The sequence below is a fragment of the Arachis stenosperma genome, chromosome 5, assembly GCF_014773155.1.
Source record: "Arachis stenosperma cultivar V10309 chromosome 5, arast.V10309.gnm1.PFL2, whole genome shotgun sequence".
Lineage (NCBI taxonomy): Eukaryota > Viridiplantae > Streptophyta > Magnoliopsida > Fabales > Fabaceae > Arachis > Arachis stenosperma.
The window spans coordinates 78,827,515-78,899,603 of NC_080381.1; the positions used below are offsets into that span (position 1 = coordinate 78,827,515).

The window sequence follows — 72,089 nt, forward strand, 5'->3', positions numbered from 1 at the left end:
TATTATATATCGTTGGAAAGCTCTGAATGTCAGCTTTCTAAAGCAACTAGAATCACCTCAATTGGATCTCTATAACTAAAGTTATGCTCATTTGAAGTGGACATGGTCGCTGGCATAGTGGCTAGCGTTAATGGAAAACGTGAGTCCCGATAACGCTAGCGACCAAGGGCTTAATATTTCCAGGTTCTGAAGCTCAAAATCAATGTCCACCCGATACTATTATATATTTTTGGAAAGCTCTAGATGTCTAATTTTCAACCCCATTGGAAGCGCATCATTTGGAGATCTACAACTCGAGTTACACTTTTTGGAAGGTGAAGAGGTCAGTTGGCCTTACTACAGGTTGATACCATGTTCATCTTTGCACTTTTGGCGCAGGTTTTCTCCCTCAAATTTAGAGTCAATCATGTAGTACCATATATGCTTGGAAAGCTTTAGAAACCTACTTTTCAATGCCACTGGAATCACCTCATTTGGAGCTTTGTGGCTCATGTTATGCGTGTTTGAAGAAGGCATGGTCAGGCTGCCAGGTGGGACTTTTGCCTACCTTAACTTCCACGTTAACTTAACGTGGAAGTTAACGTGGGTCTTTTTTTGCCTCGCCAACGTTAGTGGCACTCACTTTTTCCACTAACGTTGGCATCTCCCTTTCCTTCCACTTTAACTACCACGTTAACTTAGTTAACGTGGCTGTTAACGTGGGTCTTTTTGCTTCGCCAACATTAGTGGCACTCACTTTTTCTTCCAACATTGGCATATACCCCTTTCCTTCCACGTTAACTTCCACGTTAATGTAGTTAACGTGGAAGCTAACGTAGGTCTTCATTGCTTCGCAAACGTTAGTGGCGTTCACCTTTTTCACTAACGTTCCATGCTCTCCTTCTTCAAAGTTAATGCCACTAACTTTTCTCACTAACGTTGGGGCTTTCCTTCCTTCCACGTTAGTGCCCACGTTAGTGTAACTAACGTAGCCACTAACGTGGCTCTTCTCTTCTTCTTTTGGCCTGAAATCAATCAAACAAAGTGCATCAAAGTCTTGCTCTTAATCATGGGATCATGCATCATCCAATTTATCATTCAATTTATGCATAATTCTCATGAAATCATTCAAAATTCACAATGTTTGCTTGAATCATGGTATGATTGCATTTTCAACCAAATACTTGCTTATTTCCTAAGAAAATGCATGAAACCAACCTAAAGCATACAAAAAATGGCTAGTAAAACTAGCCAAGATGCCCTGGCATCACAACACCAAACTTAAAGCTTGCTTGTCCCCAACCAAGAAAAGAACTATGCACAAAGAATTCTCTTTAATTGGAATGTATTGAAGAATTGCTTATGATGCCTTAGTGGGTGAAGTGACTAAGTGGCAGTGGAGTGAACTCTAATTTGTATGCTTATGCAAGGATTCCAGTGCTCATTAGTCCTTACATTTTGGAAGTCTTAGATCTTAGGACTTTCATTCAAATGATATTATGGAAATCTCTTTATAGATTGTCACCTTGAAGCAGCACTTATTTTCTAGCATTTTTCTTTCCTTGTGGAATTTGGCCTCGACTCTAGGTGTCATGTATCAAAGCGGCTTTTTAAGATAAGCTTTCAATCAATATTCCCAAACCAGTTGGTCTAAGATATTAGGTGTTGAAACACCCCTTAGGATTTACTTGCTCAAGCCTCTCTCTTTGATACAAATCCACCACAAGCATTTAACTAGGACAATAACTCTTTGAGTTCTTGTTTCTTTCTTTTTCTTCCTAGAAATTGATGCTCAGAGCCTTGGGCTTGTTCTTTGTTTTTCTTTTTCTTTTGTTTTCTTTTGTTACTGCTTCTTGGATCAATAGATGTTTGAGAAATTCCATAATACTTCTCTAAACTTCATTTCCTGTCTATGAGCTCCCATGCAAGTTTTCACAAACATGCAACCTCAATACACAATCATACAATCAGAACCTCCACTCCTCTTAATCTTTTGCTTGCCCCATGATTTATAAAATTCTTCAACATTTTCCTTTCAAAAGAATGATTTCTTTGTTGCATTCTTAAAGATATTGGGTACAAGTAAAACTCAAGATGATAATCATGATATCATAGCAACATGTCACAAATCAAATATCAAATTATGCTTATTCACAAGGAGTATCACACATGCATACAAAGAAAATAGAAGACAATCATGCAATTTAAAGTGTTCGAAATAAGTAAGAGGAGAAATAAACTTTACCACCTTGTAGTTTATCTTCATTGTTGTTGCCCTTTTCCTCCTATTCTTTTCCTTCCCCCACCAAACTTAGAATGCTTGCTTATACTCAAGCAACAATTAAAATAGTAGTGATGGAGTCTATGATGGATCATGAATGTCTTAGAAAGAAGTGTGAGTATGCATTTGTTTTAGCAAGCCAGATTAAGGATACAATAAAGGCACAAGAGATACAAACAAAGACATTTTGATTGCATTAATAAGTGGTGTGCTTGGTACCTTGCATGAAAAATAAGTGGCAACACCAAACTTAGTGTGACACTCTCAATTTAGAATGTTGCAAGTACCCAGTGAAGATTGAGAATGAAATTGTTGCATGGCAACACCAAACTTAGAATGCAATCATATGCCAAATTATTGAAAGTAAACTAAGCTAGGAAAGAAAATGTTACCTACGGTTGGGTTGCCTCCCAACAAGCGCTCTTTTAATGTCATTAGCTTGACATGTTGTTCACGACTTTCTTCCTCTTCTTCCAGTTTGTTAAGAGGAATGACCTCAAGATGAAAAAGGAGCCAGTTAATGCCCCTTGCTTCGAGTGCCTCTCCCCAGCAAGCTTTCTTTTGTTGTTAGCTTGAGGAAACTTGCTTGATGGGGTAGTGGTGGGATGGCTTTTGGTTGACCTTTTCTTCTTCATGGATATTGTCCTTCTTTTCTTGGTCACCATCCTCTTTTTGTTGCTTTTGTTGATTGCCTTCACCACCTTGATTTCAGGACTTGAGTGTTGTTTGATGGTTAGAGCATCCTCTTCATCAAAAGCTTCTTGACTTGGTGGTTCAATGAACTCACCCTTTATGCAACTCTCTGTTTCATTGGAGTGTGGGCTCCCTTGATTGACTTCATCCCTTGTTCTTGACCGTTGAATGCACTCCTCTATTTCTAGAGGGAGTGAAGTGGTCTCTCTTTGTGATTTCAGCTCTTCAATAAATTGTTCTTCAGAATAGAGTTCTGCATTCTGTCTCAATTTTTCTTCATGGTCCCTTTCTTCTATTTTCTCCTCTTCGATTGTCTTCATTATTTTTTCACGGCAGAGTTCTATCCTAGTGAGTATATCTTCTTCTCTACTTCTTTTGAGTTCTTCAAGGATGAGTTCCATCCTAGCAAGTCTATCTAAAGGAGGTTGGGTAGGTTGTAATGGTTGGTTGTTTTGTGGTTGTGTGTTCTGAAATTGGTATGAGTCTTATGGGTAGTGGATTGAGTTTTGTGGATGATGAAATGAATTGTATGGATTTTGGACAGACCTTTGTGCTGAGGCATACTCAAATGATGAAGAATTTAGGCGTGTAAAACTTGGAGGTGAGGTTGTATAATTGAGAGGTGATGGCTCTTAATGAATGGGGTATGAATGAGTGAAATCTCTTTGATTTTGATCTTCCCAGCCACAACTTGAGTAGTGATCAATTTCACCAAAATATGGACCATTTTGTGGCCCTGGGAAGCACCTCATTTCATGTTCTTGATATTCCCAACCACCATTATCATAATAACATGAATTATTTTGTGGTAGTGAGAAGTATCCCATGTAACTTGATTGACCAAAAGATGATCTATACTCCATTTTTCTTCAAAATACTCTGTACCAAACAACAATCACCAAGACAAAAGAGATTTGGATTTCCCTTTGTCACAGATGAGGAAATCCCCATTGAGGCAATATCACAAACAGTTAGTTAGCAAAAGAAAATAAAGAAACAAAAGAAAACAAAGACAAAAGAAAAGTGTCTAATCTAGTAAATCAATCAACCGGCAGTTTGTTAATCACAATTAATCCCCGGCAACGGCGCCATAAACTTGATGCGCGGAAAACATGTCTCTCAACAAATCTCCCTTCGGCAAGTATACCGAATTGTCGTCAAGTAATAACTCACAAAAGAGTGAGGTCGAATCCCACTGAGATTAACGGATTAAGCAATCAATGGTTAATTGATTATCCTAGTTAGACGAATCATATTGGAGTGATAAGCAACAAGAAAATGTAAATGGCATAAAAGTAAAGAAAGCAATAAAGTGCAGAGAAGTAAAATGGCAAGAAAAGTAAATGTAAGAACTAAAAATAAAATGAACATTGGGATCAAGAGATATTGCAATCCTCCAGATCAAGTTCATTCTCATCTTCTTCCTCAATCAATGCATTCATTGATCTCCTTGGCAATCTTAAGTGATTGGATCCCAATTCCTTGGAATTCAATCTCTCAAATCTTGATCAATAGCCAATTCCTTGGTCAATTGCTCATGAGAAGGGATGAAGTATGGTCACTGATTATTCCACATGCATTTCCAAATCAAGTGTTGGTAGGATTATAGTCACATATCCATCCAAACCCAATTTGGTCCAGCATGAGAAAGCATTTCTAGCATGATCTCTTCATTCCTCTTCCAAGGATCAGAAGAGATCCAAGTATGAATAGCTTCTTTCCAAGATAACTACCCAATTGGATGAAGATCGAAAGCTCTCTAGTAAAATCAAGAGAAAAGATAGAAGAAGAAGAATGAAAACTAATATTGATCCATTGTATCACAATAGAGCTCTCTAACCCAATGGAAAGAGTTAGTTGATCATTGCTCTACCAAAATAGAAAAGAAAGAAAGTACAGAAAAGTAAAGATGAAGATTAAAACTAAAATGACAACTTCAAAAATTCATAAATGAAAAGTACAAAGAAAAGAAAGAGAAGGAAAAGTGTGTGAGGGGAGGGAGTCCGAAGACCCCTCTTCAATCCCCCAATTCCAGAATCAGTCCCGTCCCCCCCTTTTCAAAGTAAAAACTAAGGCCTTTATATAGGCTCTCCTAAATTACAAAATGAAATTAAAAGCAAATTACAATTAAATGAAAATTCCTATTTTAGATGCTTCTTGTGGCCTTGATTGGTTGACACTTGTGGGCTTGCTTGGTTGACACTTGTGGGCTTGCTTCCTTGAGGTTGGGTGGTCCTTGAAAGAGAGGTGAATCAAGTTGAGGTCCAGGTGCTAAAGTTAGTGCTAAAGTTAGCCACACTAACGCTACAAGTGTGGCGTTAGTGCTAAAGTTATTGTGGCTAACGTTGCACTTGCTGCCCAGTTGGTGTTTTTGGGGCTTAAAAGATGCCTCTTGTTTGTGCTCCAATTTCATGCCCACTATATAGTATTATATATCGTTGGAAATCTCTAAATGTCAACTTTCTAACGCAACTAGAATCACTTCAATTGGATCTCTATAACTAAAGTTATGCTCATTTGAAGTGGACATGGTCGCTGGCATAGTCGCTAGCGTTAATGGAAAACGTGAGTCCCGATAACGCTAGCGACCAAGGGCTTAATATCCAGGTTCTGGAGCTCAAAATCAATGTCCACCCCATACTATTATATATTGTTGGAAAGCTCTAGATGTCTACTTTCCAACCCCATTGAAAGTGCATCATTTGGAGATCTACAACTCGAGTTACACGTTTTGGAAGGTGAAGAGGTCAGTTGGCCTTACTACAGGTTGATACCATGTTCATCTTTGCACTTTCGGCGCAGGTTTTCTCCCTCAAATTTAGTGTCAATCATGTAGTTCTATATATTCTTAGAAAGCTCAAGAATCCTACTTTCCAATGCCACTGGAATCACCTCATTTGGAGCTTTGTGGCTCAAGTTATGCATGTTTGAAGAAGGCATGGTCAGGCTGCCAGGTGAGACTTTTGCCTACGTTAACTTCCATGTTAACTTAGTTAATGTGGAAATTAACGTGGGTCTTTTTTTGCCTCACCAACGTTAGTAGCACTCACTTTTTCCACTAACTTTGGCATCTCCCTTTCCTTCCACATTAACTACCACGTTAACTTAGTTAACGTGGCTGTTAACGTGGGTCTTTTTGCTTCGCCAACGTTAGTGGCACTCACTTTTTCCACTAACGTTGGCATATACCCCTTTCCTTCCACGTTAACTTCCACGTTAATGTAGTTAACGTGGAAGCTAACGTAGGCCTTCTTTGCTTCGCAAACGTTAGTGGCATTCACCTTTTCCACTAACGTTCCATGCTCTCCTTCTTCAAAGTTAATGCCACTAACTTTTCTCAGTAACGTTGGGGCTTTCCTTCCTTCCACGTTAGTGCCCACATTAGTGTAACCAACGTAGCCACTAACGTGGCTCTTCTCTTCTTCTTTTGGCCTGAAATCAATCAAACAAAGTGCATCAAAGTCTTGCCCTTAATCATGGGATCATGCATCATCCAATTTATCATTCAATTTATGCATAATTCTCATGAAATCATTCAAAATTCACAATGTTTTCTTGAATCATGGTATGATTGCATTTTCAACCAAATACTTGCTTATTTCCTAAGAAAATGCATGAAACCAACCTAAAGCATACAAAAAATGGCTAGTAAAACTAGCCAAGATGCCCTGGCATCACCTCTTTTCATTAAAAATTCAAAAATAAAAAATATCTCTTTTCATGTATATAATACAGTGAAATGAAGATTCAGAACATACAATAGAGGAATCACAAAGAAAAAGCTGGGTGTTTAGAAAAATGCCAAGTAAGGAAGGAATTCTGGCGTTAAACGCTAGCCAGGGTATCTGGCTGGGCATTAAACACTCAAAGAGGTAGCATTCTGGGCGTCAAACGCCAGGATGACACAGGGGAGGTAATTTTGTTTCAAATTTAAATTTTTTTTGTCAAATTTTCAAGTTTTAAATCATAATTTTAAAATCTTATCTTTCCACATTTTCAAAAATCCTTGCTAACAATTAATGTTTTGATTTAAAAATTTCAAGTTTGTTACTTTCTTGTTAAGAAAGGTTCAATCTTTGAATTCTAGAATCATATCTTTTAATTTCTTGTTAGTCAATTCATCAATTTTTTAAAAAAAATCAAATCTTTTTCAATCATATATTTTCAATCATATCTTTTTAAAAGCAAATCTTTTTCAATCAAATCTTTTTCAACAATGCTAAAGATGCAAGGAAGATGCTTGGTGACTATACTGCACCCACTTCCAACCTCTATAGAAAAAGCATCTCAATTCCTACCATTGGAGCAAACAACTTTGAGCTTAAGCCTCAATTAATTTCTCTAATGCAGCAGAATTGCAAGTTTCATGGACTTCTATCGGAAGATCCTCATCAGTTCTTAGCTAAATTCTTGCAAATCTGTGATACTGTTAAGACCAATGGGGTTGATCTCGAGGTCTACAGACTTATGCTTTTTCCCTTTGCTGTGATAGACAGAGCTAGAACATGGTTAGACTCACAACCTAGAGAAAGCCTGAACTCATGGGACAAGCTGGTCAATGCTTTCATGACCAAGTTCTTTCCACCTCAAAAGATGAGCAAGCTTAGAGTGAAAGTCCAAACCTTCAAAAAGAAGGATGGTGAATCCCTCTATGAAGCTTGGGAAAGATAAAAGCAATTAACCAAAAGTTGTCCTTTTGACATGCTTCCAAAATGGAGCATCGTATGCATATTCTATGATGGTCTGTCTGAAGTGTCTGAAAATCCTGCAGAAGCCCAGGAACCCATTGAGATAGTTGCAAATAACCAGTTCATGTACACTTCTGAAAGAAATCCTGTGAATAATGGGATGACTCAGAAGAAAGGAGTTCTTGAGATTGATACTCTGAATGCCATATTGGCTCAGAACAAAATATTGACTCAGCAAGTCAATATGATTTCTCATAATCTGACTGGATTGCAATCTGCATCCGACAATGCTAAAGAAGCCCCCTCTGAAGGAGAAGCTTATGACCCTGAGAATCCTGCAATGGAAGAGGTGAATTACATGGTAGAATCCTATGGAAACACTTATAATCCTTCATGGAGAAATCATCCGAATTTCTCATGGAAGGATCAACAGAAGCCTCAACAAGGCTTCAACAACAATAATGGTGGGAGAAATAAGTTTGGCAATAGCAAACCTTTTCCATCATCTTATCAGCAACAGACAAAGATTTCTATGCAGAGCCTCTTTGGCTTAGAAAACATAGTCTCTGATCTATCTAAGACCACTCTCAGTTTCATAAATGAAACAAGGTCCTCCATCAGAAATTTGGAGGCACAAGTAGGTTAGCTGAGTAAAAGAGTTATTGAAACTCCTCCTAATACTCTTCCAAGCAATACAGAAGAGAATCCCAAAAGAGAGTGCAAGGCCATAACCATATCCAAAGTGGCCGATCCTAGAGAGAGTGAAAAAGCATAGATTTCCAATGAGGAAAACCATGCTGGACATCCACTGACCAATAAGGCGTTCCCTAATGAGGAACCAAAGGAATCTGAGGCTCATATAGAGACCATAGAGATTCCACTTAACTTAGTATTGCCATTCATGAGCTCTGCTGAGTATTCTTTCTCTGAAGAGGATGAAGATATTACTAAAGAGCAAATTGCTCAGTATCTAGGAGCAATCATGAAGCTGAATGCCAAGTTATTTGGTAATGAGACATGGGAGGATGAACTTCCATTGCTCATCAATGAACTGACTACCTGGATTCAGCAGACATTACCTCAGAAGAAACCGGATCCCGGAAAGTTCTTAATACCTTGCACCATAGGCACCATGACCTTTGAAAAGGCTCTGTGTGACCTGGGGTCAGGTATCAACCTCATGCCACTCTCTGTAATGGAGAAACTAGGGATTTTTGAGGTACAAGCTGCAAGAATCTCACTAGATAGGGCAGACAAATCAATAAAACATGCTTATGGACTTGTAGAGGATGTCTTAGTGAAGGTTGAAGGCCTTTGCGTCCCTGCTGACTTTATAACCCTTGACACTGGGAAGGATGAGGATGAATCCATCATCCTTGGAAGACCCTTCCTAGCCACAGCAAGTGCTGTGATTGATGTGGACAGAGGAGAGTTAGTCCTTCAATTGAATGAAGCCTACCTTGTGTACAAAACTCAAGGATCTTCTTCTGTAAACATGGAGAAGAAGCATGAAAAGCTTATCTCAATACAGAGTCAGACAGAGCCCCCACACTCAACTTTTAAGTTTGGTGTTGGAAGGCCATAACCATGCTCTGAGCACCTGTGAAGCTCTGTAAGAGCTTCCTGTCAAGCTATTGACATTAAAGAAGCGCTTATTGGGAGGCAACCCAATTTTATTTATCTATATTAATTACTCTTTTATTTTATTTTCCATTGTTATTATATGTCTTCTTTAGGTTGATGATCATGTGGAGTCACAAAAACAGCTGTAGAATTAAAGCACGAATCAAAAATAGCAAAAAAATAGCACACCCTGGAGGGCGAGCATACTGGCGTTTAAACGCCAGTTAAACGCCAGAAATGGCACACAGACTGGCGTTTAATGCCAGAAAAGGGTGTCCGATTCCTGGTGTCTGGCTGGCGTTAAAAGCTAGTAAGGGTAGCAGAATGGGCGTTTAACGCCTAGTCTGGCAGCATTCTGGGCGTTAAACGCCAGAACTAGCAGCCAGACTAGCGTTTAACGCCAGAGAGGGGCATCAGCCTGGCATTTAATGCTAGAAATGCCACACAGAGGGTGTTTAAATACCAGAAAGATGCAGGGATGAGAAATCCTTGACACCTCAGGATCTGTGGACCCTACAGGATCCTTACCTACCCCAACTCACTCTCACTTCTCTTCACACCTTTCCATAATCTATTCACCACTCACATCCATTCACTATTTCCCATTATACAACTCCTCTACCCCCACTGGTACACAAAATCATGATACACAACTTCGTCCAGCTGACCAGCAAGTGCACTGGGTCGTCCAAGTAATACCTTATGTGAGTAAGGGTCGATCCCACGGAGATTGTCGGCTTGAAGCAAGCTATGGAAACATTTTAAATCTCAATCAGGCGAATTCAAATGGTTATGGGGTTTTGATAATTAAAAGAATAAAATAGAACATAAAATATAATAGAAATACTTATGCAATTCATTGGTGGGAATTTCAGATAAGCGTATGAAGATGCTTTGTTCCCTCTGAGCCTCTTTGTTCCTATTGCCTTCATCCAATCATTCATACTCTTTTTCATGGCAAGCTGTATGTAGGTGGATCACCGTTGTCAATAGCTACCATCCATACTCTCAGTGAAAATGGTCCTCTACAGTTTCCCGCATGGCTAATCATCTGTCGGTTCTTGATCATGTCGGAATAAGATCCATTGATCCTTTTGCACACTGTCACTGTGCCCAGCACTCGCGAGTTTGAAACTCGTCATAGTCATCCCATCCCAGATCCTACTCGGAATACCACAAACAAGGTTTAGGCTTTCTGGACCTCAAGAATGCTGCCCATGTGATTCTAGCTTATACCACGAAGACTCTGATTGCATGGAATGGAAGTTCTATTGTCAGGAGAGCGTCGTGAACCAGGAGGCCAAGAGATACACACTCAAGCTCTCGCAGATAGAACGGAAGTGGTTGTCAGGAACGCGTTCATAAGGGAAGGATGATGATGACTGTCATGGATCATCACATCCACCCAGTTGAAGTACGAGTAAATATCTTAGAACAAGAATAAGCTTGAATTGAATAGAAAACAGTAGTAATTGCATTGATTCATGAGGAACAGCAGAGCTCCACACCTTAATCTATGATGTGTAGAAACTCCATCGTTAAAAATACATAAGAACAAGGTCTAGGCATGACCGAATGGCCAGCCTCCCAAAAGTGACCAAAAGATCAAAAGATGATCCAAAGATGAAAATACAATAGTAAAAGGTCCTATTTATACAGAACTAATAACCTAGGGTTTATAGAATTAAGTAAATGATGCAGAAATCCACTTCTGGGGCCCACTTGGTGTGTGCTTAGACTGAGCATTGAAGCTTTCACTTGCATAGGCTTCTCTTGGAGTTAAACGACAGCTTTGGTGCCAGTTTGGGCGTTTAACTGCAGCTTTTATGCCAGTTTGGGCGTTTTACGCCAGAATTTTTATGCTGACTTGGAACGGCAGTTTGAGCCATCAAATCCCGAGTAAAGTATTAACTATTATACATTCTTAGAAAGCCCAAGATGTCTAATTTCCAACACAATTCAGAGCGTGCCAATTGGGCTTTTGCAGCTCCAGAAAATCCATTTCGAGTGCAGGGAGGTCAGAATCCAACAACATCTGCAGTCCTTTTTCAGCCTCTGAATCATATTTTTGCTTAGGTCCCTCAATTTTAGCCAGAAAATACCTGAAATCATAGAAAAACACACAAACTCATAGTAAAGTCCAGAAATGTGAATTTTTCATAAAAACTAATAAAAATATACTAAAAACTAACTAAATCATACTAAAAACTACCTAAAAACAATGCCAAAAAGCGTATAAATTATCTGCTCATCACAACACCAAACTTAAATTGTTGCTTGTCCCCAAGCAACTGAAAATAAAATAAGATAAAAAGAAGATAATATACAATGAATCTCACAATATCATTGAAACTTAGTCCCAATTAGATGAGCGGGGCTAGTAGCTTTTTGCTTCTGAACATTTTTTGCATCTCACTTGATTCTTTGAAATTCAGAATGATTGGCATCTATTGGAACTCAGAATTTTGGATAGTGTTATTGATTCTCCTAGTTCAGTACGTTGATTCTTGAACACAGCTACTTTATGAGTCTTGGTCGTGACCCTAAGCACTTTGTTTTCCAATATTACCACCGGATACATAAATGCCACAGACACATAACTGGGTGAACCTTTTCAGATTGTGACTCAGCTTTGCTAAAGTCCCCAGTTAGAGGTGTCCAAATTTCTTAAGCACACTCTTTCTGCTTTGGATCGTGACTTTAACTACTCAATCTCAAGCTTTTCACTTGGACCTACATGCCACAAGCACATGGTTAAGGACAGCTTGATTTAGCCACTTAGGCCAAGATTTTATTCCTTTGGACCCTCTTATCCATTAATGCTCAAAGCCTTGGATCCTCTTTACCCTTGTCTTTTGTTTTAAAGGGCTATTGGCTTTTTCTGCTTGTTTTTCCTTTTTCTTTCTCTCACTTTCTTTTTCACTACTTTTTCTTGCTTCAAGAATCAATTTCATGATTTTTCAGATTATCAATAACATTTCTCAGCCAACAATTTTAACATTCATAAACTTCACTATCAAAAATATGCACTGTTAAACCATTCATTCAGAAAAACAAAAAGTATTGCCACCACATCAAAATAATTAAACTAACTTCAAGATAAAATTTGAAATTCAAGTACTTCTTGTTCTTTTGTAATTAGGCACATTTTTCATTTAAGAGAGGTGAAGGATTCATGGAATTATTCATAGCTTTAAGGCATAGACACTAGACACTAATGATCATGTAATGAAGACACAAACATAGATAGCATATAAAGCATAAAAATCGAAAAACAGAAAAATAAGAACAAGGAAATCAAAGAACGGGTCTGATGTGCGGAAAACGATCCGACACAAAACTCACCGGCAAGTGTACCGGGTCGCATCAAGTAATAATAACTCACATGAGTGAGGTCGATCCCACAGGGATTGAAGGATTGAGCAATTTTAGTTTAGTGGTTGATTTAGTCAAGCGAATTAAGTTTTGGTTGAGTGGTTTGTATTTAATAGAAGCTAAATTGCTTGGAATGTAAAGGGAGAGGGGAGAATTGCAGTAAATTAAAGAGCAGGAAAGTAAACTTGCTGAATCTTAAAGAACAAGAAAGTAAATGACTGAAACTTAAAGTGCAAGAAATGTAAATTGCAGTAACTTAAAACGCAAGTAATATAAATTGCTTGAATGTAAAAGGGATTTGAGGTCTGGGATTTCAGAATCTAAGCAAAGAGAAATCGAATTGCAACAATTAATAGAGCAGAAATTGAATTAGAAGCAATTAGAACTCAAACAGTAAGGAAATTAAGTGCAGCAAAGGTTCACAGAAGAACCAAAAGGAAATTGGGATCTCAGGACTCCAGAGACTAGGTAGCAAAGCCTAGATCTCAATTGCCTTCCCAGATCCAAGTTCTCAAAGCAATTGACAAGAAATTGAAGAAGAAGTAGTAAAGGGAATGTAAATGAATTCAATTATGCAGAAGAGAAATTAAAGAGCTCTTGAGTGGAGATTGAGACAGAATTTCCTCAATTCTTAACACCCAAGACTCAAACAAGAAAAGTAGAATTGCTCGAGCAAGAACGAGGGAGAAGAGAGATCAATTCCCCTCCCTAATTCTCTGAAATCTCGGTCAAGTCTCTCAAAGAAAAGTTGCAAAATTCAAAGCTCCAAAGAAAGTGCAAAATTCAAAAGTCAAGTCAAAAGTCCTAATTACATCAAACTAGCTCCTATTTATACACTTTCTATTCTTGGATCTTGGGATTTGGATGGGCTTTTGATTTGGTGAAGAAATGAATTAAATTGGATTTTTAATCCAATTTTTAGCCCAAGAACAATTGCTTCCAGGAGGCTGCCCTGCCCTTGTGGAGGGTAGGGCAAAAAATTGATGCGTGCGGCCTTGGTGCGAGCGTGGTGTGTGAGTTTGGTGCGCAGGATGCTGCCCTGCCCTCGCGGAGGGCAGGGCAGAAATTTCTGGTGCGCCAATTTGGTGCCTGTACGTGCTGCTGGTGCTGCCGAACCGTCCCTTGGTGTGCCAGTTTGGTGCGTCTGTGCGTGCCACAACAAAATGCTGCCCTGCCCTCGCGGAGGGCAGGGCAGTGTTTCCAAATTAAAGTCCCGTGTTCGAGACTTGGCCGATGCACACGCTACTATTTTTCCTTGGCTTTCTTGGCACCATAATGAGGCCTAGTTCCTTGCTTCCTCATTGTGCCGTGTTCGATTCTTGTGGCAAGCATTGGTAGGCTTTTTCCTTTGATTTATTTTCCATGAAGGCCCGATACTACCATTGTGGAGGGCAGGGCAAGGTTTTTCTCTTCTTTGATCCAAGGCACAATTTTGTGCTCTGCCCTTGTCATGGGCAGGGCAGAGCTGCCTCTTCAAGCCTTGTTTCCTTATGTTGCCCTCCTAGAGGGCAGTCTGCCCTTGTGAAGGGCAATGCTTGCTCCCTTCTTTATGCGCTACGCCTTTTTCTCCTTGGGCCACGCTTTCTCTTTTCTTCTTTTCTTCACCTACAATAAACCAAAACAACCACTCCAAGTATCACTAGATTCACAAGGCTTATAAATCAATTAAAAATCAATTAAATTTAGCTTAAACCACATAAGTTAACATTAATTTCATGGTGGTTGTTTGATTTAAAGAAGTTATGCATTTTCACTCCAAACCACTTACTTAGGATGCAAGAAAGTGCATAAAGACTAACAAAACAAGTGAAATTAGCTTGAAAAATGGGTATATGATGACCAATCATCGCAACACCAAACTTAAATCTTGCTTGTCCCCAAGCAAGCATCAAAACTAAGAGAAAATGAAATGAACAAGAAAAGAAACATATCCTTATTAAGCAAATAGTAGAACTTGATTTATGGAGTCTTTATGCAGACAATGATAACTCAAGTTATTGTTTGCTGTTACATAGTATACATTTTTCATCAAAGGCTTGCTAAACTTGCTGTTATAAGACTTACTTTTTAATTACTCCCTTGCTAACTTTTCTTTCTTATAATGCTTAACAAGCTTATTGATGAGCGGATAATTTATACGCTTTTTGGCATTGTTTTTAGTATGATTTTAGTATGATCTAGTTAGTTTTTAGTATATTTTTATTAGTTTTTAGTTAAAATTCACTTTTCTGGACTTTACTATGATTTTGTGTGTTTTTCTGTGATTTCAGGTATTTTCTGGCTGAAATTGAGGGTCCTGAGCAAAAATCTGATTCAGAGACTGAAAAGGACTGCAGATGCTGTTGGATTCTGACCTCCCTGCACTCGAAGTGGATTTTCTGGAGCTACAGAAGCCCAATTGGCGCGCTCTCAACGGCATTGGAAAGTGGACATCCTGGGCTTTCCAGCAATGTATAATAGTCCATACTTTGCCCGAGATTTGATGGCCCAAACCGGCGTGGCAAATCAGCCTCAGAATTTCCAGCGTTTAACGCTGGAACTGGCATAAAACTTGGAGTTAAACGCCCAAACTGGCATAAAAGCTGGCGTTTAACTCCAGAAAAGGTCTCTACACGAAAATGCTTCATTGCTCAGCCCAAGCACACACTAAGTGGACCCAGAAGTGGATTTTTTACGTCATTTACTCATTTCTGTACACCCTAGGTTACTAGTTTACTATTAATAGGATCTTTTGACATTGTATCTGTACCTCATGACACTTTACACGTTTCTTTGTGTACCTTCCACGGCATGAGTCTCTAAACCCCATGGTTGGGGGTGAGGAGCTCTGCTGTGTCTTGATGGATTAATGCAATTACTACTGTTTCTTATTCAATCATGCTTGCTTCCATTCTAAGATATCACTTGTTCTTAACCCGGATGAATGTGATGATCCGTGACACTCGTCATATTCTCAACTATGAACGTGTGCCTGACAACCACCTCCGTTCTACCTTAGATTGAGTAGATATCTCTTGGATTCCTTAACCAGAATCTTCGTGGTATAAGCTAGAACTGATGGCGGCATTCAAGAGAATCCGGAAGGTCTAAACCTTGTCTGTGGTATTCTGAGTAGGATTCAATGATTGAATGACTGTGACGAGCTTCAAACTCCTGAAGGCGGGGCGTTAGTGACAGACGCAAAAGAATCACTGGATTCTATTCCGGCCTGATTGAGAACCGACAGATGGATAGCCGTGCCGTGACAGGGTGCGTTGAACATTTCCACTGAGAGGATGGGAGGTAGCCACTGACAACGGTGAAACCCTACATACAGCTTGCCATGGAAGGAGCCTTGCGTGTTTGATGAAGAAGACAGTAGGAAAGCAGAGATTCAGAAGATGGAGCATCTCCAAAACCTCAACCTATTCTCCATTACTGCATAACAAGTACTTATTTCATGTTCTTTTGCTTTTCACAATCAACCCTGATAATTTCTGATATCCTGACTAAGATTTACAAGATAACCATAGCTTGCTTCAAGCCGACAATCTCCGTGGGATCGACCCTTACTCACGTAAGGTATTACTTGGACGACCCAGTGCACTTGCTGGTTAGTTGTGCGGGATTGCAAAAGTGTGATTGCAATTTCGTGCACCAAGTTTTTGGCGCCGTTGCCGGGGATTGTTCGAGTTTGGACAACTGACGGCTTATCTTGTTGCTTAGATTAGGACTGTTTATTTTTGTTGGTTTAGAGTCTTTTAGTTGAGTCTAGCTTCATATTTTAAGTTTGGTGTCAATTTCATGCTTTAGCTTTTCTTTTAATTTTCGATTTTGCATGTCCTTAGTCCCTTTTTGATTCATAAAAATTCTAAGTTTGGTGTCCTCTTTGTGTTTTTCCCTTAAAAACTTTCGAAAATTAGTGTTTGACTTTCTAAAAATTTTAAGTTTGGTGTCATTTTGTTGTTTTTCTCTTTCCTCTTTTCAAAAATCAAATCTTTTTCATAAAAACTTTTCAATCATATCTTTCTAATTGCTATTTTCAAAATCTTTTTAATCAACTAATTGATTCAGTTCTCAATTTGCTTTGATCTTATTTTCTTTTTGATTTTCGAATTTTTATTTTAATTTCCTTTTGTTTTTATTTTAATTTTCGATTAATTCAAAAAAAAAAAACAAAATTTATCTATTGGCAATCCATATCATTTCCCTTTATCCATTATGGACCTAAGTGGGATTGATCAGTCCAGAAGGACTCTGGGGTCATATGCTAACCCCATTACAGCTGCATATGGGAGTAGCATCTGTACACCTCCCATCAAAGCAAGCAGCTTTGAGCTAAACCCTCAACTCATTATCATAGTGCAGCAAAATTGCCAGTATTCCGGTCTTCCTCAGGAAGAGCCTACTGAGTTTCTGGCACAGTTCTTACAAATTGCTGACACAGTACATGATAAAGAGGTGGATCAGGATGTCTACAGACTATTACTGTTTCCATTTGCTGTAAAGGATCAAGCTAAAAGGTGGTTGAATAACCAACCCACAGCAAGCATAAAGACATGGAAACAGTTATCAGACAAATTCCTGAATCATTTTTACCCTCCAAAGAGGATGACACAGCTAAGGCTGGACATCCAAGGCTTTAAACAAGAGGATAATGAATCCCTTTATAATGCATGGGAGAGGTATAGAGGTATGCTAAAAAAATGCCCCTCTGAAATGTTTTCAGAGTGGGTACAGTTAGACATCTTCTACTATGGGCTTACAGAAAAAGCTCAGATGTCTTTAGACCACTCAGCTGGTGGATCTATACACATGAGGAAGACAATTGAAGAGGCTCAAGAGCTTATAGACACTATTGCTAGAAATCAATACTTATACTCTAGCAATGAGTTCTCTCCAAAAGAGGAAGTCATGGCAGTAGTCACTGATCATAATCCTCAAGAACAGATGATTGAGCTTAATCAACAATTGCTCCTGATGACAGAACAGTTAGCAGAATTTAAAGAAATGCTCCATGATACTAAAGTTGCTAACAAGAACATAGAACTGCAGTTGAATCAAGCAAAACAGCAAATATCTAAACAGATAACAGAAGAATGTCAAGCAGTTCAATTGAGGAGTGGGAAGACACTGAATAACACTGCTCAAAAGAGCAAAAAGCCAAACAAGGAACAATTGACAGAGGATAACCAAACCACTGTTCAAAATCCCTCTGAGGACAGTAAGAGCCCAGAGAGGAATGTTATTGGCGTTCAAACGCCAGAAAGGGAGGGAAAGCTGGCGTTAAACGCCCATTCCCTGCCCAGTTCTGGCGTTCAAACGCCAGAAAAGGGGGAAAAGTTGGCGTTAAACGCCCATTTTCCACCCAATCCTGGCGTTCAGACGCCAAGGGAAGATCAGACACCTGAGAGTGCTGACAGTAATCCCTCTAACAAGGCTTCTTCAACCACTTCTGTAAGGAATAAACCTGCAGCATCCAAGGTTGAAGACTATAAAGCCAAGATGCCTTATCCTCAGAAACTCCGCCAAGCGGAGCAGGATAAGCAATTTGCCCGCTTTGCAGACTATCTAAGGACTCTTGAAATAAAGATCCCGTTTGCAGAGGCACTTGAGCAAATACCTTCTTATGCTAAGTTCATGAAAGAAATCTTAAGTCATAAGAAGGATTGGAGAGAAACTGAAAAAGTGTTTCTCACTGAAGAATGCAGTGCAGTCATTCTGAAAAGCTTACCAGAAAAGCTTCAGGATCCAAGAAGCTTTATGATACCATGCACATTAGAAGGCGCTTGCACCAAGACAGCCCTATGTGATCTTGGAGCAAGCATCAATCTAATACCTGCATCCACTATCAGAAAGCTTGGGTTGACTGGAGAAGTCAAACCAACCCGGATATGCCTCCAACTTGCTGATGGCTCCAATTAACATCCATCAGGCATAATAGAGGATATGATTGTCAAGGTTGGGCCATTTGCCTTTCCAACTGACTTTGTAGTGCTGGAAATGGAGGAGCACAAGAGTGCAACTCTCATTCTAGGAAGACCTTTCCTAGCAACTGGACGAACTCTCATTGATGTACAAAAAGGGGAAATAACCCTGAGAGTCAATGAGGATGAGTTCAAGTTGAATGTTGTCAAAGCTATGCAGCATCCAGACACATCAAATGACTGCATGAGCACTGATATTATTGACTCTTTGGTGGAGGAGGTCAATATGACTGAAAGTCTTGAATCAGAGCTAGATGACATCTTTAAAGATGTTCAGCCTGATCTGGAGGAACTAAAGAAAATAAAAGAAATTCTGAAAATTCCTCAGGAAGAAGATAAGCCTCCTAAACCAGAGCTCAAGCCACTACCACCATCCCTGAAATATGCATTTCTGGGAGAAGGTGACACTTTTCCAGTGATCATAAGCTCTGCTTTAAATCCACAGGAAGAGGAAGCACTGATTCAAGTGCTAAGGACACACAAGACAGCTCTTGGGTGGTCCATAAGTGATCTTAAGGGCATTAGCCCAGCTAGATGCATGCACAAGATCTTATTGGAGGATAATGCCAAACCAGTGGTCCAACCACAAAGGAGGCTAAATCCAGCCATGAAGGAGGTAGTGCAAAAAGAGGTCACTAAATTACTAGAGGCTGGGATTATTTATCCTATTTCTGATAGCCCCTGGGTGAGCCCTGTCCAAGTTGTCCCCAAAAAAGGAGGCATGACAGTGGTTCATAATGAAAAAAATGAACTGGTTCCTACAAGAACAGTCACAGGGTGGCGTATGTGTATTGACTACAGAAGGCTCAATACAGCCACCAGAAAGGATCATTTTCCTTTACCATTCATAGACCAAATGCTAGAAAGACTAGCTGGTCATGATTATTACTGCTTTTTGGATGGCTATTCAGGTTACAACCAAATTGCAGTAGATCCTCAGGACCAAGAGAAAACAGCATTTACTTGCCCTTCTAGCGTGTTTGCCTACAGGAGGATGCCTTTTGGTCTATGCAATGCACCTGCAACCTTTCAAAGGTGCATGCTCTCTATCTTCTCAGATATGGTAGAGAAATTTCTGGAAGTCTTCATGGATGACTTTTCAGTATATGGAGACTCATTCAGCTCCTGTCTTAACCACCTATCACTTGTCCTGAAACGGTGCCAAGAGACTAACCTGGTTTTAAACTGGGAGAAATGTCACTTTATGGTGACTGAGGGAATTGTCCTTGGGCACAAAATTTCAAGCAGGGGAATAGAGGTGGATAAGGCAAAGGTAGAGGTAATTGAAAAATTACCACCACCTGCCAATGTTAAGGCAATCAGAAGCTTTCTGGGGCATGCAGGATTCTACAGAAGGTTTATAAAGGATTTTTCGAAAATTGCAAAACCTTTGAGTAACCTGCTAGCTGCTGACACACCATTTGTGTTTGACACACAGTGTCAGCAGGCGTTTGAGACCCTGAAAGCTAAGCTGGTCACAGCACCAGTCATCTCTGCACCAGATTGGACATTGTCATTTGAATTAATGTGTGATGCCAGTGACCATGCCATTGCTGCAGTGTTGGGACAGAGGCATAACAAGCTTCTGCATGTCATTTATTATGCCAGCCGTGTTCTAAATGACGCACAGAAAAATTACACAACCACAGAAAAAGAGTTACTTGCAGTGGTCTATGCCATTGACAAGTTTAGGTCCTACCTAGTGGGATCCAAAGTGATTGTGTACACTGACCATGCTGCTCTTAAATACTTACTCACAAAGCAGGATTCAAAACCTAGGCTAATAAGATGGGTGTTGCTTCTGCAAGAGTTTGATACAGAAATAAGAGACAGAAAAGAGACAGAGAACCAAGTAGCTGATCATCTGTCCCGAATAGAACCAGTAGCTGGGACGTCCCTCCCTTCTACTGAGATTTCTGAGACTTTTCCAGATGAGCAACTCTTTGCCATTCAGGAAGCTCCATGGTTTGCAGATATTGCAAACTACAAAGCTGTGAGGTTCATACCCCAGGAGTACAGCAGAGTGCAAAGAAAGAAATTAATTTCAGATGCCAAGTACTACCTATGGGATGAGCCATATCTCTTTAAGAGATGTGCAGACGGAATGATCCGCAGATCTGTACCTAGAGAAGAAGCACAAAGGATCCTATGGCATTGCCATGGATCACAGTATGGAGGACATTTTGGAAGTGAGCGAACAGCCACTAAAGTCCTCCAATGTGGCTTCTACTGGCCTACTCTCTATAAAGATTCCCGAGAGTTTGTGCGTAACTGTGACAGTTGCCAAAGAGCTGGTAACTTGCCTTACGGATATGCCATGCCTCAACAAGGGATATTAGAGATAGAATTGTTTGATGTATGGGGAATTGACTTCATGGGTCCATTCCCACCATCATACTCAAACACTTACATTCTGGTGGCAGTGGACTATGTATCTAAGTGGGTAGAAGCAATTGCTACACCCACTAATGATACCAAGACCGTGCTGAAATTCCTCCAGAAACACATCTTCAGCAGGTTTGGTGTTCCCAGAGTACTAATCAGTGACGGGGGCACTCATTTCTACAATAGACAGCTATACTCTGCTATGGTTAGATATGGAATTAGCCACAAAGTGGCAACTCCGTATCATCCACAGACAAATGGGCAAGCTGAAGTCTCCAACAGAGAGCTAAAAAGAATCCTAGAACGGACTGTGATAGCCCGAAGAAAGGATTGGGCAAAGAGCTTGGATGATGCTCTGTGGGCATACAGAACAGCATTCAAGACTCCTATAGGAACCTCTCCATACCAACTGGTGTATGGGAAGGCCTGTCATCTGCCCGTGGAACTGGAACATAAAGCCTACTGGGCAACAAGATTCCTAAACATGGATGCTCAGTTGGCTGGTGAAAAAAGATTACTCCAGCTAAATGAGCTAGAGGAGTTCAGACTCAATGCCTTTGAAAATGCAAAAATTTATAAGGAAAAGGCAAAGAAATGGCATGACAAGAAGTTGTCATCCAGAGTCTTTGAGCCAGGACAAAAAGTTCTGCTCTTCAACTCTAGGCTCAGATTGTTTCCAGGAAAACTTAAATCCCGGTGGAGGGGTCCGTATGTGATTACAGGAGTGTCACCATATGGATATGTTGAGCTTCAAGATATTGATTCTGACAAAAGGTTCATTGTTAATGGACAGAGAATCAAGCATTATCTTGAAAGCAATTTTGAGCAGGAATGCTCAAAACTGAGACTTGAGTGATTCTCAGTAAAGGTCCAGCTAAAGACAGTAAAGAAGCGCTTGCTGGGAGGTAACCCAGTCATTAGGAGGTTATATGATTTGTTTTTACAGAGGCAAGTATCAAAAATGAAGGAATTCACAGAGTTACAGAAGGATTCAGCTCAAAAAGCAGAGAAAAAGAGCTTACTGGCGAAAAAACGCCAGTAAGGGGCATTTTGGGTGTTAAACGCCAGAATGGGCACCATTCTGGGCGTTTAACGCCAGTAAAGGTGCCATTTTGGGTGTTAAACGCCAGAATAGGCACCATTCTGGGCGTTTAACGCCAGGTGTGCAGCATCCTGGGCGTTTAGAAAAACGCCCAGTGATAAAGGAATTCTGGCGTTTAACGCCAGCCAGGGCACCTGGCTGGGCGTTAAACGCCCAAAAGGGGCAACAAATGGGCGTTAAACGCCAGACTGGGTGCCATTCTGGGCGTTTAACGCCAGAAAGGTGGGGGGACCACAATTTTGTTTTCAAACCAAATTTTTTTTCAAACTTTCCTTTTCTTACCCATACTTTTCTACAAAATCATATCTCAACCCTTCATCATTCACTTTCAATTTCTCAAAAATCTAAAATCATTCTTCAAAATCAATCCCAAATCTTGTTCAAAAACTCACCCTTCTCTCAAATTCTTCCCATATCTTCTCAAATCTTCTTTCAAACTTTTCTTTTTTTTTCGAAATCTCTCCTCCCCACCTTATAAATACTCGTTTGGACCCCTAATTGCCCACACCATTCGAATTTGCTTCTCCTCTCTCTCTCTCTTCCTTCCTTTCTTTTGCTTGAGGACAAGCAAACCTCTAAGTTTGGTGTGCTTTTCCGTGATCACTAAGCCAAGATTCATCAAGATCATGGCTCCTAAGGGAAAACAAACCAATTTAAGAGGAAAGAAAGAGAATAATCCAAAGAATCTTTGGAATCAAGAGAAGTTCTTAACCAAAGAACATGAAGACCATTATCACAAGATAATGGGTCTGAGGTCAGTGATCCCGGAAGTTAAATTTGATCTGAAAGAAGATGAATATCTGGGGATCCAAGAGCAAATTCGAAACAGAGGATGGGAAGTTCTAACCAATCCTGAGATAAAGGTTGGAAGGAACATGGTTCAGAAATTCTACTCAAATCTGCGGTTAACAGATAAGCAGAGAATGACTGGAACTGCTTACCATACCTACAGAACCATGGTCAGAGGGAAAGTTATGTACTTCCATCTGGACAAAATAAGAGAAATCTTCAAACTGCCTCAACTGTAAGATGATCCTGAATCCTTTAATAGGAGGATGGTGAGATCAGATAAAGGGTTGGATCAAGTTCTAGAGGACATATGCCTCCCTGGAACTAAGTGGATAACCAATTCTAAGGGTGTCCCAAACCAACTTAAGAGGGGAGACCTCAAACCAATTACAAGAGGTTGGCTAGACTTTATTGGGCGTTCCATACTTCCCACTAGCAACCGTTCTGAGGTCACTATCAAGAAAGCAGTGATGATTCATTGCATTATGCTTGGAAAAGAAGTGGAGGTTCATCATGTGATTGCTTGTGAGATCTACACAATTGCAAATAAGAATTCCACTGAAGCCAAGCTGGCTTACCCAAGCTTGATCTCCTTGCTCTGTAAAGAGGCTGGGGTAAAGATGGGAGTAGATGAATTCATACCCATTGAACACCCAATCACCAAGAAGTCAATGGAAGGACAAATGCAAGACAACTCTATCAAAAGGAGGGCGCAGGAGTTCCTCCCTGAATTTCCTGAAATTGGCTACTGGGCCAGCCTAGAAGCATCTATCACCAAGTTGCAAGAGACTATGGAGCAACTGAAGGAAGAACAGCAGAATCAGAACTGCATGCTCTGCAAATTGCTGAAGGAACAAGAGAAGCGGGGGCGTGAACTCCAAGAGATGAAACGCCAAAAGCTCTCCTCTCAAGTTGAGGGAGCATCCACTTCTCAAAATCAAGGTTGTTGAGTCCTAACTCTGTGAAAACCTCTATCATTAGGAGCCTAGTTTAAATTTTTGTTTTCTAATTTTTTTTAGTCTCATCTTATATCTATTTTTGAGTCTTGTTCTTAATTCATAATTAATAAAATTTAGAATTCATGTCTTAAAGCTATGAATGTCCTATGAATCCATCACCTCTCTTAAATGAAAAATGCTTTAATCACAAAAGAACAAGAAGTACAGGATTTCGAAATTTATCCTTGAAACTAGTTGAATTAGTTTGATGTGGTAACAATACTTTTTATTTTCTGAATGAATGCTTGAACAGTGCATATGTCTTTTGAATTTTTTGTTTTGAGAATGTTAAAATTGTTGGCTCTTGAAAGAATGAGGGAAAAAGAGAACTGTTATTGAGGATCTGAAAAATCATCAATTTGATTCTTGAAGCAAGAAAAAGCAGTGAGTACAAAAAAAAAATCGAAAAAAAAAGAAAGAAAAAGAAAGACATAAAGTTGTGAACCAAGGCAAAAAGAGTGTGCTTAAGAACCCTGGACACCTCTAATTGGGGACTCTAGCAAAGCTGAGTCACAATCTGAAAAGGTTCACCCAATTATGTGTCTGTGGCATGTATGTATCCGGTGGTAATACTGGAAGACAGAGTGCTTTGGGCCACAGCCAAGACTCATACACTAGCTATGTTCAAGAATCATTATACTTAACTAGGAGAATCAATAACACTATCTGAGTTCTGAGTTCTTATAGATGCCAATCATTCTGAACTTCAAAGGATAGAGTGAGATGCCAAAACTGTTCGGAGGCAAAAAGCTACTAGTCCCGCTCATCTAATTGGAACTATGTTTCTTTGATGTTTTGGAGTCTATAGTATATTCTCTTCTTTTTATTCTATTTTGATTTTCAGTTGCTTGGGGACAAGCAACAATTTAAGTTTGGTGTTGTGATGAGCGGATAATTTATACGCTTTTTGGCATTATTTTTAGTATGATTTTAGTATGATCTAGTTAGTTTTTAGTATATTTTTATTAGTTTTTAGTTAAAATTCACTTTTCTGGACTTTACTATGAGTTTGTGTGTTTTTCTGTGATTTCAGGTATTTTCTGGCTGAAATTGAGGGTCCTGAGCAAAAATCTGATTCAGAGACTGAAAAGGACTGCAGATGCTGTTGGATTCTGACCTCTCTGCACTCGAAGTGGATTTTCTGGAGCTACAGAAGCCCAATTGGCGCGCTCTTAACGGAATTGGAAAGTAGACATCCTGGGCTTTCCAGCAATGTATAATAGTCCATACTTTGCCTGAGATTTGATGGCCCAAACCGGCGTGGCAAATAAGCCTCAGAATTTCCAGCGTTTAACGCTGGAACTGGCATAAAACTTGGAGTTAAACGCCCAAACTGGCATAAAAGCTGGCGTTTAACTCCAGAAAAGGTCTCTACACGAAAATGCTTCATTGTTCAGCCCAAGCACACACTAAGTGGACCCAGAAGTGGATTTTTTACGTCATTTACTCATTTCTGTACACCCTAGGTTACTAGTTTACTATTAATAGGATCTTTTGACATTGTATCTGTACCTCATGACACTTTACACGTTTCTTTGTGTACCTTCCACGGCATGAGTCTCTAAACCCCATGGTTGGGGGTGAGGAGCTCTGCTGTGTCTTGATGGATTAATGCAATTACTACTGTTTCTTATTCAATCATGCTTGCTTCCATTCTAAGATATCACTTGTTCTTAACCCGGATGAATGTGATGATCCGTGACACTCATCATATTCTCAACTATGAACGTGTGCCTGACAACCACCTCTGTTCTACCTTAGATTGAGTAGATATCTCTTGGATTCCTTAACCAGAATCTTCGTGGTATAAGCTAGAACTGATGGCGGCATTCAAGAGAATCCGGAAGGTCTAAACCTTGTCTGTGGTATTCTGAGTAGGATTCAATGATTGAATGAATGTGACGAGCTTCAAACTCCTGAAGGCGGGGTGTTAGTGACAGACGCAAAAGAATCACTGGATTCTATTCCGGCCTGATTGAGAACCGACAGATGGATAGCCGTGCCGTGACAGGGTGCGTTGAACATTTCCACTGAGAGGATGGGAGGTAGCCACTGACAACGGTGAAACCCTACATACAGCTTGCCATGGAAGGAGCCTTGCGTGTTTGATGAAGAAGACAGTAGGAAAGCAGAGATTCAGAAGATGGAGCATCTCCAAAACCTCAACCTATTCTCCATTACTGCATAACAAGTACTTATTTCATGTTCTTTTGCTTTTCACAATCAACCCTGATAATTTCTGATATCCTGACTAAGATTTACAAGATAACCATAGCTTGCTTCAAGCCGACAATCTCCGTGGGATCGACCCTTACTCACGTAAGGTATTACTTGGACGACCCAGTGCACTTGCTGGTTAGTTGTGCGGGATTGCAAAAGTGTGATTGCAATTTCGTGCACCACTTATTCTTTTGGAGGTTTGGTGTCTAATGTTGCAGTAGTAGCCTTTGGCTTTATTTTTTTTTCTTTTACTCAACATCTTTCCACCACAGACACATGGCTCACTATTTCTTCCTAGGATCATTGATGCCCAGCATCTCTTTGGATAACTAAATGTTCTGTATCTAAGTTGCTCTTTATTGTGGACTTTCAATTGGCCATCCCAAATCAGTTGATCTAAGTGACCGGGTTTTAAAATACCCCTTAAAATTTACTCATCCAAGCATATCTTAGTACAAGAACACCACAGGCATATGTCCTAGGGTCCAAGCTATTGTTGTCCAACCTTTATTCTTTGTTTTTCTTGCCACTTTGGCTTTTTCTTCTTCCTTTTCTTTCTGTTTTTGTTCCCAAGGGCTTTTTCCTTTATTGATAAGAATCTTTGTAACAGCAAGCTAACTCTCACTTAAATGAAATTGATATTATGCAACAATTATTTCATGAGTTATGCATTTAATCAAACATATATACCACCATTAACTTCCATTCCACTTATGCAACATTGGATTTTTACTTTTCAATTCAAACAAAATCTCTTTTACTCAAGCATATGGGAAACAAAACAAAATTCAGCTCGGTGATGGATGACAAGCAATATGAAGATTTAGCATACATAATCAAACAATTTCACTTGCAACTAAATAAACACTTTAGCATGATATATAATGGTTCCCATGTTCAAAATAATACACAGCAACAAGGATTAAGTTTAGATACAACCTTTGAAGTTGCAGCCCTTTGATTCTTCCTTCTGTTGTGTTTTCTTTGAGTTAGGATGCACAATATCTTCAATTGTTGACTTATGTCCTGTATATTTCTCAAAGTTGCTTGCTTCTCAAGCCCTTAAGTGTATGGTTAGTATGCATAAATTGAGTGTGGCTCTTGGATTTGTTTTGGTGTGTGAACACCAAACTTAATTGTTTGCCACTGTCTCAGATGCAACAAGTTAACCATATTTGAAACCCTGTGTCCTTGCTAAAGGTTATGGAATCAAAGCTAGAAAGCAGTTAAGTAGTTGAATAATTTGTTTGATTGCTTGGAGTTAGCATTATGCAAGAGGTGAGAATGTGTTTTTAAATGAAAAGTTTTTTTTTTGGTGGAACACCAAACTTAGAATCCTTCATTCTCCCTTAATTTGTTTTGGTGTGCAACACCAAACTTAGCTCCTTGCAGTGCATACCAATTATTCAACATCTTTATTGAAAAAGCTATGAAAAGAAAATTACCTCAGGTTGGGTTGCCTCCCAACAAGCGCTTCTTTATTGTCATTAGCTTGACATCTTCTGTTCTGCTGATCATGGAGGTTGAAAATCACAGTGCCTTAGCTTGTCTTTCTTCACTGTAAACTTCCTTCTGGTTTCCTCTTTGATGACCTCTATAAATTCTTGTGGAAGGATCTTAGTCACAATGTAGTGATCAGACAACTGTGGGGACACCTTCATGGTTTGAATATTGATCATCACTCTATCCCCTAGTGAAAATTTTCCAGTGGGGATTTTCTGCTTTTCTTTAGTTCTATCCTCTGTCTCTCCTTGAAAGAATTCCTTGTTGTGTTTTTCTTGGCTGGTACTTCCTTTGTCCAGTATTTTCTCATTGTCCTCTATGCTCCTTTTCCATCCTTCCTTCTTTGTAGCATCTTCGTTGTTGGTTGGTTTGTCTTCAATGGTTTTGAGGAAAGTATTTGGTTTGCCAGTTGAGCTATCTGCTCCTCAATTCCTCTGATTAACATCTCTTGGTTCCTTGTTGTTTCCTCTTGGTGTTTCATCATTCTCTCTATTAGGATCTCCAAGTCTGTGATTCTCTGAGAGTCTTGTGAGATTGGTTGGTTATGAGATGTTAAAGGTTGGAAGAATGGGTGTGATGGTGGCATGTAGTGGTTGTTATTGTTGTAATGGTGTTTTTGCTGGTTTGAGAAATTGGGGTTGTTGTAATTGAAGTTCCTTGGTTCGTGATTTTGGTTTTCAGTCCTTCTCCAGTTGGAGTGAGTCTGGCAGTGTGTGTTTTGTGAGTATTGGCTTTGATTGGCATTGGTGGATAAGTGATGTTGGTTGTTTGTGGTCATGGATTTGCCTTGGTTGAAACTTCTTTGTTCTTGATATCGGGCCTCCCCTATTCTTAGATAAGAATGAGGTCTCCATGGTGGAAATTTGGCATTCACTGCAGTGGACTGCAGGCCATCAACTTTTCCATCCCTCAGCCCCATGTGTTGCTGTGTTTGATGGTGCGTTTGATTGTTCAGGTTCATGGATGCCTTCATTCCTTCAAGTTTCATTACTTCTTTTTCAGAAATTGCATTCTGTGGTTTCTCGCATGAGTGTTGGTTGATGACTCCTTTGTCATTGAAATTTGCGATTCCTTGGGTAGTTATTGTTGCTTTGAGTAGGCCATCTGAGAAGTAATCCACTGCTTTTCTTGTTTCTGGGGTTAGTCCTTCATAAAAAGCTCAGAAGCCCACTTTATCAGTTGCTTTCTTGTATCTTTCCCAGGCTTTAAAAAGCGGTTCCTCCTCCCCTTGTGTGAATAGATGTTCCTCCTCTTTCAACTGGATGATCTGTCTGGATGAGGTGAATTTGGCCAGAAATTTGGTGACCAAATCATCCCAACTAGTGATACTTCCTTGGGGAAAAGTTTCAAACCATTGTGCAGCTTCACCCTTTAATGAGAAAGGGAATAACAGGATCTTATAAGTGTCATGATCTGGACCATCGGTTTTGACTGCATTACAAGTCTTCAGAAAAGTGGATATGTGCTGCTGAGGATCTTCCGATGGATTTCCATCATAAGAACAATTGTTCTTGATGAGTGTAATAAGTGGTGGCTTCATGTCATGATACCCTTTGTCTGTAGAAACTCGATTTCCTGTGGTACGCAAACAATCAGGATGACCAAACAACAGCACGCTTGAGAATTGAGTGCAGTTAATTGAGATAAATTGTTAGCGAGTTAATAGAGGCAATTTCTCAAACAGTTAGTATGTTAGAGAAACAGAAAAGCAAAAGTGCTTGATCTAGACCTCCACTTCACTTAATCATTGTCAATCTATTTCAATCCCCGGCAACGGCGCCAAAAACTTGATGTGCGGAAAACGATCCGACACAAAACTCACCGGCAAGTGTACCGGGTCGCATCAAGTAATAATAACTCACATGAGTGAGGTCGATCCCACAGAGATTGAAGGATTGAGCAATTTTAGTTTAGTGGTTGATTTAGTCAAGTGAATTAAGTTTTGGTTGAGTGGTTTGTATTTAATAGAAGCTAAATTGCTTGGAATGTAAAGGGAGAGGGGAGAATTGCAGTAAATTAAAGAGCAGGAAAGTAAACTTGCTGAATCTTAAAGAACAAGAAAGTAAATGACTGAAACTTAAAGTGCAAGAAATGTAAATTGCAGTAACTTAAAACGCAAGTAATATAAATTGCTTGAATGTAAAAGGGATTTGAGGTCTGGGATTTCAGAATCTAAGCAAAGAGAAATCGAATTGCAACAATTAATAGAGCAAAAATTGAATTAGAAGCAATTAGAACTCAAACAGTAAGGAAATTAAGTACAGCAAAGGTTCACAGAAGAACCAAAAGGAAATTGGGATCTCAGGACTCCAAAGACTAGGTAGCAAAGCCTAGATCTCAATTGCCTTCCCAGATCCAAGTTCTCAAAGCAATTGACAAGAAATTGAAGAAGAAGCAGTAAAGGGAATGTAAATGAATTCAATTATGCAGAAGAGAAATTAAAGAGCTCTTGAGTGGAGATTGAGACAGAATTTCCTCAATTCTTAACACCCAAGACTCAAACAAGAAAAGTAGAATTGCTCGAGCAAGAACGAGGGAGAAGAGAGATCAATTCCCCTACCTAATTCTCTGAAATCTCGGTCAAGTCTCTCAAAGAAAAGTTGCAAAATTCAAAGCTCCAAAGAAAGTGCAAAATTCAAAAGTCAAGTCAAAAGTCCTAATTACATCAAACTAGCTCCTATTTATACACTTTCTATTCTTGGATCTTGGGATTTGGATGGGCTTTTGATTTGGTGAAGAAATGAATTAAATTGGATTTTTAATCCAATTTTCAGCCCAAGAACAATTGCTTCCAGGAGGCTGCCCTGCCCTTGTGGAGGGCAGGGCAGAAAATTGATGCGTGCGGCCTTGGTGCGAGCGTGGTGTGCGAGTTTGGTGCGCAGGATGCTGCCCTGCCCTCGCGGAGGGCAGGGCAGAAATTTCTGGTGCGCCAATTTGGTGCCTGTGCGTGTTGCTGGTGCTGCCGAACCGTCCCTTGGTGCGCCAGTTTGGTGCGTTTGTGCGTGCCACAACAAAATGCTGCCCTGCCCTCGCGGAGGGTAGGGCAGTGTTTCCAAATTGAAGTCCCGTGTTCGAGACTTGGCCGATGCACACGCTACTATTTTTCCTTGGCTTTCTTGGCACCATAATGAGGCCTAGTTCCTTGCTTCCTCATTGTGCCGTGTTCGATTCTTGTGGCAAGCATTGGTAGGCTTTTTCCTTTGATTTATTTTCCATGAAGGCCCGATACTGCCCTTGTGGAGGGCAGGGCAAGGTTTTTCTCTTCTTTGATCCAAAGCACAATTTTGTGCTCTGCCGTTGTCGTGGGCAGGGCAGAGTTGCCTCTTCAAGCCTTGTTTCCTTATGTTGCCCTCCTAGAGGGCAGTCTGCCCTTGTGAAGGGCAATGCTTGCTCCCTTCTTTATGCGCCACGCCTTTTTCTCCTTGGGCCACGCTTTCTTAAGCCACGCTTTCTCTTTTCTTCTTTTCTTCACCTACAATAAACCAAAACAACCACTCCAAGTATCACTAGATTCACATGGCTTATAAATCAATTAAAAATCAATTAAATTTAGCTTAAACCTCATGAGTTAACATTAATTTCATGGTGGTTGTTTGATTTAAAGAAGTTATGCATTTTCACTCCAAACCACTTACTTAGGATGCAAGAAAGTGCATAAAGACTAACAAAACAAGTGAAATTAGCTTGAAAAATGGGTATATAATGACCAGTCATCAGGGTCCACCTTAGTGATGGCGATTAGTTCTTCCTCTCTATGTCTCTTCCTTGCCTTTGTTGCTCTTCCCTCATAGGTATTTGATCCTCTCTAATTTCATGGAGGATAATGGAGTGCTTTTGGTGCTCCATCCTTAGTGCTTTTGGTGCTTCTATCCTTAGTTGCTCCCAATAGTTGTGTGGAGGAAAATGTATCCCTTGAGGCATCTCAAGGATTTCTTGATGAGGGACTTTCTCATGCTCTTGTTGAGGTCCATGAGTGGGCTCTCTTATTTGCTCAATCCTCTTTTTAGTGATGGGCTTGTCCTCTTCAATGAGGATGTCTTCCTCTATGACAATTCCATCTAAATTGCATAGGTGACAGATGAGATGAGGGAAGGCTAACCTTGCTAAAGTGGAAGGTTTGTCAGCAACCTTGTATAGTTCTAGAGGTATAATCTCATGAACTTCCACTTCCTCTCCAATCATGATGCTATGGATCATGATAGCCCGATCTACAGTCACTTCAGATCGGTTGCTAGTAGGAATGATAGAGCGTTGGATGAACTCTAGCCATCCTCTAGCCACGGGCTTAAGGTCATGCCTTCTCAATTGAACCGGCTTGCCTTTGGAGTCTCTTTTCCACTGAGCTCCTTTTACACATATGTCCATGAGGACTTGGTCCAACCTTTGATCAAATTTGACCCTTCTAGTGTAGGGGCGTGCATCTCCTGGAACCATAGGCAAGTTGAATGCCAACCTTACATTTTTCGGACTGAAATCTAAGTATTTCCCCCGAACCATTGTGAGCCAATTCTTTGGGTTCGGGTTCACACTTTGATAATGGTTATTGGTGATCCATGCGTTAGAATAGAACTATTGAACCATTAAGATTCTGACTTGTTGAATGGGGTTGGTGAGAACTTCCCAACCTCTTCTTCGGATCTCATGTCGGATCTCTGGATACTCATTCTTGTTGAGCATAAAAGGAACCTCAGGGATCACTTTTTTCTTGGCCCCAACTTCATAGAAGTGGTCTTGATGGACCTTTGATATGAATCTCTCCATCTCCCACGACTTGGAGGTGGAACCTTTTGCCTTCCCTTTCCTCTTTCTAGAGGTTTCTCCGGCCTTGAGTGCCATAAATGGTTATGGAAAAACAAAAAGCAAACACTTTTTCCACACCAAACTTAAAATATTTGCTCGTCCTCGAAGAAAAGAAAAAAGAGGGGACGAAAAAGAAGAAGAAAATAGAGGAGATGGAGAGGGGTGAGTGGTTCGGCCAAGGGGAGAGAGAAGTGTTTATGATGTGTGAAAATGAAGGAGGGATGAGGGGTTTATATAGAGGTGGAGAGAGAGGTAGGGTTCGTGTATTAGTGTTGGGTTTGGGAGGGAAAGTTTTTGAATTTGAAAGGTGGGGTAGGTGGGGTTTTTGGGGAAGAGTAGATGGATGTGAGTGGTGAAAGGGTGATGAAAAAGAGAGATGGAGGTGATTGGTGAGGGGTATTTGGGGAAGGGTGGTATGGTGAGGTGTGAAGAAGAGAGAGAGTGACTTGAGGTAGGTGGAGATCCTGTGGGGTCCACAGATTCTGAGGTGTCAAGGATTTCTCATCCCTGCACCATTTTGGCATGTAAACGCCCTCCTAGTGCCAATCCTGGTGTTAAACGCCAGGTTGCTGCCCATTTCTGGCATTTAACGCCAGCTTTTCTCCCATTTCTGGCATTTAACGCCAACTTGGTGCCCTTTTCTGGCATTAAGCGCCAATCTGGTGCCCTTTTCTAGTGTTAAACGCCCAGAATGGTGCCAGACTGGGCGTTTAACGCCCATTCTACTACCCTTACTGGTGTTTAAATGCCAGTAAGCTCCTTCTCCAGGGTGTGCTATTTTTAATGCTGTTTTTGAGTTTGCTTTGATTTTTGTAGTTGTTCTTGTGACTCCACATGATCATCAACCTAAAGAAAACATAAAATAACAATGGAAAATAGAAACCTATCATAAAAATTGGATTGCCTCTCAATAAGCGCTTCTTTAATGTCAATAGCTTGACAGTGAACTCTCAAGGAGCTTCACAGATATTCAGAGCATGGTTGGGGCCTCCCAACACTAAACATAGAGTTTGAATGTGGGGGCTTTGTTTGACTCTGTATTGAGAGAAGCTTTTCATGCTTCTTTTCCATGTGTACAGAAAGAGATCCTTGAGCCATAAACACAAGGTAGTCCTCATTCACTTGAAGGACCAATTCTCCTCTCTCAACATCAATCACAGCTTTTGCTGTGGCTAGGAAGGGTCTGTCAAGGATGATGGATTCGTCCTTATTCTACCCAGTGTCCAGGATTATGAAGTCAGCAGGGATGTAAAGGCCTTCAACCTTCACTAAGACATCCTCTACAAGTCCCTAAGCCTGTTTCCTTGAATCGTCTGCCATCTCTAGTGAGATTCTTGCAGCTTGTACCTCAAAAATCCCTAGTTTCTCCATTACAGAGAGTGGCATGAGGTTTATGCCCGACCCCAGGTCACACAGAGCCTTTTCAAAGGTCATGGTACCTATGGTGCAAGGTATTAAGAACCTTCCGGGATCTGGTTTCTTTTGAGGTATCTTCACCTGAGCCAAGGTGTTTAGTTCATTAATGAGCAATGGAGGTTCATCCTCCCAAGTCTCATTACCAAATAACTTGGTATTCAGATTCATGGTTGCTCCAAGGTACTTATCAACTTGCTCTTCAGTAGTAACTTCATCCTCTTCAGAGGAAGAGTACTCATCAGAGCTCATGAATGGCAGAAGTAGGTTCAATGGAATCTCTATGTTCTCTGTATGAGCCTCAGATTCCATTGGTTCCTCAGGTGGGAACTCCCTAGTGGTCAGTGGACGTCCCATGAGGTCTTCCTCACTAGGAATCACTGCCTTTCCCTCCTCTACATGTTCGGCCATGTTGGTCATGGTTATGGCCTTGCACTCTCTTTTTGGATTCTATTCTGTATTGCTTGGGAGAATGCTAGGAAGAGTTTCAGTAACTCTTTTACTCAGCTAACCCACTTGTGCCTCCAAATTTCTAATGGAGGATCTTGTTTCATTCATGAAACTCAGTATGGTTTTAGATAGATCAGAGACTATGGTTGCTAAGACAGAGCGATTCTGCTCAGAGTTCTCTGTCTGTTGCTGAGAAGATGATGGGAAAGGTTTGCTATTACCAAACCTATTTCTCCCATGATAAACCCTGTTTTTAGGGTTTATCTTGTGTTGAATTTAGAGTATTTTGATAACCTTTTCTCACATTTAGCCACTAAATTAGTGTGGTTTTGTTATCTCTCCCGTATTTGTGCTTGAATGTAAAAACATGCTTTTTAAGCCTTTACTTTGGTAATTTTAATTCATCCTTGATTCCATAAGATGCTTTGATGTGTTTGCTAGTAATCTCAGGTTAAAATAGGCTAGGCATGGATCAAAGGAACAAGGAAGGAAGCATGCAAGTAGAGAGAAGCACAAAAAGCCAAAGAACTGATCTCGTCCAAGGACGCGCACGCGCACAAGGCGCTCGTGCGCACATTGTGATATCGACCATGGACGCGTACGTGTACCGTGCGCATCCGTGCTGAAGGCCGCACGTGATTTTTAAATGAAACTCGTGCCCAGCGATTTCTGGAAAGTTGTGGGGCCCAGTTACAACCAATTTTGGTGCCCAAGTGCTTTAAAGGACCAAGGATTGAAGGGGAAGGCATCATCATTCTATCATTCAATCTTTCAGACTTAGTTTCATTCATACACATTAGGATTAGTTTTAGAAGTAGTTTCTAGAGAGAGAAGCTCTCACTTCTCTTTAGAATTAGGATTAGGTTTAGGTTAATCTCTCCTCTTAGATCTAGGATTAATTCATGCTTTAATTCATTTTTCCTTTATCAATTCTTACTATTCTCTTCTTCCTCTCTCTAGTTATGTACTTTAATTCTTGCAATTCTTCATTTTGTTGTGGATCTAATGTTGTTAATTCTTTGCATTCAATGGTAGTTAGAATTCATTCCTGTTGTGATTTACTATACTCTTCTTTTGCACCTTCCAAGTGTTTGATGAAATGCTTGGGAGGATGTTAGAATAGAATTTTATGTTCTTGGCTTGAGAAGGTAATTTAGGATTTCTTGGGTTACTAGTGTTCAATTGATTGATAGTTGATAGCCATTGACTCTAGCCTTCATTAATCCAATTAGTGAAAAAGCTAGGATTTATGGACTTGGATTGGTATAACTCACTTGACTTTCCTTTGCTATTAGTTAGAGGATGACTTAGTGAGATTAATCCTTGCAACTACCATACTTGTGGCTAGTGATGATGATGAAGACCCTTGACAGCCAAACCTTGCCAAGACCATTTTGTTAATAAAATTTCCTTACCTTTTACTATTCATATTTCTCGTCTAAAACCCCAAAATAAACAAGTCCATAACCGATAACAAGAACAGTACCCTGCAAGTCCTTTGAGATACGACCCGAGGTTTAAATACTTCGGTTTTTAGATTTTAGGGGTTTGTACTTGTGACAAACAAATTTTTGTATGAAAGGATTATTGTTGGTTTAGAGACTATACTTTACAACGATATTTCATTAGTGAAATTCTAAACCGTCAAAAATCTAATCATCAAAATGGCGCCGTTGCCGGGGATTTGCAATGGTGTTATGTTATTGGTTATTGTACATATGTGAATATTGTAAATAGCTTGTCTTTTGCTTGTTTACCAGGTCTTGTTAGTTTTACTTTGTTTTTTTATAATGGATTCTCACTTTGGCTATGAGTTTGGCCCTAATTGTGTTGTAGGAAATGTGCACTTCAATGATAACATGTATCAAGGATGGAACACTCCAAGATGGGAAGAACCTCAAGGAATTGATCACTCCTATTGGCAACAACCTCCGGAGACTTATAGGTATAACTCACATCCTAATGCATGTCAATTCAACGGCTATAGTGACTCCTTTTGCGACAATCAATTACCACCACCATATGCCTATGAACCTTATCCTCAATATGATGCTCAACCATACTCACAAGCCTTTCCATACCAAGCACCTTCCTATGATCCATATCCACCATATGACCAACCACCCATATCACAGTCTTATGACCATCATGAGCAAGAACCTTTAGAACCACCACAACCCTATCAAGATTGCTACCAAGAACCACCTAAATGCACACCGTCTCCACAATTTTACCAAGAGAAACCACCTTCTTACCATGAACCCTCTCTCCAAAATGATGAATGATGAGCGGATAATTTATACGCTTTTTGGCATTATTTTTAGGTAGTTTTTAGTAGGATCTAGCTACTTTTAGGGATGTTTTCATTAGTTTTTATGCTAAATTCACATTGCTGGACTTTACTATGAGTTTGTGTATTTTTCTGTGATTTCAGATAATTTCTGACTGAAATTGAGGGACCTGAGCAAAACTCTGATAGAAGACTGATAAAGGACTACTAATGCTGTTGGATTCTGACCTCCCTGCACTCGAAATGGATTTTCTGGAGCTACAGAACTCCGAATGACGCTCTCTCAACAGCGTTGGAAAGTATACATTCAGAGCCTTCCAGCAATATATAATAGTTCATACTTTATTCGTGATTAGACAACGTAAACTGGCGCTCAACGCCAGTTCCATGTTGCATTCTGGAGTCAAACGCCAGAAACACGTCACGAACCAGAGTTGAACGCCAAAAACACGTTACAACTTGGCGTTCAACTCCAAGAGAAGCCTCTGCACGTGTAAAGTTCAAGCTCAGCCCAAGCACACACCAAATGGGCCCCGGAAGTGGATTTCTGCATCAATTACTTACTTCTGTAGACCCTAGTAGCTAGTTTAGTATAAATAGAACTTTTTACTAGTGTATTAGTCGTCTTTTGACCACGTTACATCTTTGGTCTCAGTTTTATTCCATTATTCATCTTAGGAGAGTATTGATCACGTTTTGGGGGCTGGCCATTCGGCCATGCCTGGACCTTCATCACTTATGTATTTTCAACGGTGGAGTTTCTACATACCATCGATTAAGGGTGTGGAGCTATGCTGTACCTCAAATTTTAATGCAATTACTACTATTTTCTATTCAATTCAGTTTATTCCTGTTCTAAGATATTCATTGCACTTAACCATGACGAATGTGATGATCCGTGACACTCATCATCATTCTCACCTATGAACGCGTGACTGACAACAACTTCCGTTCTACCTCAGACCGAACGCATATCTCTTAGATTCCTTAATCAGAATCTTCGGGGTATAAGCTAGAATTGATGGCGGCATTCATGAGAATCCGGAAAGTCTAAACTTTGTCTGTGGTATTCCGAGTAGGATTCAGGGATTGAATGACTGTGACGAGCTTCAAATTCGCGATTGTTGGGTGTGATGACAAACGCAAAAGAATCCAGAGATTTGATGCTACGATTTTAGGAAATTGCACGATCGGCAAAAATTCCTTCCGGCAAGTGCACCGGTTATCGTCAAGTAAAAACTCACAATAGAGTGAGGTCGAATCCCACAAGGATTGGTTGAGTGAGCAATTCGGATTAGAAGTGTGTTCTAGTTGAGCGGAATCAAGATTTAGATGAGAATTGCAGAATGTAAAATTGGCGGGAAACGTAAATGGCAAGAAATTGAAATTGCGGAATCTTAAATTGCATGAATTAAAGAGCGAGAAGCTAAATTGCTGAAATTAAAAAGGGATCGGGGTGATTGCATGAATTTAATTGCAGAATGTAAAGAGAAAGTGGTAGATCAAAAATGGGGAATTCATTGGGTTTCAGGAGATATTGAGATCTCCGAATCAAAACATTTTTATCCCTTCCTCAACCAATGCGTTCATTGAATTTTGCTTGGCAATCTTATATGATTGGATCCCAATCCCTTGGCTCACCAATTCTCTCTAAAAACAAACAAATTCCCAATCCCTTGGTTTAAATGTTTATAAGAAGAGATGACGCTCGATCACTGATTATACCACACAGTTTCATGAACCACAATTTGGTAGGATTACATGTCACAATATCCATCCAAACCCCAATCCAATTCACTGTGAGAAAGCTTCTCTAGCATGAATCCTCCATTCCTTTCCCAAGGTTCCGAAGGATTCCAATTATGGATAGTTTCTTTCCCAAGACAACTAACCAATGGAATTAGATCGAGAAGCTTTCTAACAAAAATTCAAGAGAAAAGATTGAAGAAGAAGATAAAAACTATTATTGATTCATTGAATTACAATAGAGCTCCCTAACCCAATGAAAGGGGGTCTAGTGAGTCATAGCTCTGAATTCAATTACAAAAAGTATGAAAACTAGAAAAATGATCCCTCCCCTTTTTTTAACTAACTTAAATTCTATCCTATTTATACACTTTCTAAATTGAGCTTCTGTTGTGTTTCTTGGGCTTTGAGGCCTTTCCCTGATTTCCTTTTGCTTTGGGTTTATGATCCATAATCCTGATGAGGCTGCTGATCCAATTCCTGGAGGAGAATTTTGGTCGAATACGTTTAAGCTCCAGTTTAAGCTTAAACTGGAGCTTAAACGCCACTGATAGTTCCCAGCATTATATGGCTTGGCAGTTTAAGTTCCAGTTTAAGCTTAAACTGGAACTTAAACTCCACATGTGATATTTAAGCTTCCTTTATTGATTTTGTTGCTTCCTTGCCTAGCCTCTTCTTCCCTGAAGTCATCCAAACAACTGCATCAAAGTCTTGCAAAATTTCATGAGAAATCTTCCATTCATAGCATTCAAGTAATATAACTAAAAACTCATGGAATTTGCATCAAAATCATACTGTTTGGATGGTTCATTGCTTTGTTATTCATTTAACCATTCTTGGTTACTTTAAGCTCAAGAAAATGCATAAAACAACTAAAACTAACAGAAAAATGCTAGTGAAACTAGCCTAAGATGCCTTGGCATCACACAACACCAAACTTAATACTTGCTTGTCCCTAAGCAAGTTCTGAGTTATTTGAGAAGAAAGTATGAAACAGAAAGCAATTACATTGGCTATATTAGCAAGCATTTGAAGTTCATCAGAAGGGTTTTATGCAGAAAGTTGCAGCATCACTTTTCATTCTTATCAGGTAAGATTATCACTTTTTCATTGCATCCATCAAACACTGCTATGGCCTCTTGTTATTCTTATGTCCTTGGCACTTTTCCCTTCTTTGTTTTTCTTTTTCTTAGAGCTCCTTTGCTCCTTGTTTGCTCAGTGTCATGTGTTGCACAAGCCTTTGGCATTTTCTTTTTCTTATCAGTGCACTACACATATCCACTACAGGCATTTTAGTTCACATTTCTTCTTGAGACATTGGTGCCCAGCACCTCTTTGTGTGACTAAATGTTTTGTATTTAGGTTGCTCTTGATAATGGACTTTTGGTTGATAATCCCGGGTTAGTTAACCCAAGTTACCAAGTGTTGAAACACTCCTCAGAACCTATTCATCCAAGCATATCCTTAATACATAAACACCACAGGAATTTGTCTCAGAAGTTCAAACCATTGGTGCCTAGCTTATTTTCTCAATTTTTTTTGCTTTTTGGTTGCCCTTTTTCAGTGGCTTTTTCTTCTTCTTTTTCTTTCTTTTTCATGGCCAAAGACATTTATTCATCAAGATCCATAGACAGTATTCAAACTTATACACAAAAATGATAATTCTACACTCAATTTTCAGTGATCTGACTAAACAATCAAGCATGCATACCACCACTTAATTCTACTTGATTTGTCACTAATTGAGCCAAGTTACTTTTGTTCAAACTTTTCTTTTATTTTTGGAAACAGAACAAGCATGGCAAGCATTTGTTTAAGAAGGTGAAGTTATATCCAAACATCTAGGCATTCACTTTATTCAAAGCAGTAAACCAACACTCATACTAAAAACTTCACATTCCAGAAAGATTCAACAATTACAGTTTAAACCAGAACAAGCATGCTTTTGTTTGCCTTTTAAAGAATGGTCAAGGAACAACACCACCTTGTGAAATTTCTTGTTTTCTCTTTGTTGCCAGGAAACAATTTGATTTCTCCTTCTTCTCCTAGTTGTTGCTTCATGTTCTTTCTAAGATCCTTGTTTCCTTTCCTGCAAAGAGTGATGAAGTTGCTTGCTTCTCAAGCACTTGAGTGGTTAGCTCAACTATGTATGGGCAAGTGTCTGAGTCTTAAGTTGGTGTGTGAACACCAAACTTAGTCTCCTACTTACTCCTCTGCTCTTTGAATCCTTGAATTCTCCTTGGAATGAAGTTACTGCTAAGGATTTTAAGCATTTCTGTGATTGCTTAGAATGGTTGTTTCTTTCATATAATTCAAAGGTTGTTGTGTTCAGTTGATCTGTATGGTGGAACACCAAACTTAGAGTCACACATTCCCCTTTGAATTATTGATCCACGAATTCATTGTTTGGTGTGAAACACCAAACTTAATTCTTTGCAATGCACAGAAACTACTTCACCTTTTTATTGAAACAAATAAAAGAAACAGCAAAGGAGTATTACCTCAGGTTGGGTTGCCTCCCAACAAGCGCTTCTTTAACGTCACTAGCTTGACGGTTGTCCCTTGTTTGGGTGGATTGTAGTGCTTGATGTCCTCTCCTCTCACTATGAAAACGTCCCCATTTGATTCCTTCATGATTTCCAAATGTTCCATAGAAAGAACTTTCCTGATTGTGAACACTTGAGGGAGCTGGGAAGGAATGGTTTTGAGGCCAGGTGGGATTGGCAGATAATGACTTGATATCACTTTATCTCCCGGAGAGAAACCTTCAGTGGGAATTTTCTTGTTTCTCCACCCTCTTGGCAATTTCTTTACAATTCTTCCCTCTCTCTTGAGGATTTCTTCATTGACCCTTATGCCAGGAGGATCCTTCTGAGCTGTTTCTATTGATTCTTGTGGCTTTAACTCTTGCAATTCTTGTTTGCCTTCCAAGGACTGTTTCAGAGTTTCAGCTGCTGGGTTGCTTTCCTCCAAACACAGATGGCTACTATCATCCTTAGGCTTTTCAGGTTCTGGTTCAGGCTCAGATGCAGGTTTGAAAACATGGAAAATGAGCTGTTCATCATGTATTCTCAAAATTAGCTCTCCTTGTTCTACATCTATGAGCGCTCTAGCAGTGGCTAGAAATGGCCTTCCCAGAATGATAGGGTGTAGGTAGCTTTCCTCCATGTCCAAAATGACAAAGTCTGTGGGGAAGAAATAATTTCCCACTTTCACCAGCACATTCTCAACTACCCCTTCAGCTTGCTTCTGAGTTTTGTCAGCCAGTTGTATGATTACATCAGTGGATCTCACCTCATTCAGTTGTAGCCTCTTCATAAGAGTCAGAGGCATCACATTTATGCTAGTTCCTAGATCACAGAATCCTCTGTCAATTTTTGTTTCCCCTATGATGCAGGGGATATGAAAACTTCCTGGGTCTGTTTTCTTAGAGACTATGTCCTTCTTAATGAGGGCACTGCATTCTTTGTTCATTATTACAGTTTGTCCTCCCTTCAAAACTCTTTTCTTGCTCAGCAATTCCTTCAAATACTTGATATGTGTAGGCATCTGCTGGAGAATCTCAAGAAAGGGAATATTGATATGGAGAGACTTAAATGTCTCTAAAAACCTTGAATATGTTTTCCCTTTTTCACCTCCTCCTAACCTCTGAGGAAATGGTGCTTTTGGTTGGTATGTTTCCAGCATGCCTTTATTTTGCAGTTCCTTGGCTTGCTCAGTTTCACTTTCCTGCTTAGCTTCTTCCACACCTTCCTTCAAGATTTCTGGCTCCTGTTCTGAGGGTCTGATTCCTTCTTTTTCTGAGACTTCCTTCAATATGGTGATGGCCTTGCATTCTTCCCATCTCACTCCCTTTTGTTCCCCTTTAGGATTCTTTTCTGTGTTACTAGGGAACACTGCAGTTGAGTTGGGGGCCTGTTGAGATAGCTCTCCTACTCGAGACTCCATCCTCTTGAGTTTTTCACCATGGTTCCTTAAGGTAGATCTCACATCATCCCTAAAGCTTTTCAACTCACTTATGTCCTGACCCATGTTTGCAAGCATTCCTTCTATCCTGTTTAATTGATCTTGAAATTGTTGGTTCGGATTAGGTTGGGCAGGTTGATTATTTTGGCCATGATATGGTGGTTGGGAGTAAGTGTTTTGTGTGGCTTGGTATGATCTTTGGTTGGAGTTTTGGGTATGTGGAATTGTTATGTTGGTTAGGGTTGTAAGGTTTGTGGTTTTGTGGTTGGGTTTGCTGGTTTCCCCACCCAAAGTTTGGGTGGTTTTTCCAGCCTGGGTTGTAAGTGTTGGAATGTGGATCATATGGTTGCCTTTGTTGATTTCCCACATAGTTGGCCTCTTCCCAATCACCTCCTTCAGTGCTTACCTCCTCTTGATCTTGTGTGTGTATTGCAGCCACTTGATTTGTTTCTAATTTCCTGGTGAGCTCTGCTAGTTGCTTGGCAAACACCTTGTTTTGGGCTAGAATTGTATCAACATGGTTCAGCTCCATGACTCCCTTAGTGTTGTGTCTCTCTGAAGCATAGTAGTACTCATTCTCAGCCACTGTCTCAATCACTTCAATGGCTTCTTCCACAGTCTTTTTCCTGTTCAATGAACCTCCTGATGAATGGTCTACAGCCTTCCTTGATTCATAAGAAAGTCCATCATAGAAAATATGCAATTGCACCCAGTCATGGAACATGTCTGGTGGGCATTTCCTTGTCAAATCCTTGAACCTCTCCCATGCCTCGTAGAGAGTTTCACCATCTTGTTGTCTAAAAGTCTGAACCTCAGATCGAAGCCTATTGACCTTTTATGGGGGGTAGAAACGTGCCAGAAACTTGCTTTCCACCTCATCCCAGGTTGTTAGGCTCCCCCTTGGGAATGATTCCAGCCACTTAGCTGGCTTGTCCCTAAGTGAAAATGGGAACAAGAGCAGTTTATAAGCATCTTCCTGGACTCCATTGGACTTCACAGTGTCGCAAATTCTCAGGAATTTTGTGAGATGTTGGTTTGGATCTTCATTAGCACTCCCACCAAATGAACAATGATTCTCCACCAGTGATATTAGCTATGGTTTGAGTTCAAAATTGTTGGCCTGAATGGGTGGTTTCTGAATGCTGCTACCACAATTCCCAGAGGTTGGGTTTATGTATGAACCAAGAACCCTCCTCTCGGGAATGGCATTGTTTCCATCAGCTCTCTCATGGTTGTGAACTTCTCTATCCATGTTGAGATCTAGAGCTTTCTCAAAATTGTCCTCAGATTCTCCTTCAGATTCTTCTTCTCCCAGTACTCTCTTCCCTCTTGCTTCCCTTCTAAGTTTATGAAAGGTCCTCTCTGGTTCGGTATATGGAGGAGTTGATGTCTCTTCTCTCCTACCTGTCATACAAGAACACAGCACAGGCAACAAACAAGTGAAATACTCTTGGTTAATGGAAGAGTATGGTTAGAGCAGTTGAGGAATTAATTCAAATAGTTAGTGAGTCAGTGAGTTAGTTGCTTGAATTTAAAGGCATAAAGAAAGAAAGCAAGTAACAGAGTGCAGAAATTAAAATTCAACAAGTAACTTGAACTGAATTAACAAAACAAGAAAAATGCTCAATCTAGTTAACTTCCAATTTGAGAATTGTCAATCGAAAACCAATCCCCGGCAACGGCGCCATAAACTTGATGCTACGATTTTAGGAAATTGCACGATCGGCAAAAATTCCTTCCGGCAAGTGCACCGGTTATCGTCAAGTAAAAACTCACAATAGAGTGAGGTCGAATCCCACAAGGATTGGTTGAGTGAGCAATTCGGATTAGAAGTGTGTTCTAGTTGAGCGGAATCAAGATTTAGATGAGAATTGCGGAATGTAAAATTGGCAGGAAACGTAAATGGCAAGAAATTGAAATTGCAGAATCTTAAATTGCATGAATTAAAGAGCGAGAAGCTAAATTGCTGAAATTAAAAAGGGATCGGGGTGATTGCATGAATTTAATTGCAGAATGTAAAGAGAAAGTGGTAGATCAGAAATGGGGAATTCATTGGGTTTCAGGAGATATTGAGATCTCCGAATCAAAACATTTTTATCCCTTCCTCAACCAATGCGTTCATTGAATTTTGCTTGGCAATCTTATATGATTGGATCCCAATCCCTTGGCTCACCAATTCTCTCTAAAAACAAACAAATTCCCAATCCCTTGGATTAAATGTTCATAAGAAGAGATGACGCTCGATCACTAATTATACCACACAGTTTCATGAACCACAAATTGGTAGGATTACATGTCACAATATCCATCCAAACCCCAATCCAATTCACTGTGAGAAAGCTTCTCTAGCATGAATCCTCCATTCCTTTCCCAAGGTTCCGAAGGATTCCAATTATGGATAGTTTCTTTCCCAAGACAACTAACCAATGGAATTAGATCGAGAAGCTTTCTAACAAAAATTCAAGAGAAAATATTGAAGAAGAAGATAAAAACTATTATTGATTCATTGAATTACAATAGAGCTCCCTAACCCAATGAAAGGGGGTTTAGTGAGTCATAGCTCTGAATTCAATTACAAAAAGTATGAAAACTAGAAAAATGATCCCTCCCCTTTTTTTAACTAATTTAAATTCTATCCTATTTATACACTTTCTAAATTGAGCTTCTGTTGTGTTTCTTGGGCTTTGAGGCCTTTCCCTGATTTCCTTTTGCTTTGGGTTTATGATCCATAATCCTGATGAGGCTGCTGATCCAATTCCTGGAGGAGAATTTTGGTCGAATACGTTTAAGCTCCAGTTTAAGCTTAAACTGGAGCTTAAACGCCACTGATAGTTCCCAGCATTATATGGCTTGGCAGTTTAAGTTCCAGTTTAAGCTTAAACTGGAACTTAAACTCCACATGTGATATTTAAGCTTCCTTTATTGATTTTGTTGCTTCCTTGCCTAGCCTCTTCTTCCCTGAAGTCATCCAAACAACTGCATCAAAGTCTTGCAAAATTTCATGAGAAATCTTCCATTCATAGCATTCAAGTAATATAACTAAAAACTCATGGAATTTGCATCAAAATCATACTGTTTGGATGGTTCATTGCTTTGTTATTCATTTAACCATTCTTGGTTACTTTAAGCTCAAGAAAATGCATAAAACAACTAAAACTAACAGAAAAATGCTAGTGAAACTAGCCTAAGATGCCTTGGCATCAAGATTCTATTCCGGCATGATCGAGAACCGACATATGATTAGTCGTGCTGTGACAGAGCATTTGGACCATTTTCACTGAGAGAATGGGATGTAGCCATTGACAACTGTGATGCCCTACATACAGCTTGATCCAAAAATTTTCATGTTTTGGATCATTTTTATGTTTTTCCCTCTCATCATTCAAAATTCAAAAAAAAAATTAATATCTTTTCCTTTTTCTTCTCTCAAAATTTCATAAATTTGAGTTGACTTAGTCAAAAATTTTTAAAATTAGTTATTTCTTGTAAGTCAAGTCAAATTTTCAATTTTTAAAAAACCTTATCTTTTCAAAACTTTTTCAAAAAATCAAATCTTTTTCATTTTTCTTACTATTTTTCGAAAATTTTAATTTAATTTTTCAAAATCTTTTTCTTATTTTATTTCAAATTTTCGAAACTTAACTAACAAGTAATGTGATTGATTCAAAACTTTGAAGTTTGTTACTTTATTGTTAAGAAAGGTTTAATCTTTAAATTCTAGAATTATATCTTTTAGTTTCTTGTTAGTCAAGTAAGTAATTTTAATTTTATAAATTAAATATTTTCCAACCATATCTTTTTAATCATATTTCTTTATCATATCTTTTTAAATTTTATCTTTTTCAAAAATTTGATTTCAAAATATCTTTTTATCTTCTTATCTTTTCAAAATTAATTTTCAACTTTTTTTTTCAACTAACTAATTGACTTTTTATTTGTTTCTTATCTTTTTCAAAACCACCTAACTAATTTTCCCTATCAATTTTTCGAAAATATCTCATCCTTTTCCAAAATTCTTTTTAATTAACTAATTGTTTTAAATTTTAATTTTAATTTTAATTCTTCTTTAATTTTCGAAAATCATTAACTCCTTTTCAAAAATTATTTTTGAAAACTTCTCTCTCTCATCTTAGTCTATTTATTTATTCATTTACTAACACTTCTCTTCATCTCATATCTCTGCTCCTATCCTCACCTTTGTGTTTGAATTATTAATTCTTCTTCACTCTTATTCCCTTTCTTCTTCTACTAACATAAAGGAATCTCTATACTATGACATAGAGGATTCCTCTTCTTTTTCTGTTCTCTTCTCTCTCATACGAGCAGGAACAAGGAAAAAGGCATTCTTGTTGAAGCTGATCCTGAACCTGAAAGGACTCTGAAGAGGAAACTAAGAGAAGCTAAATTACAACAATCCAGAGACAACCTTACTAAAATTTTCGAACAAGCAAAAGGATACGGCAGCCGAACCCAATAACAATAATGCAAGGAGGATGCTTGGTAATTATACTACACCTACTTCCAAGTTTGATGGAAGAAGCATCTCAATTCCTGCCATTAGAGCAAACAATTTTGAGCTGAAACCTCAACTAGTTGCTCTAATGCAACAAAACTGCAAGTTTTATGGACTTCCATCAGAAGATCCCTACCAGTTTTTAACTGAGTTCTTGCAGATATGTGAGACTGTTAAGACTAATGGAGTAGATCTTGAAGTATACAGGCTCATGCTTTTCCCTTTTGCTGTAAGAGACAGAGCTAGAACATGGTTGGACTCACAAACTAAGGATAGCCTGGACTCTTGGGATAAGCTAGTCACGGCCTTCTTGGTTAAATTCTTTCCTCCTCAAAAGCTGAGCAAGCTTAGAGTGGACGTTCAAACCTTCAAGCAAAAAGATGGTGAGTCCCTCTATGAAGCTTGGGAAAGATACAAGCAGATGACCAAAAAGTGTCCTTCTGACATGTTTTCAGAATGGACCATGATAGATATATTCAATTATGGTCTGTCTGAGTTCTCTAAGATATCATTGGACCATTCTGCAGGTGGATCCATTCATCTAAAGAAAACACCTGCAGAAGCTCAGGAACTTATTGAAATAGTTGCAAATAACCAATTCATGTACACTTCTGAGAGGAATTCCGTGAATAATGGGACGCCTCAGAGGAAGGGAGTTCTTGAAATTGATGCTCTGAATGCCATATTGGCTCAGAACAAAATGTTGACTCAACAAGTCAACATGATTTCTCAAAGTCTGAATGGATGGCAAAATGCATCCAACAGCACTAAAGAGGCATCTTTTGAAGAAGAAGCTTATGATCCTGAAAACCCTGTAATGGCAGAGGTAAATTAAATGGGGGAAGCCTTTGGCAACACCTATAACCCCTCATTGAGAAATCATCCAAATTTCTCATGGAAGGATCAACAAAAGCCTCAACAAGGCTTTAATAATGGTGGAAGAAACAGTTTTAGCAATAGCAAGCCTTTTCCATCATCTTCTCAGCAACAAACAGATAATTCTGAGCAGAGCACCTCTAACTTAGCAAATATAGTCTCTGATCTGTCTAGGGCCACTTTAAGCTTCATGAGTGAAACAAGGTCCTCTATTAGAAATTTGGAGGCACAAGTGGGCTAGCTGAGTATGAAAGTCACTGAAACTCCTCCTAGTACTCTCCCAAGCAATACAGAAGAGAATCCAAAGAGAGAGTGCAAGGCCATTGATATAGTCAATATGGCCGAATGTAAGGAGGAAGGGGAGGACGTGAATCCCAATGAGGAAGACCTTATGGGACGTCTCCCAACCAAGAAGGAGTTCCATATTGAGGATCCAAAGGAATCTGAGGCTCATATAGAGACCATAGAGATTCTATTAAACCTCCTTCTGCCATTCATGAGTTCTGAAGACTATTCTTCCTCTGCAAAGGATGAAGATGTAACTGGAGAGCAAGTTGCTCAATATCTAGGAGCTATCATGAAGCTGAATGCCAAGTTGTTTGGTAATGAGACATGGGAAGGTAAATCTCCTTTGCTCATTGGAAAACTAGATACATGGGTTCAGCAAACTTTACCTCAAAAGAAACAAGATTCTGGTAAATTCTTAATACCCTGTACCATAGGCACCATGACCTTTGAAAAGGCTCTGTGTGACCTAGGGTCAGGCATAAATCTTATGTCACTCTCTGTAATGGAGAAGCTTGGGATCATTGAGGTACAACCTGCCATATTTTCATTGCAAATGGAAGACAAGTCAGTAAGACAAGCTTATGGATTGGTAGAGGACGTGTTGGTAAAGGTTGAAGGCCTTTACATCCCTGCTGATTTCATAATCTTAGACACTAGGAAGGAGGAGGATGAATGCATCATCCTTGGAAGACCCTTCCTAGCCACAGCAGGAGATGTGATAGATGTTAACAGAGGAGAATTAGTCCTTCAATTGAATGGGGACTACCTTGTGTTTAAGACCCAAGGGTGTTCTTCTGTAAACATGGAGAGGAAGCATGAAAAGCTTGTCTCAGTACAGAGTCAAACAAAGCCCCCACCATCAAACTCTAAGTTTGGTGATGGGAGGCCATAGCAAACACTAAGTTTGGTGTTGAATCCCCACATCTAAACACTAAGTTTGGTGTTGGGAGTCTACAACATTGACCTGATCACCTGTGTGGCTCCATGAGAGCCCATTGACAAGCTATTGACATTAAAGAAGCGCTTATTGGGAGGTAACCCAATTTTTATTTATCTAATTTATTTTTCTTTTTATCGTTCTTTTATGTTTTATTAGGTTCATGATCATGTAGAGTCACGAAAAAAATACTAAAATTAAAAACAGAATAAAAAAAATAGCATAAGAAAAATCACACCGTGGAGGAAGGACTTACTGGCGTTCAAACGCCAGTAAGAAGCATCTGGCTGGCGTTCAACGCCAGAACAGAGCATGGATCTGGCGTTGAACGCCAAAAACAAGCAACATCCTGGCGTTCAAACGCCAGGAATATACCCTGAGGAAAGCTGGCGTTGAATGCCAGAAACAAGCATGAAACTGGCGTTCAACGCCAGAAACATGCTACAGATGGGCGCTGAACGCCCAAAAGAAGCATGAAACTGGCATTCAACACCAGAAACATGCTACAGATGGGCGCTGAACGCCCAAAACAAGCATTAATCCGGCATTCAAACGCCAGAATAGCATGCAAGGCATTTCGCATGCCTAATTAGTGCAGGGTTATTAAATCCTTGACACCACAGGATTTGTGGACACCACAGGATCTGTGGACACCACAGGATCATCTCAGGATCTATGGACCCCACAGGATCCCCACCTACCTCAACTCACCTTCTCTCCTCTTCACACAATCCCATAAACACTCTTCCCCATAAACCCCACCTACCTTCAAAATTCAAAATCACTTTCCCACCCAACCCATCCAATATGGCCGAACCTTAACACTTCTCCCTCCACTATATAAACCCTTCCATTATTCTTCATTTTCACACAACACAACCCTCTCTTCTCCCCCTTGGCTAAAACACAACCCTCTCTCGCTCTCCTCCATATTTTCTTCTTCTTCATCTACTCTTTCTTATCTTGGTCGAGGGCGAGCAATATTCTAAGTTTGGTGTGGTAAAAGCATAAGCTTTTTTGTTTTTCCATAACCACCTATGGCACCTAAGGCTGGAGAAACCTCTAGAAAATGGAAAGGGAAGACAAAAGCTTCCACCTCCGAGTCATGGAAGATGGAGAGATTCATCTCCAAAGCCCATCAAGACCACTATTATGAAGTTGTGGCCAAGAAAAAGGTGATCCCCGAGGTCCCTTTCAAGCTCAAGAAAAATGAGTCTCCGGAGATCCGACATGAGATCCAAAGAAGAGGTTGGGAAGTTCTGACCAACCTCATTCAACAAGTCGGAATCTTAATGGTTCAAGAGTTCTATGCCAATGCATGGATCACTAGGAACCATGATCAAAGTGTGGACCCGAATCCAAAAAATTATCTTACAATGGTTCGGGGGAAATACTTAGATTTTAGTCCAGAAAATGTGAGGTTGGCATTCAATTTGCCCATGATACAAGGAGATGCACGCCCCTACACTAGAAGGGTCAACTTTGATCAAAGGTTGGACCAAGTCCTTATGGACATATGTGTGGAAGGAGCTCAATGGAAAAGAGACTCCAAAGGCAAGCCGGTTCAATTAAGAAGACTGAACCTCAAGCCTGTAGCTAGAGGATGGTTGGAGTTCATCCAACGCTCCATCATCCCCACTAGCAACCGATCCGAAGTTACTGTAGATCGGGCCATCATGATTCATAGCATCATGAATGGAGAGGAAGTAGAAATTTATGAAGTCATCTCCCTTGAATTCTACAAAATAGCTGAAAAGCCCTTGATAAACCACTATTTTATGGTTTATCTTGTGCTTAATTGAATGGATTTTATCAATCTTTCATACATTTATTCATATGATTTGCATGTTTTATAATTCCTTCCCAGAATTTGTTCTATGATTGAAAACATGCTTCTTTGGATTTTATTTTATTTTATTTAATCTTCTCTTATTACCATTAGATGCCTTGATATGTGTGTTAAGTGATTTCAGGGATTACAGGGCAGAAATGGCTTAGAAGATGGAAAGGAAGCATGCAAAAGTGGAAGGAATACAAGAAGTTGAAGGAACTGCAAAGCTGTCAGGCTGACCTCTTTGCACTCAAATGGACATAACTTGAGCTACAGAGGTCCAAATGATGCGGTTCTAGTTGCGTTGGAAAGCTAACGTCTGGGGCTTCGATTTGATATATAATTTGCCATAGTGGCCATACCGCTAGGCGACCCGAACGCGTGATCCATGCGGACGCATCGCAGTGACGAAAAACCAACGTAGCTAAATTCGTAAACAGCGATTTCTGGGCTGTTTCTGACCCAGTTTTCGGCCCAGAAAACACAGATTAGAGGCTATAAAGTGGGGAGGTTCTCTCCTCTCTCTTAGGTATTAGGATTAGGAATTTTTGAAATTAGGAATATTTTTGTCTTCTTCAATTACAGGTTCAATGTTTCTTTTATTTGTTTTCTCAATTTAGTTTATGGATTTCTATGTTCAACTCAACTTCTTTATTTGGCTATAACTGCCCATGTTACATTTGATATCTTTATCAGTTCATGATTTTGAGGTATTTCAGTTTATTATTAGTCTGTTTTATTTATGTTACTGTTGCTGCTAATTCGAAGACAATTTTATTCCAGTAGATTTACTTTTCCCCTTTTGGTCTTGGTTAAGAAATCAGTAACTCAGGATTTATTAGACTCAACATGATCGATAATCACTATCTTTGTTAATTAGCTTGAACTTCTATAATTCCAATCTTTTTCTAGGAATTAACTAGGATTTGAAGATCAAACTAATTTGTCACTTGACCTTCCCTTGCACTAGCAAAGGTTAACTAAGTGGAATTAAGATTCAATTTTTGTCATCATTGATAAGGATAACTAGGATAGGACTTCCAATTTCTTATACCTTGCCAAAAGATTATTTTACAGTTATTTATTTATTTTACCTGCCATTTAAATTACTTGTTCCTCATCTTTAAAAACCCCAATTTACAATCTTTATAACCAATAATAAGAACATACCTCCCTGCAATTCCTTGAGAAGACAACTCGATGTTTAAATACTTCGGTTATCAATTTATTTAAGGGTTTGTTACTTGTGACAACCAAAACGTTTGTACGAAGTGATTTTCTGTTGGTTTAGAATCTATACTCACAACGCGACTATATTTTTATAAAATTCTTTACTAGCAAAAATCCTAACGTCAAAATGGTGCCATTGCCAGGGAATTGCAAACGTGTGCCGTATTATTGGTTATTGTAAATATTTTTCAAAAATAAAAAATAAATAAATAAATAAATAAATAAATAATTTTTTTCTTTTACTTGTTTATTTGTTTTCTCTCATCCCTCTTATTTCTGATAGCTATTATGAATTCTCACCCCTCTCACTTTGAGTTTGGTTCTAATTTTGTTTCAAGGAATGGAAGCTATAACAGGACTATGCATCACGGTCTAAGCAATCAAAGATGGATGGAGCCAAGAGGATCTGATCACCCCTTTAGGCAACAACATCCTCCTAGATATCATGGACAAAGACCATTTTACAATGCATGCCCAACTGATAGATTTGGTGGACCGCCTTGTAACTACCAACATGCCCCACCCCGTGCTCAGAGACTATCCTCTCGACATAACTTCGAACCACCACACTCACAAGCTTCTTTTCACCATTCACTACCACATGATCCTTATCCACCCCAACGCCAATCTAATTACTCCCAAGAACCACCACTCCCCTATACACCATGTTCACATTCATCGAGCCAAGAATCACAGGTTTGCTTCGAAGAATCAGTAAACCAATTTAATGCAACCCTTTTATTAACTGGAGCAAGCAATAAATCAATTATCTTCCAGACGTTCAGACACTCAACATACTTCCATGGCTTCATGTGGAGAATCTAATGAAGAACGCAACACAAAGAAGACACTAGAAACTCCAGTGGACAGCATAGAGCATAACTTCATAATAGAACAAGTAGAGGACGCTGTCATTGTAGAAGAAGAAGAGTTGGTTGAAGATTTAAGAGATGCCGAACCGCCACTTGAATCTAAAGTTGTGGAGAATTCCGTCAAAAACGTTACAATTGATGCTAAGGAGGATAATGCACAACCCCTAAAGCAGGTATCTTATGGGGAACTAGACGGAATTACCCAAGACACATGTTTCCTTGATGATGATGATCACAAGTCAAGTCCTCTTAGTAATGAACTTGCATCCGCAAGTGAATTCTTTGAGACAGAAGAATCTTCCCCAAGTGAATATGAAGATGATGCTGAGGTCGACTTCTCTCAACCTCCTATTTATGACTCAAGTGATGAGGAATATATCAATGACTTTGATCAAGACATGGTTGAAGTTGAAGAAATTTGCAAAGAAGTAGAGGAATTCACAGAAGACCACAAGGGAGTAGAGCTTGCAGAGCCACTAGAAACACCTATCCGAAGGCCATTACCACCCAACACAGACTTCAAGTGGATAAAATCCTTAGCTTTTATCTTTACTTTTCCACTTGAATATGGTTTACTTGAAACAAATGGCCAGCTTAGAGCTCTTTGCGGCTTTAAGAGCAAAAGGAAAATGACTCGCACTCAGAGCTGGTATGCAAGATTCAATGAGGCTTCGCACTTCAATTTGAGGTGCAAGTATTAGTGTCAAGCTCAATTGAAAGGATCTCGGAAGCTGTTTGGTCACTGCAGTGAGAATTTAAACTACTCACCACCCGGCTGGAAAGATGTAGATCAAGACAAAGACGGGTTTAGAAGAAAAGTTTGGGATCCTGGAGTCTGTTCTGACATTCAACACCCCGGGAGCCTTGAAGCCTGTTTGAACTCACTTAAGGTTTTACATGCTTCGTTTGGGACCCCGGAGGCTGTTGGAATTCCAAACATTGGTGGAGATTTCTGGACGAATTTAAGCACAAGCCACCATAGCAGGAAGCTCATCAAATGTCCAACTTAAGGACATTAACTAAATTTGCTGGGTGGGAGACAACCCACCATGGTATGATCGTTCATTTCTCAGTTTTAATTCTAGTTTGTTTTGTCTGTTTTTGAATTTTTATTGAACCTGGAATCATGCATAGCATTCATATTGCATTCTGCATACTGTATTATAAAAAAAATAAAAAATAAAATATATATATATATATATATATATATATATATATATATTTCGCACACAACGCGACAATGTCGCCGATGCGTCCGCATCATAGGTGCGTTAGGAAGAAAATAAATTGAATAGAGAGTCACGCGAAAGCGTGGCTGGAGGCGTACCTTTGGCACAAATGGATCCACGCGACCGCGTCGCTGACGCGTCCGCGTCATGTGGGAAAAATGCCGCCCACGCGTCCGCGTCACCCACGCGAACGCGTGCCTCAAAATCGACGTAAAAAGGGTGTATGGCCGAAAGTTAGGCTGGAATGGGGCTGGAGTCGTGCTAGACGCACAAGCCCTACCACACGTACGCATGTCCCACGCGTCTGCGCCGTTTTCATAATTTAGCCATCCACGCGATCGCATCAACCACGCGACCGTGTCACCCTCAAAAGTGGCAATATGATTTTCGAACAAAGAGTTGTGCGAGCGCGAGGCTCCCCTCGCGCTACTAGCACAAACCATGTCACGTGTCCGCATGACCGACGCTCTCGCGTCACCTCACTTACGTGCTACCCGCGCGAACGCGTGCCCCACGCATCCGCGTCACATGCGTCGCACCACTTTCCAGATCAGCCAAATATCTTATCTTTTCTTCCCCATATCTAAATCTTTTCTTTCCCTTCTTTTTCTTCTTCTTTCTTTTTCTTTTAGTGTTGGAAATTTTTTTGGGTCATTATTTTGCTTGTGGATTGTTAAGAAATTAATTAACAATTATATATTATTTTCTTTTATAGGGTTGCTTGCATGTTCAATTTAATACTTTCCATACGTTATTTACCATGCATGTTATGTGGTTGTGAAAAAGCCCGTATGGTATTATGCACTATTTTTAGATTTCTTTTATTCTACTACTCTAAATGCTTGCTTTTCACAAAACCCTTTTTATATTTTATGAATTAAATATAATTGTTATTATAAGCATATTGTTAGTTTGGAAGACTTGGTAATCTAACTTGGACATTGAATGCTTGATCTATGCTACTCATGCCTTCGCTAGCATGCTGATAAACATCTTGCATTTAACTGTCATCACATGCACTTGCTATATTTCCACTGATGACTTTTCACATGTAGTCATGACCATGTGTTAACGTCATTCTTCTTTACTGTGCATTGATTACCACCTTTCCCGCTCTCTTCCTTGCTGGATCCCCTAGCTTTACTTCTTACTTTCTTTTTCCCTTTTCAGGATGGCCACCAAGAAGGGTACAGAGAAAGCTACTCCCAAACCACCGGCAAGGAAAGGAACAAAGAGAGCACCAGTTGAGGAACAACAACCTCCGTCCACTTGTACATCTTAGCATGCACCGAGGACGGTGCAATCTTTAAGTGTCGGGAGGTCGATACCGATCTCCACGGGTTAGTTATTCTCTTCTCAACATCAATATTCTATTTTCTTTATTTGTTCATTGCTGCATTTGCATATTTGATTGCATGTTTGTTTGATTTTATGCATTTAGTTACTACTTGGTTGAAGTAATATTTCCTTTTTCAAGAAATATTTATAGTATTTCACTAATTTAAATTGAAAAATTTGTGTTAAACTTGTTTGGAAGTTGTATTTGGAACATAGTTAAAAGCTAGAACACACAACCTGTGAGACTTTGAGCTTATTTACATGGTTACATTGTTTAACCATAAATATTTTATTCTTGTGTGTTTTCTTCTCTATGATTGCAATCTTTACTTTGTTTCATTCTATATGTCCATTATTTAGTGTATTTACATGCTTGCATATGATTGAGGCCATTATTTGTTTTTGCTCACTTATCCCAAATAAGCCTACCCTTTAAATTACCTTTGTTAGCCACTTTGAACTTTTTAATCCCCTTCTGTTCTATAACCACATCACTAGCCTTAAGCAGAAAAATAAATTAAATATCTCAATTAAATCTTTGGTTAGCTTAAGATAAAGATTGTGTATCAACTAAGTGTGGAGAAACTGTGGGAACATGGGTTAATAAGGGAATGTATCATGTTTCTAATAGTGGAAATTTGGGAACCTACTCATGAAAAACCAAAATAAAAAAATAATAAAAAAAATTCTTGTGCATTGACAATGTTATGTTTATTTTTATGATTCAAAAAAAAATTCAATAAATAAGGGGACAAAATTACCCCAATGTTAAGCTTTAATAGAAAGATCAATGCACATGTGATAAAAGTAAAGAAATATCAAAAGTTTGGTATATGAGTATGTGATACAAAAGTGGAAATTATGGATAGCTAGACATGATTTAAGAAGTATATAGAGTGTGTGTGTGTTTATGTGAGAGCTTATGTTAGTCAAGGATTCAATTTATAGATCACTTAGCCATACATATATCTTCACCCTTGCCTTGGCCCCATTACAACCCTGAAAAGACCTTATGATGTTTGCATTAGTACATTAAATACTTGTTGATTGGTTAGATGAAGAACAAAGTTTAGAAAGCATGATTAGAGAAGACTAGAGTGATTGACCCTAGACACTTGAGAGTTAGAGTGATATACACTACCAGTAAGGGTTCAATGCTTGACTCTATGTTCCCTGCTTCCATGAGCTATCTTCTTACAAGTTTACTTGTCTTTTATTGTGTATTTTGAATTAGTGGAATTTGATTCATATTTGTCTTGGAGAACTTATTTACTTTTAATCAAGTAGGTAGAAACATGTTGCATGTAGTTACATTCACATAGATAGGTTGCATTGTATACCCTCTATCATTCCTCTTCACTCCTTTATAGATTCTCTTGAGCTTAGTATGAGGGCATGCTAATGTTTAAGTGTGGGGAGGTTAATAAACCACTATTTTATAGTTTATCTTGTGCTTAATTGAGTGGATTTTATCAATCTTTCATACATTTATTCATATAATTTGCATGTTTTACAATTCCTTCCCAGAATTTGTTCTATGATTGAAAACATGCTTCTTTGGATTTTATTTTCTTTTATTTAATCTTCTGTTATTACCATTAGATGCCTTGATATGTGTATTAAGTGATTTCAGGGATTACAGGGCAGGAATGACTTAGAGGATGGAAAGGAAGCATGCAAAAGTGGAAGGAATACAAGAAGTTGAAGGAACTGCAAAGTTGTCAACCTGGCCTCTTTGCACTCAAACGGACATAACTTGAGCTACAGAGGTCCAAATAACGCGGTTCTAATTGCGTTGGAAAGCTAACGTCTGGGACTTCGATTTGATATATAATTTGCCATAGTGGCCATACCGCTAGGCAACGCGAACGCGTGATCCACACGGACACGTCGCAGTGACGAAAAACCAGCATAGCTAAATTCGTAAACAGCGATTTCTGGGCTGTTTCTGACCCAGTTTTCGACCCAGAAAACACAGATTAGAGGCTATAAAGTTGGGGAATCCATTAATTCAACAACAGACATTCATAATTCACAATTTTCATAGTTTAGATGTAGTTTTTAGTAAGGGAGGTTCTCTCCTCTCTCTTAGGTATTAGGATTAGGATTTTTAGAATTTAGGAATATTTTCATCTTCTTCAATTACAGGTTTAATGTTCCTTTTATTTGTTTTCTCAATTTAGTTTATGGATTTCTATGTTCAACTCAACTTCTTTATTTGGCTATAACTGCCCATGTTACATTTGATATCTTTATCAATACATGATTTTGAGGTATTTCAGTTTATTATTACTCTCTTTTATTTATGTTACTGTTGCTCCCAATCCAAAGACAATTTTATTCCAGTAGATTTACTTTTCCCCTTTTGGTCTTGGTTAAGAAATCAGTAACTCAGGAGTTATTAGACTCAACGTGATCGATAATCACTATCTTTGCTAATTAGCTTGAACTTCTATAATCCCAATCTTTTTCTAGGAATTAACTAGGATTTGAAGATCAAACTAATTAGTCACTTGACATTCCCTTGCACTAGCAAAGGTTAACTAAGTGGAATTAAGATTCAATTTTCGTCATCATTGATAAGGATAACTAGGATAGGACTTCCAATTTCTCATACCTTGCCAAAAGTTTATTTTATAGTTATTTATTTATTTTACCTGCCATTTAAATTACTTATTCCTCATCTTTAAAAACCCCGATTTACAATCTTCATAACCAATAATAAGAACACACCTCCCTGCAATTCCTTGAGAAGACGACCCGAGGTTTAAATACTTCGGTTATCAATTTATTTAAGGGTTTGTTACTTGTGACAACCAAAACGTTTGTATGAAGGGATTTTCTGTTGGTTTAGAATCTATACTCACAACGCGACTATATTTTTATAAAATTCTTTACTAGCAAAAATCCTAACGTCAGCCCTCCACCATGGCAAGGCTAGCTTTTCCTCATCTTATTTGCCAGCTATGTTTCTCAGCTGGAGTTATCATAGAAGGAGACATCCCCATTGAGGAGGATAAGCCCATCACTAAGAAGATGATGGAGCAAATAAGAGAGCCCACTCATGGATCCCAAGAGACGCATGAGGAAGCTCATCACCAAGAAATCTCGGAGATGCCTTAAGGGATGCACTTTCCTCCCAATAACTATTGGGAACAACTCAACACTTCTATAGAAGACTTGAGTTACAATATGGATCAATTAAGGGTGGAACATCAAGAACACTCCATCATTCTTCATGAAATTAGAGAAGATCAAAGAGCAATGAGGGAGGAGCAACAAAGGCAAGGAAGAGACATAGAAGAGCTCAAGGACATCATTGGTTCTTCAAGAAGAAAGCGCCACCATCACTAAGGTGGACTCATTCCTTGTTCTTATTTCTCTGTTTTTCGATTTTTAAGCTTTATGTTATCTATGTTTGTGTCTTTATGACATGATCATTAGTATGTAGTAACTATGTCTTAAAGCTATGAATAATTCCATGAATCCTTCACCTTTCTTAAATGAAACATGTTTTTAATTCAAAAAGAACAAGAAGTACTTGAATTTCGAATTTATTTGTGAATTTAGTTTAATTATATTGATGTGGTGACAATACTTTTTGTTTTCTGAATGAATGCTTGAACAGTGCATATTTTTGATCTTGTTGTTTATGAATGTTAAAATTGTTGGCTCTTGAAAGAATGATGAACAAAGTGAAATGCTATTGATAATCTAAAAAATCATGAAATTGATTCTTGAAGCAAGAAAAAGCAGTGAATAGTAAAAGCTTATGAAAAAAAATGGTGAAAAAAAATATAATAGAAAGAAAAAGAAAAAGTAAGCATAAAAAGCCAATAACCCTTAAAACCAAAAGGCAAGGGTAAAAAGGATCCAGGAATTTGAGCATCAATGGATAGGAGGGCCCAAGGAAATAAAATCAAGGCCTAAACGGCTAAAACAAGCTGTCCCTAACCATGTGCTTGTGGCATGCAGTTCCAAGTGAAAAGCTTGAGACTGAGCAGTTAAAGTCGTGATCCAAAGCAAAAAGAGTGTGCTTAAGAGCTCTGGACACCTCTAATTGGGGACTTTAGCAAAGCTGAGTCACAATCTGAAAAGGTTCACCCAGTCATGTGTCTGTGGCATTTATGTATCCGGTGGTAATACTGGAAAATAAAGTGCTTAGGGTCACGGCCAAGACTTATAAAAGTAGCTGTGTTCAAGAATCAACAAACTTAACTAGGAGAATCAATAACACTATCTAAAATTCTAAGTTCCTAGAGATGCCAATCATTCTAAACTTCAAAGGATAAAGTGAGATGCCAAAATTGTTCAGAAGCAAAAAGCTAAAAGTCCCGCTCATCTAATTAGAATTAATATTCATTGATATTCTGAGCTTTATAGTGTATTCTCTTCTTTTTTTTCCTAATTGATTTTCAGTTGCTTGGGGACAAGCAACAATTTAAGTTTGGTGTTGTGATGAGCGGATAATTTATACGCTTTTTGGCATTGTTTTTAGGTAGTTTTTAGTAGGATCTACCTACTTTTAGGGATGTTTTCATTAGTTTTTATGCTAAATTCACATTTCTGGACTTTACTATAAGTTTGTGTGTTTTTCTGTGATTTCAGGTAATTTCTGGCTGAAATTGAGGGACCTGAGCAAAACTCTAATAGAAGGCTGACAAAGGACTGCTGATGTTGTTGGATTCTGACCTCCCTACATTCGAAATGAATTTTCTGGAGCTACTGAACTCCAAATGGCGCGATCTTAACGGCGTTGGAAAGTAGACATCCAGAACTTTCCAGCAATATATAATAGTCTATACTTTATTCGTGTTTAAATGATGTAAACTGGCGCTAAACGCCAGTTCCATGCTGCATTGTGGAGTCAAACGCCAGAAACACGTCACGAACCAGAGTTGAATGCCAAAAACACGTTACAACTTGGTGTTCAACTCCAAGAGAAGCCTCTGCACGTGTAAAGTTCAAGCTCAGCCCAAGCACACACCAAGTGGGGCCCGGAAGTGGATTTCTGCATCAATTACTTACTTCTGTAAACCCTAGTAGCTAGTTTAGTATAAATAGAACTTTTTACTAGTGTATTAGTTGTCTTTTGATCACGTTACATCTTTGGTCTCGGTTTTATTCCATTATTCATCTTAGGAGACTATTGATCACGTTTTGGGGGCTGGCCATTCAGCCATGCCTGGACCTTCTCACTTATGTATTTTCAACAGTAGAGTTTCTACACACCATAGATTAAGGGTGTGGAGCTCTGTTGTATCTCAAGTTTTAATGCAATTACTACTATTTTCTATTCAATTCAGTTCATTCCTATTCTAAGATATTTGTTGCACTTAACCATGACGAATGTGATGATCCGTGACACTCATCATCATTCTCACCTATGAACGCATGATTGACAACCACTTCCGTTCTACCTCAGACCGAATGCATATCTCTTAGATTCCTTAATCAGAATCTTCGTGGTATAAGCTAGAATTGATGGCGGCATTCATGAGAATCCGGAAAGTCTAAACCTTGTCTGTGGTATTCCGAGTAGGATTCAGGGATTGAATGACTGTGATGAGCTTCAAACTCGCAATTGTTGGGCATGATGACAAACGCAAAAGAATCAAGGGATTCTATTCCGGCATGATTGAGAACCGACAGACGATTAGCTGTGCTGTGACAGAGCATTTGGACCATTTTCATTGAGAGGATGGGATGTAGCCATTGACAACAGTGATGCCCTACATATAGCTTGCCATGGAAAGGAATAAGAAGGATTGGATGAAGGCAGTAGGAAAGCAGAGATTCAGAAGGAGTACAACATCTTCATACGCCTATCTAAAATTCCCACCAATGATTTACATAAGTATTTCCATCTTTATTTTCTGTTTATTTATTATTATTATTCGAAAACTCCATAACCATATATTATTTGCCTAACTGAGAATTTCAAGATGACCATAGCTTGCTTCATACCAACAATCTCTGTAGGATCGACCCTTACTCACGTAAGGTTTATTACTTGGACGACCCAGTGCACTTGCTGGTCAGTTGTGCGAGGTTGTGAAGAAAGTGCTGAGTTATAAACGCGCATACCAAGTTGAATGCCATTATTAGAGATCACAATTTCGTGCACCAATGAACCTTTCTACTCACCCCAAGCCCCAATAGACAATCCTCTCACTTTGTTACTTCAAGGACAAGAAGCCATGAAGCGGGATACATTTGAGTTTGTGACCAATTTGAACAAGGTGGTGCACGCTTTAGCCCACCAATGTTTGAATACTCAAGTTGTCTCCGTAGCCTCATATGGAAAGCCTAAGAAAGAGCAAAGCATGGAGAAGATATCGGAAAATCCGGTGAAAAAGGAAGAATCGGTAATAGTAGTTGAGCAATTGGAGAAGCCTACGGGTATTGAAACAAAGGAAGAACTGGTTCAAGACTTAAGAAATATGAAACCACCATGTGAATCTCAACAACCTTCGGAGCATATCAAGATCGAAGAATACGAGGGAGTTAATCAAGAAATAGATTCAATCATGGAGGAATTCCTATCTACAATTGAATCCTCTCCTAATAGACATGGAGTTGGAATAATAGAAGAGTATGCACAACCTCCCGTACCCTTGGTGAACAATGAAGAAGAGAATGAATCGAAAGAGATCTACCAAGGAGAAAAATTGGCATGGTGTATATTGAAATTGAAGAATATGAAGAGGTTGATCAACAGATAGATTTACTCATCAATGAATTCCTATCCAAAATTGAATCACCTCCCATTGGAAAAGAAACCGAAGTTCTTGAATACAACACCAAGCCAAGTGATAAAAGGGAAAAGGTTGAAATTGAAGAAATTTGTCAAGAGGTGGAAATATACAAAGAAGAGCATAAGGAAGTAGTCCTTGTATTGCATAAGTGTGGGGAAGTCGCCCTTCCCAAATCACCATCCAACACAACATTCAAGTGGGTGAAATTCTTATCCCTAAGCTTTACTTTCTCACTTGAATATGGTTTGATTGAAACGGATGGACAACTTAGAGCTCTTTGTGGACTTAAAGGAAAAAGAGAATTGTGTAGTGGTTGGAAATTCGGTATAAAGCTCACTAAGGTCAAAGCTTTAAGGTATAGAGATTATGATGGGACAAGAATCACTTTGTCTGGGTCTAGAAGGAAGAATTTGTGGACTAAAAAAAAATTCTATGTGTCAACCGCCCTTATGTCAACCACCCGTACAGAGAAATCATGAAACTCAACTCACGGATGGGTGTGAAGACAAGATATGGGATCCCGGTTTGCTATGTGAAGACCAACCATGGGAACTTATATCCTGGATTGAACTTTGCCTAAGCTTGGTGAAGATGATTGGAAATTCTATCAACCAATTGAGAAACAAAGATCCTTGTAGATTCAAGGATGAGTAAAAGCACAAGCCACCATGACAATAAGCTCCTCAAAATGTCCAACTTAAGGACTTAAACTAAAAGTGCTAGGTGGGAGACACCCCACCATGGTAAACTCTTCCCAATCTCTTTTAGTTTTATTTGATAAATGGTTTGAGTTGCCATTTGTAGGTAGATCTTTATTTCATATAGATTTGTTTGTATAAATTGATTGTTAGCATAATCACATGTATGTTGTGTTTAGTAGTAGATGAATAAAATCAAATTGCATTTTTTGTAAATTTTATGATATTTGATTGAATAAAAGTTGTAGGCATCATAGGGAGCCCCTGGGCATATTTTTCTGCTTATTGGGCAATGAAAAAAGGAAGGGAGGACGCGCGTGCACGCGTTTATGAGTGGATGCACCACCATACATTTTCCAGAGAGTTGAGCCTCTCTTGGGCGAACATTATGCCTTTGGCCTGACTCGTCCCACGCGGACGCGCACAAAGTGCGTGCACGCCCATACATCATTAAGGGAAATCATGCGGATGCGCACTTGCCGCGTACACGTCCCTAGGCTGATGCCACCATCCCATACATGCCACCCGAGCGTTAGGCTTGCGTTGGGCCAACACTAAGCCCCTGGCCCAAAACCTATCACGCTGATGCGCACTGTGTGCCTTCGCGCCCATGAGTCTAAAAGTGTATACGCACGCGAGCGCAGTTGCCGCGTGCTCGCCGATCTGGTGATGCAACTTCCAGGCCAAGATCCAGAGAGTTAAGCCAACTCTGGGCTCGCGTTATGCCTCCAGCCCAACCCCAAGCACGCGTGCGCGCACCATACGCGCACACACACTTATCAGCTTTCACCACCCACGCGTAAGCTCACAAGGCGCGCACGTGTCGGTTCCCATATTCATCAATGCAGGCGGACGCGTCATTTGCGCGCCCGCGTCAATTTGAAAACAGGATAACCCTAGCACGCGAGGAATGCTGCGCAGTCGCGCACCTCAAACCCCTTTCGTCTCCAACGTCTCTCCGACCTCTCTCATCTTCTTCAACCCTCTCCGACCATCACACCGGTGACGACTGCCGCCACCACCTCCAACCATCACCTTCATTTCTCCCCTCTCTCGTTCACACACACTCTCTCTCCCTCTCACTCTCTCTCTCACGGCCACAATCGGCACAGCTCTGCCGCCTGGGTCTCTGCCGCCACCATCATCCTAGGCGGCAGTTCTGCTTCTGACTCGACCACCCTCACCTCTGCCCCATTGCCTACCCACCCCGGTTTCTGATTCTACCCAGCTTCCAGGTTACCTGCTTCCGCCTCAACTCTGCTTTCTTGTTTCTTAATTTTACTCTTAGTTACTGTTAGTTTTAGTTAGTTAGAACTTGATTTTCGCATGTTAGGTTAGCTAGAGATATCTGCTATTAGGTAGCTAGGTCTGGATAGAGGATTCTAGGCCTGATAGTTGCTCCGTTTGTGTTCATTCTCTATTTGGCACTTGTCTGTGGAATGCTAATTTTGAGCTGCTCTGAATTCATATTAGTGCTGCGCCTTGCTGGTATATCACTGCTGCTGTGTTTAATTGATGCTGTATAAGTCATGTGAATTCCCTACTTGTTTGCTATATGCCTTCATGTAACTATTTGTGCTATGATTGCTATCCGGGAACGTCTAAATTACTGCCGGAATGCTGCTTAATTTTCTGAAAACCCCTGTATTTTTACTTGTTAATTGAGATTGAACTTGATACTTTTCAACATGAGTTATATAGAATCCTTCAAGTTCAATTTCTCGATAACTTCGGGTTAGTTTATCCGTGTTTTATTTGCTTCCCGTGCGTTGTTTTGAACCATTGCATGTTGTAACCTTTCAAGTTAATCAAATACATTTGCTTTGTGCTATTCTTACCATTTGACTTAACTTGGCAATCTCTTTGAAGCATGGTTCTTCATTTCCATTAATTGGCGAATTTTAATTGTGTAACCCGTTTGAGTCAATTGGTTTCCTCTTCCTTGGGTTTATGTTACACAAAAATGCTTCTTACACTCGTCACACCAATTATCGCATAGCTAGTAACCATGACATTGATGATATCCTTTCAATTGATTGCTCATCTTGCAATTTTATATCTCATCATCCATGACGGCTTTGCCTTCATCGATGCAAGCATCCTTGTTTTCTATGCTTTGTGAACCATCATACCCCTAACCGTTGAACTAAACTTTCTAACTTCTAACTTGCTCACCTAGCTAACTTTCTCTTGGTCTTAAACTAACCATTGACCTTTCTCTTGGGTATGATGCTCGTTGAGCTTAATAAGCAAGCGTGATATGTCTAATGCTTGAACTCATGGTTTATGGCTATGTTTTCTGTGCTTACTTGCTATCCAAGTTTTTAATTTTAGTTCACCACATGCCTACTTGTCATTCATCTTACATCCTGAACATGTCTTACTTGCTTCGTGCTACTTGCTTAATCGCTTATATTCTATTCTATCTTTATTTTCAGGATGTCAGACAAAGGAAAGGCCATAGCCACTACCTCCAAGAAAAGGAAACACTCTAAGATTTCTACCCCTTCTTCCTATGCGAATTATGCTAAGAATCCGCTGAATGACACGGATAAGGAAAATCAAATGCTACCTTCCACTGACCCAGAAAAATTTCCCAACATCTACTGTGAGCTTCGCCTTCCCAATTATCAGAAGAAGAACTTGAATATTGAGAAGAAGCTCATCCTCCCCAATGATGTGAGATGCACAATCAACACCCGTATCCTAGAGTTGGGTTTGGAATTTGTTGATAGGGATTTGGGAAACATCAACGTCTCATGGGTCAAGGAGTTCTATTGCAACTTCTTCCGTCCTACTCTTGATTCAGTACAGCTAAGGGGTAGAGAGATCATGATTACTGAAACTGCTATTGAGGAGACATTGCAGTGTCGACACCTTACTGATGGCACCTGTGCTCATCAACAGGCTAATGTTGCTATCCAGAGCATGACCTTCGACTATGAGGCGCTTAAGCGCGTGATTGCCATATCCAATGCTCCTTGGGTCATGGATTCGGGCAACACAAAGTCTAAAGGGATGCTTTTTGCTGATTTGACTAGAGAGGTCAAGACTTGGCAGATGATATTTGCCTACTATGTCTTACCACCACTTACTTTTCTGAGATCCCGATGGAGATGTTACTTCTGATTGGTTGTGTCATGGAGGGTAAGGAGGTTTATTTTCCGCGATTGATCTGGCAGAGCATGTAGCGAGCACACATTCGTGGCCTGCTCCCATTTCCTACACTGGTCACCAGCATGGCCGCATTAGCCGAGGTTCCTTGGCTGGATGATGATATGACACCACCACCCCCAGATAACAATGACAAGGAGGTTACTATTCCTTGGGGTGGCTGGGTGCACAAGAAGCCCCCGGCTAGACGCCGTTCTCGGGCTAGGGCAGCTAGACCTTCACCCGCCACAGCAGCAGCTCCATCCTCTTCTACAACCCCTTCTTCAGCCGCAGCCTATCTACCACCACCACCAGCACCTAAGCCGACATACCTACTGGTTCAGTGTCTGTTTCGGTTTATGGAGCGCAGTAAGCACCAGCTTATGCGTTGCCTGGATCGGATTGATTAGGTGTTTATCTCTCAGGGTATTGAGCTACCTCCGCTCCCAGACCCTCCAGCCTCCGATGAGCAGGATCATCCGGAGGAGGATGCTGAGGAGCCGGCTCAGCAGGATGTACCACCAGAGACACATGTCACTATAGAGCCCAAAGAGATGCAGCAGCCAGTACCACAGCCTCAGCCAGAGCCAGAGCCTACTGGTGTACCTATCCCTGATCCTCAGGATTAGCATCGAGGACGATGCTTATTCTTAAGTGTGGGGAGGTTGTCGGTGGCACCATTAGAGGACCGGTGAGCATTCTTAGAGGATCGGTGAACATTTTGTCTATTTCCTATTCATTATACCTAGTTATCTTATTTTGCGCACTCTTGTATATATTTGTCATTTCGGTTCATTTTGGATACTTTTACCTTAGTTGTTGCATACCTTATTGGTGGACGAAATTGTGATCCATATTCTTTTGTACTTGTATGAAATCATTATTATGGCACCGGTTGAATTCACAACTCCGTTCAACTAACCAGCAAGTGTACTGGGTCGTCCAAGTAATAAACCTTACGTGAGTAAGGGTCGATCCCACAGAGATTGTTGGTATGAAGCAAGCTATGGTCACCTTGTAAATCTCAGTTAGGCAGATTAAATTTGTTTATGGTTTCGAAAATTAATAATAAAAAGGATAGAATACTTATGCAGATTCATTGGTAGGAATTTCAGATAGGCGAATGGAGATGCTGTGTGGCTCGAGAACGCCTGCTTTCCTACTGCTTCAACTCAATCCTTCTTACTCCTTTCCATGGCAAGCTGTGTATAGGGGTTCACCGTTCGACGATGGCTACTTTGTATCCTCTCTGGAAAATGGTCCTCTGCGCTGTCACTCGCATGGCTAATCATCTGGAGGCATCACACTGGCCGAAGGCTACATCCCATCCTCGCAGTGAAAACTACGCTCACGCGCTCTGTCACAGCACGGCTAATCACTGGTTGGTTCCCGCTCCTGCTGGAATAGAATCCCTTGATTCTTTTGCGTCTGTCACTAACATCCAGCACTTGCGAGTCTGAAGCACGTCACGTCATTCATTACCAGAATCCTACTCGGAATACTGATGAGCGGATAATTTGTATGCTTTTTGGCATTGTTTTTAGTATGTTTTTAGTATCTTTTAGTTAGTTTTTAGTATATTTTTATTAGTTTTTAATTAAAATTCACTTTTCTGGACTTTACTATGAGTTTGTGTGTTTTTCTGTGATTTCAGGTATTTTTTGACTGAAATTGAGGGTCCTGAGCAAAAATCTGATCCAGAGACTGAAAAGGACTGCAGATGCTGTTGGATTCTGACCTCCCTGCACTCGAAGTGGATTTTTGGGAGCTACAGAAGCCCAATTGGCGCGCTCTCAACGGCATTGGAAAGTAGACATCCTGGGCTTTCCAGCAATATATAATAGTCCATACTTTGCCCAAGATTTGATGGCCCAAACCGGCGCTCAAAGTCACCTACAAAAATTCCAGCGTTAAACGCCGGAACTGGCATAAAATTTGGAGTTAAACGCCCAAACTGGCATGAAAGCTGGCGTTTAACTCCAGAAAAGGTCTCTACACGAAATTCCTTCATTGCTCAGCCCAAGCACACACCAAGTGGGCCCGGAAGTGGATTTTTATGTCATTTACTCATTTCTGTAAACCTTAGGACACTAGTTTACTATTAATAGGATCTTTTGACATTGTATCCGCACCGGATGACCTCATAACATTTTAGACGTTTCATTGTGTACTTTCCACAGCATGAGCCTCTAAACCCCATGGTTGGGGGTGAGGAGCTCTGCTGTGTCTTGATGGATTAATGCAATTACTACTGTTTCTCATTCAATCATGCTTGCTTCCATTCTAAGATAATACTTGTTCTTAATCCGGATGAATGTGATGATCAGTGACAATCATCATCATTCTCAACCATGAACGTGTGACTGACAACCACCTCCGTTCTACCTTAGATTAAGTAGTTATCTCTTGGATTCTTTAATCGGAATCTTCGTGGTATAAGCTAGAACTGATGGCGGCATTCAAGAGAATCCGGAAGGTCTAAACCTTGTCTGTGGTATTCTGAGTAGGATTCAATGATTGAATGACTGTGACGTGCTTCAATCTCCTGAAGGCGGGGCGTTAGTGACAGACGCAAAAGGATCACTGGATTCTATTCCGGCCTGATTGAGAACCGACAGATGAATTCCGCTATGCTGTGACAGAGCATATGCAATCGCTTTCACTGAGAGGATGGGAGGTAGCCACTGACAACGGTGAAACCCTACACACAGCTTGCCATGGAAGGAGACTTGCGTGTTTGAAGAAGAAGATAGTAGGAAAGCAGAGATTCAGAAGATGGAGCATCTCCAAACCTCAACCTATTCTCCATTACTGCAAAACAAGTACCTTTTTCATGTTCTTTAGCTCTTTACAATCAATCCTGATAATTCTTGATATCCTGACTAAGATTTACAAGATAACCATAGCTTGCTTCAAGCCGACAATCTCCGTGGGATCGACCCTTGCTCACGCAAGGTATTACTTGGACGACCCAGTGCACTTGCTGGTTAGTTGTGCGGGATTGCAAAAGTGTGATTGCAATTTCGTGCACCAAGTTTTTGGCGCCGTTGCCGGGGATTGTTCGAGTTTGGACAACTGACGGCTTATCTTGTTGCTTAGATTAGGACTGTTTTATTTTTTTGGTTTAGAGTCTTTTAGTTGAGTCTAGTTTCATATTTTAAGTTTGGTGTCAATTGCATGCTTTTGTTTTTCTTTTAATTTTCGAATTTTGCATGTTCTTAGTCCCTTTTTGATTTATAAAAATTCTAAGTTTGGTGTCCTCTTTGTGTTTCCCTTAAAAATTTTCGAAAACTGTGTGTTTGATTTTCTAAAAATTTTAAGTTTGGTGTCTTTTTGTGTTTTTCTCCTTCCTCTTTTTAAAAATCAAATCTTTTTCATAAAAATTTTTCAATCATATCTTTGTAATTGCTGTTTTCAAAATCTTTTTTTTACTAATTGATTCAGTTCTCAATTGACTTTGATCTTATTCTCTTTTGATTTTCGAATTTTCATTTTAATTTTCCTTTATTTTATTTTAATTTTATATTTTTCGGTTATTCCAAAAAAAAAATAAACAAAATTTATCTCTTTGCAATCATCATCATTTCCCTTTTGTCCATTATGGACTTAAGTGGAATTAATCAGTCCAAGAGGACTCTGGGGTCATATGCTAACCCCATTACAGCTGCATATGGGAGTAGCATCTGTACACCTCCCATCAAAGCAAGCAGCTTTGAGCTAAACCCTCAACTCATTATCATAGTGCAGCAAAATTGCCAGTATTCCGGTCTTCCACACGAAGAACCTACTGAGTTTCTGGCACAATTTTTACAAATTGCTGACACAGTACATGATAAAGAGGTAGATCAGGATGTCTACAGACTATTACTGTTTCCATTTGCTGTAAAGGATCAAGCTAAAAGGTGGTTGAACAACCAACCTACAGCAAGCATAAAGACATGGAAACAGCTATCAGACAAATTCCTGAATCATTTTTACCCTCCAAAGAGGATGACACAGCTAAGGCTGGACATCCAAGGCTTTAAACAAGAGGATAATGAATCCCTTTATAATGCCTGGGAGAGGTATAGAGGTATGCTAAGGAAATGTCCCTCTGAAATGTTTTCAGAGTGGGTCCAGTTAGACATTTTCTACTATGGGCTTACAGAAAAAGCTCAGATGTCTTTAGACCACTCAGCTGGTGGATCTATACACATGAGGAAGACAATTGAAGAAGCTCAAGAGCTTATAGACACTGTTGCTAGAAACCAATACTTGTATTCTAGCAATGAGTTCGTTCCAAAGGAGGAAGTCATGGCATTAGTCACTGATCCTAATCCTCAAGAACAGATGAATGAGCTTAATCAACAATTGCTCCTGATGACAGAACAGTTAGCAGAATTTAAAGAGATGCTCCATGAAACTAAAGTTGCTAATAAGAGCATAGAACTACAGTTGAATCAAGCAAAACAGCAAATATCTAAACAAATAACAGAGGAGTGTCAAGCCGTTCAATTGAGGAGTGGAAAGACCTTGAATAACACTGTTCAAAAGAGTAAAAAGCCAAACAAGGAACAAGTGACAGAGGACAACCAAACCTCTGTTCAAAATCCCTCTGAGGACAGTAAGAGCCCAGAGAGGAATATTGGCGTTCAAACGCCAGAAAGGGAAGGAAAGCTGGCGTTAAACGCCCATTCCTTGCCCAGTTCTGGCGTTCAAACGCCAGAAAAGGGGGAAAAGTTGGCGTTAAACGCCCATTTTCCACCCAATCCTGGCGTCCAAACGCCAAGGGAAAATCAGACACCTGAGAGTGCTGACAGTAATCCCTCTAACAAGGCTTCTTCAACCACTTCTGTAAGGAATAAACCTGCTGCATCTAAGGTTGAAGAATATCAAGCCAAGATGCCTTATCCTCAGAAACTCCGCAAAGCGGAACAGGATAAGCAATTTGCCCGCTTTGCAGACTATTTAAGGACTCTTGAAATAAAGATTCCGTTTGCAGAAGCACTTGAGCAAATACCTTCTTATGCTAAGTTCATGAAGGAAATCTTAAGTCATAAGAAGGATTGGAGAGAAACTGAAAAAGTATTTCTCACTGAAGAATGCAGTGCAGTCATTCTGAAAAGCTTACCAGAAAAGCTTCAAGATCCTGGAAGCTTTCTGATACCATGCACATTAGAAGGCAATTGCACCAAGACAGCTTTATGTGATCTTGGAGCAAGCATCAATCTAATACCTGCATCCACTATCAGAAAGCTTGGGTTGATTGGAGAAGTCAAACCAACCAGGATATGCCTCCAACTTGCTGATGGCTCCATTAAACACCCATCAGGCATAATAGAGGACATGATTGTCAAAGTTAGGCCATTTGCCTTTCCAACTGACTTTGTGGTGCTGGAAATGGAGGAGCACAAGAGTGCAACTCTCATTCTAGGAAGACCTTTCCTAGCAACTGGACGAACTCTCATTGATGTACAAAAGGGGGAAGTAACCTTGAGAGTCAATGAGGATGAGTTCAAGTTGAATGCTGTAAAAGCTATGCAGCATCCAGACACACCAAATGACTGCATGGGCGCTGACATTATTGACTCTCTAGTAGAAGAGATCAATATGGCTGAAAGCCTAGAATCAGAGCTTGAGGACATCTTCAAAGATGCTCAAACTGATCAGGAAGAGCCAGAGGAGGCAAAGGAATTTTCGAAAATTCCTCAGGAGGAGGATAAGCCTCCTAAGCCTGAACTCAAACCACTACCATCATCCCTGAAATATGCATTTCTGGGAGAGGGTGACACTTTTCCAGTGATTATAAGCTCTGCTTTAAATCCACAGGAAGAGGAAGCACTGATTAAAGTGCTAAGGACACACAAGACAGCTCTTGGGTGGTCCATAAGTGATCTCAAGGGCATTAGTCCAGCTAGATGCATGCACAAAATCCTGTTGGAGGATAATGCCAAACCAGTGGTTCAACCACAGAGGAGGCTAAATCCTGCCATGAAGGAGGTGGTGCAGAAAGAGGTCACTAAATTACTAGAGGCTGGGATTATTTATCCTATTTCTGATAGCCCCTGGGTGAGCCCTGTCCAAGTTGTTCCCAAAAAGGGAGGCATGACAGTGGTTCAT

General features: G+C 39.7%; 1 protein-coding gene and 2 non-coding genes across 3 annotated transcripts; 2 read left to right on the plus strand and 1 right to left on the minus strand.

Moving 5' to 3' along the window:
• Positions 1-7,552: 7,552 nt before the first annotated feature.
• Positions 7,553-7,660, minus strand: LOC130983448 (small nucleolar RNA R71). The gene has a single exon (XR_009087439.1). It is a non-coding gene; the product is annotated as a small nucleolar RNA R71 (small nucleolar RNA).
• A 35,329-nt stretch (positions 7,661-42,989) lies between these two features.
• LOC130983660 (small nucleolar RNA R71) lies at positions 42,990-43,093 on the plus strand. Its single transcript, XR_009087641.1, has one exon. It is a non-coding gene; the product is annotated as a small nucleolar RNA R71 (small nucleolar RNA).
• Positions 43,094-66,076: 22,983 nt separating this feature from the next.
• On the plus strand, positions 66,077-66,619 carry LOC130980922 (uncharacterized). Its single transcript, XM_057904563.1, has 2 exons — positions 66,077-66,328; positions 66,416-66,619. Exons 1-2 carry the CDS (start codon positions 66,077-66,079, stop codon positions 66,617-66,619), a joined length of 456 nt encoding a protein of 151 aa, XP_057760546.1.
• Positions 66,620-72,089: the final 5,470 nt, after the last annotated feature.

Coding starts and splice junctions, on each gene's coding strand:
- LOC130980922 (XM_057904563.1), top strand. CDS start 66,077: ATGGCCGCATTAGCCGAGGTTCCTTGGCTGGATGATGATATGACACCA. Junction 66,329..66,415: donor CTAAGCCGACATACCTACTG/GTTCAGTGTCTG, acceptor TTTATCTCTCAG/GGTATTGAGCTACCTCCGCT.